Source organism: Crotalus tigris, unplaced genomic scaffold (assembly GCF_016545835.1).
Source record: "Crotalus tigris isolate CLP2741 ecotype Arizona unplaced genomic scaffold, ASM1654583v1 scf7180000018691.1937549, whole genome shotgun sequence".
NCBI classification, from domain to species: domain Eukaryota; kingdom Metazoa; phylum Chordata; class Lepidosauria; order Squamata; family Viperidae; genus Crotalus; species Crotalus tigris.
This window is the reverse complement of record NW_024097150.1, coordinates 416,207-488,295: the sequence shown is the minus strand read 5'-3', so window position 1 is coordinate 488,295 and position 72,089 is coordinate 416,207. Positions and strand designations below refer to the sequence as shown.

Here is a 72,089-nt window from a genome sequence, read left to right as displayed (position 1 = left end):
ATACCCCCAGGACCGAAGTATAAAAATCTTTTGCTTTAGAAACAGTATTAAGACTGTAACGTATCCCCAGGTAGCTCACCACCATTCCAGTCGGAACATCCCATCTATCTAAACAAAATTTGTCTCCTTTTAAGTTCATCTGCTAAAAAAGCAAACTCCTTTCTTCTTCTTAAAATTTTTGGTGGGATCTCCTTTAAAATTATAACATCTTGTGAAGCAATTTGAAACCTCTTCTTATAAAAAGCTTGTATAATTTCATTGCGCAGGGATCTTTTCCCAAAGTAAATTACCACATCTCTTGGCAAATTCTTTTGCTCTGCCACCACAGAGTTAACTCTAAATATCTGATCAATTCCACTAAGTATTTCCTCTTCTTCTCTGTTCAGAATCACAGCAAAGTCCTTTGCCACCATCTCTCTCAAATCTCCTTGCACAGACTCATGTAAACCTCTTATTCTTAAGGCATATTCCATTTGTTTATATTGAAGCATAAGAATCTCATCTTGAAAGTTTTTCATCTCTTTTTCCATACTTTCAAATTTTTCCTCCATCAATTCCACTTTTTCTACTACCTCTTCTACGCGAGAGTTCAACTTTTCAAGAACAGAGGCAACTCCTTTTAAAGTCAAAACTATCTCTTGCCTCAAAGTCTTATTATTTTCCTCTAAAATCTCTTTCATTTCTCCCCTAATTTGAAGTATCATATCTTGCAAGTCCTTCACCATTGTTGACTGTGGCAAGGAAGAAGGTGAACCTATTAATTTAGGTTGTTGCCCTGACGATAACACCGAAGAAGAAGCCACCTTGGAAGCTGTAGAGATTACTGGACGCTTTGGGGCCATCTTAAAAATTTACTCCTTCTTAAAAATTGCAAAAATTAAGCAAAAAAAAAAAAAAAGAAATTAACTCCCTATATTCAAAAAAAAAAAAATCCTTCAAGAGGGATCATTATTAAAAAAAAAGGGAGTTCAAAAAAAAAAAGAAAGAAAAAGGAGAAGAAAAAAAAATAATTAAATAGAAAAAATCCATTCCATTTTTAAAAGTACCGAAAAGTACAAAATACAAAACACGAAAATTAAACAAAAATAATAATACTAACACTCCATTCCAATCATAAAAAAAACAAAAGAGAAAAAAGGAAAGGGAAAAAAAGAACACCAAAAAGCCTGCCGGTCACCATTCTAACTTCCGAAAAAGAAAAAAAAACACCGAGAGGCTTGCCGATCGCCATTTTACTTTCCCTTTCAACAAAGAGGAAAAAAAATAAAAAGAGGGAGTATAAAAGTAAAAACAAGTCTTGAAACTTAAAATCCAAATAAATCAAAGAAAGCAAAAACTAAATCCTCTACACAGCTCTGTCCGTTTATAAAAAAAAACTCACCAGTTCTCTTGCAGCGGTTCGTTTTGTCCCTAAGGACAAAAACAGCTGGGAAGCGGAGAGAAGTCTGAACTCCGTGGGAGCACTCTTTTCCATTTCTTGATAAAGATAACACCGAAGGCCTTCCAATTTTCATTTGATTAGCCTTCTAAGTATTCTATGCATCCTAAATTATAAAATATATACACCCTATCTGTTTTATAAACTTCCGGATGGGATAGAATGGGAGAAATTTCTAGTAAACAAACAAGAAAGCATTGGGAAAAGACAGTCAACTGGGGACCCATGTGCTAATCCAGTGGTCCCTCAACCTTTTGAGCAACAGGGACCAATTCCGTGGAGACAGGCTTTTCCGCAGACTGGAGGGGTCGTGGTTTCATGTGTTGCCTGCCTGCTTGCTTCGCTTGTTTGCACAGCCCGGTTTCTTGCATGCTGCGGCCCAGATGGGGGACCCCTGTGCTAACCTACAGTTTGTAGCAGAGAACTACACAGATATCTACACTAACTTCCTGTATGTTGCCTTTGCTGACTGAAAATCAATCTCTGATCCCCTCCCTAGAGAAAGACCATTTTATTACTCTCTAATCCAGACATGTCAAACACAAGGCCCGGGGGCCAGATGTGGCCTGCGAAGTGGTTTCATCTGGCCCGCGAAGCCATCCTGGAAATAGTGAGGGAACGGCCCCCACTGCCTTGGCCCTGGCCCAGACCGGCCGGGAGCCAATGTACAATTTTGTGGTGGCCATCTATGCTGAAACGCATTCAGTCTTAGCTCCACACGGCCGTCTAGAAACAGCAAGGAACCAGCCCCTGCCATGTTGGCCCCGCCCCCTGGGTGCATGCTGGGGAGGTGTCACCCTTTGTGAGGAATGAAGAAATGGACCACGCCTTGGCGCTTGCCTCAGTCCCACCCCCTTCTGCCAGAGACACTCAGATCTGTCCCACTCCTGCCCAGGCCCCCACAGGCACCCTTGACGCGAAAGATGTAGAGTTGGCCATGCCCACCCAGTAGGCCACACCCACTCCATCCATGCCCACCCAGTAGGCCACACCCACCCTGGCCACACCTGCCCCCCCGAGGGCAACTGCAATGCTGATGCAGCCCTCAATGAAATCGAGTTGGACACCCCTGCTCTAATCAGAAGTTATTTTGCTAATTAAATTGCTGCAGGGAAATACAGTTTTGCCAGTCAGATGTGATAGCAGCAGCTAGCTCTCTGCAGATATCTCAAAACCAGAATGGTATAAAATAGGGTTGTATTCTACCTCCCCTATGCACACTTCTTTTTCAGTATCTATATTACCCAAATCTTCACCTCATTAACTAAAGCAAAATTCCATCTCTCAAATGTAATAATAAACAGCTGTTTGGCCTGTTCAATGCTAGTGATGCAGTCATCATTTTTCTATGAAAAGAATATGGATTGTAGTGGATTATTCTAGAGAAGAACTAAAACTTTTTTCTAATTGATCTGCAGTGATTTATGTCTTCATACTACTTTAAAAAAATGTAATTGCATTTGGAAAAGAATCCGTAAAACAGTTTGATGTATTAACATTGCTGCAGGAAGAAAAAAAAAACACTAAATTACAACATAACAGAAACATATGTTTGGTAATTGTATTTCTATCTAGTCAATTCCCTGCTGATTTAAAGATGGGCATGCAAATTTATTATACTAGTATTTTAATGAAGAAAATAGCTATGAAATATGGAGTTTCTGCATCTATAGTACACATTTTCGATATTCCAGCAGCCACAAACACACATGGTCAAGTGATCGCATTTTGGGCACTTGGCAACCAGCTCATATTTAGAGCCATTTACAGAATCCTGTGGTCATGTGACTGCATTTTTTTTACCAGTTTGCAGCATTTACTCCTGGCTTCAGGCAAAAAGTACACATTCGTGAAATGGGATTTGCTTAATGACCACCACAAAAACACTGGTAGAATAGAATAGAGCTGGAAGGGACCTTGGAGGTCTTCTAGCCCAGCCCCCTGCTCAGGTAGGAGAACCTATACCATCTTAGACAAGTGACTGTCTAGACTCTAGCCTCTTTTTAAAAATTTCCAGTGATGATTTCTGGGGGCAAGCTTATGATTTCTGGGGGCAAGCTATTCCACTGGTTAATTGTCCTCACTGTCAGGAAGTTTCTCCTTAATTCCAGGTTGCTTCTCTCTTTGATCAGTTTCCAACCATTGTTTCTTGTCCTCTGGTGCTTTGGTGAATAACATGACCCCCCTCTTCTTTGTGGCAGCCCCTCAAATACTGGAATACTGCTATCATGTCTCCCCTATTTCTTCCTTTTTGTAGAATAGCCAAACCCAAGTTCTGCAGCCGTTCTTCATATGTTTTAGTCTCCAGGCCTTGGATCATCTTAGTTGCTCTTCTCTGAATTTTTCCCAAACTCTCAACATCTTCTTTGTGATATGGTGACCAAAATTGGCTGCAGTATTCCAGGCGTGATCTTACTACGGTTTATAAAGCAATACTAATACTGTTTTTAAGCCAGGTCTTGCCCAATCTCTACTTGTACTTTTGATTTTTCCTACCTAAATGTAAAACTTTGCTTTTCTCCACACTGAAACTCATTTTGTTGGATAGGGCCCATTGTTCAAGTTTGTCAAGATATTTTTGGATCCTGAGTTTGTCTTCTGGGGTGTTGGCTACTCCTGCCAGTTTGGTGTAAAATTAGGCATAGTCATAGGGTGACCTGCTTAAATGCTATCCTAATTTACAACCATAATTCCAGGCTCAAATACAGTTATAAGTTGAGTACTTACCTGTAAGATAGAACATTTGTTCATATGCATTGAAAATTAACATTATTTTCTGGGGCCGGACAAATTCTAGATCACAGCTGAGCCTATCAAATATGTTTATAAATGTTATATAAAAGCAAAGAAGAGCAACTAAGATGATCAAAGACCTGGAGATTAAAACATATGAAGAACAGTTGCAGGATTTGGGAATGGCCAGTCTGGAGAAAAGGACAAGGAGGGACATGATAGCAGTGTTCCAGTATTTGAGGGGCTGCCATAAAGAAGAGGGGGTCAATTTATTTTCCAAAGCACCAGAAGGCAAGACAAAAAACAACGCATGGAAACTAATCAAAAGAGAAGCAACCTGGAATTAAGGAGAAACTTCCTAACAGTGAGAACAATCAACCAGTGGAACAGCTTGCCTTTCACTAATACAAAAAAGACTGCATTCGTAGAACGGACCGAAGTAGAGAGTAGCCAGTCACATATTTAAAAATGCCTAGTGTGCTGTACCAATCAATCCCTATAGTCGATAAGTGTGTAAAATTTGTGTTTCTTTCTTATCAAGAAAGTCCAGTTGCACTTTGAAAAGCACTATGTGATAAAGGGATGCAGCTTCTGGATTTCTTGACCCCCCCCCTTTAAATAATTTTAAAAAGTAACAGGTAAACATGCCACGTGAACACAACAAAATTAATCAGTGGAACAACCTGCCTCCAGAAGCAGTAAATGCTCCAACACTGGAAGTTTTTAAGAAGAAACTGGACAGCCATTTGTCTGAAATGGTGTAGGGTTTCCTGCCCGAGCAGGGGGCTGAACTAGAAGATCTCCAAGGTCCCTTTCAGCTCTATTCTGATTCATGGACATTTTCTGTGATAATTCATCAAATGTGTTTGCACAAGTTATCAGTGTGATAAACATTTTATGTCTGTATCTGAAGACAGTAAAATATAACTGAATAAAATCCAAATTATGCCTATGAAATCTGCAGAAATTAAATAAAGCTTCTTAACTACAAACTGAAGCACACATAGAACACAGACTTCTCCACAAAATAGACGCAAACTATTTTGGGGTTGTAGGGAGTCAATGTCACCTAGGTAGTAGTGATTTTGCTTAGCAACTTATCAACAAAACAACATCAGAACAAATCTAGACAATTTATCATAATATTTTTAAAAGTTTCACAAAAAATAAAACAGACCCAATACTACCATAGCAGGTCACTACTGATACAAAACAGCGCTTTTGAATAATAAAGTAACAACGAGCGTCCCTACTACAAAAAGTGAAATGTTAGGTATGCTATTTTATTCTTCAAATCATTTTAAAGTTGAGACCAATTTTCTAAGTGTGATATTCAAATTAGTGATTAAAAATACTACTACAGAATCAGTAAACTGATTATAAGACAGCTATATCCACACAATCTTTCTAGAAATATGAATTTTAAGAAAGCAAAATCACATGCACTTTGATTTCTGTTGAAACCAATAGTCTAGGAAAGGATGCATACAAATCTAATAAGCAGATCTTATTGAAGACAGCTTTCTTGATTTATGAAACAAGCAAAGTTGTTTTCCTTTCAAGCATGGCTCTGTTTATAGACAGTTTGGTAAATATACATTATATTATGCCCAACAACATAAACAAAGAGTGCAACTAAGTCTTATTGTAGGCATAAATCATAGAATTGAAAACTACATAAAATAAACAAATTAATTTAGTAGCATATTTTTATTCTTTGCCACCTAGTCACTGGCAAAGATGCTGAAACATATGTGCAATAATATAAAGTTTATCTTTAATTCAAAGAATATGTGATAGGTTTTAAATATGATATCATATTTTACTAACTCTGGAGTATTTTACTATATTCAATCATGGATAAAAGAATTTGAATTTGAACTTACATGCCATATTTAATAAATGTTTCAATTGAATGAGACAAACTAAATTAAGCTTAAGAACATTTACTTATGCCCACTAAAAGCTCAATGAAACCAACATCAGTTCTGAAATTGAAGTATTTCTTTTAGTCAAACATTTTATTTTTCTTCCCTTAGCTATGACACCAAACAATAAAAAAATCTACTTTCAAATCAATGTTACATCTATGTACTAAATCACTGGTCTCCTGCAGAAATCATTTCAAAAGGCAAATGAAATCAAAGAAAAAGAGGATTGTATATTTTTGTTATTGATTCAGATCCAAATCAGGTAGTTACACATACAAAGCAATCTCTAGCCCAGTAGTTCTCAACTTTCCTAATGCCGCGACCCTTTAATACAGTTCCTCATGTTGTGGTGACCCCCAACCCATAAAATTAGTCCTTGACTTACAACAGTTTGCTTAGTGACTTTTCAAAGTTACAACGGCACTGAAAAAAGTGACTTATGACCATTTTTCACACTTATGAGCGTTGCAGCATCCCCAGGGTCATGTGATTTACATTCGGATGCTTGGCAACCGATTCATATTTATGATGGTCACATTGTTCCAGGGTCATGTGAGCAACCTTTTGCAACCTTCTGACTAGCAAAGTTAGTGGGGAAACCAGATTCACTTAAGAACCATGTTACTAATTTAATCTCTCTCTCCCTTTCTTTCTCTCTCTCTCCCCCTCTCTCCCTTTCTCTCTCTTCCTCTTTATTTCTTTCTCCCTCTTTCTCTATTTCCCTCTTCTTTCTCTCCCTCTCTCCCTTTCCCTATCTCCCTTTCTTTCTCCCTCTTTCCCTTTCTCTCTTCCTCTCTATTTCTCTCCCTCTCTCCCTTCCTTTCTTTCTCCCTTTCTATTTATTTCTCCCTCTCTTTCTCTCTCCCTCTCTTACTCTCTCCCTCTTTCTCTCCCTCCCTCCCTTTCTCTCCCTTCCTTCCTCCCTCTCTCCGATCGGGGATCGATTTGGAGGTGGGGAGGGGAGTGGCCGAGGGCTACCTGTGACCTTGAAGCTGACAGCAGCCTACCGGGCGGCGGGCGAGACTCTGGGCACCCTAGGACTGCCTGCCGGTGCCTGATTACAGCAGGTGGCCGGCACTCCATTGTGGCCAGCTCTGGCGGGGATTCCCTGGCATCATGGAACACGGTGCGGCAACGTCACCAATGGGCGGGGCATCCTGAGGCCGCCGGCGCCTGGTTGAAGCAACTGGCTGGCATTCCGTTGTAGCCGGCTCTGGTGGAGGTGGCAGGGATCCCCCACAGCTTGTGGCTTCTGCTGCGGTGCCCAGATCGGTTTCCCACCGTGCGGGCGTTGGAATGTTTGATCAGTATCGGAGCTCAGTGAGCCCGGAGCAAGGGAGCAGCCAGCCCCGCCCATGGCTGTATCCCGAGTCACCATCAGATCCCTATCATGGGCAGCCAGCAATCACCTCGAGCCGCCGCCGCAGCCTGATGAGACCACGCTGCGCCCGACAGGCAGCACGTAGTGGCCAATGAGTGCCGGGCGGGGGGTGGCTACTGAGTGTGCGGCACCATTGTGGCCACTTCAATCGGTATCGGGAGTGGGGAGCGGAAAGCTGAGCTCAGCGAGCCTGGAACAAGGGAGCAGCCCCCCCACGGCCGGCCCCCGAGTCACCGTTCTGATCAGCATCAGCAAAACAAATGTGGCCCTCGATTCCCACCTGCTGCCGCGGGATGAGTCCTCCAGGAGGGCGCGCGCCGTCTGGCTGCTTTCCGTTCCCCTCCATAAAGCCGAGCACCTCGGGGAGAGGGAGAAAAGACTTGAGCCCCAGGAGGCAACGTGAGGGCCATGAGGGGTATCCCAAGCTCGCAGGAGGAGAGAGGATAAAATAATGGAAGAGAGTGAGCCCGCTTCAGAGAGAGAGGGAGAAGGGGGAAAAGGGGGCGGTTGTGAGGTTGGCTCTCAGGGCCGCAACGCAAGCGCTCTCAAACAGCTACCTGCAAGTGGATGGCTCTGCCCCCTTCAGGCTCGTGCTTGCTTCTAAAGTAAGAAGAGGGGGGAAAGGGCGACACGGATCCTGCACAATGAGTCCCTGGGGAGGGCGGGGCCTCGCTCTGAGCCTGCGCTCTTCATTAGGGTTCCTGCAGGCCGTCGCCAAGCAGCTTGTTTTCAATTTCAACAAGCGAGCTGTGAAGGAGGGGGGAGGAAGGCGACACCGCAGGGGGAACAGTGGGGGGAGAGGAAAGGCCCTGTCTTAGGCGACCCCTGTGAAATGGTTGTTTGTCCCCCAAAGGGGTCACGACCCACAGGTTGACAGCCGCTGCTCCAGCCAAAAGGAAAAGGGAGTCACTGTTATTTATAAAATTCAGTCTTTCTTCTCCCTTGGAATAACTTACCCCAAATAACTGGACTGCCCCTTATTTGCTACATTTTTGGAGATCCCCCCCCAAAAAAGTGCCTCTTTAGAATGACATCTAGGGATGACTAAAATTATACTACACAAAATGGTAAGGCTTTGGAGTGATTGGTTATAATTGCATTGATTTTTTGTTTTTAATTTGGTTATAATGCAGATGGTCACTGCAAGTCTTCAGAAATGGAATGACATAGAAATCACAGCAATAAAATACATAAAAAATTAAAAGCTGCATTATAATGATGGCTTCTATTTAAGCTATTAATGACTAAGCAACTTTCACTACATTAATACACTGTTAACATCCAGCCTCTTGTAAATTTAAACATCCTTTTGAATTACAAAGTATGTCACATTTGTTAGAGATGAATATTGATAACAGACCATACAGACATCAGTCATTACTTCAACAATTAAACAATTGTGGAATAAAAAATGAATATATTTTTACTGTACACTTTAAACAAGAGAAATAATGGATTATGTACAGTACTACTTTTACCATCAGCTATTGTTAAGTACCCTAATGGCAGAAAAGCAGAATGCAAATCCAATAAATATTACGCCTCTTCCATGCAAGATAACATGTCTAAATCATCTAAGAATTAAGCCTAAAATTAACAGTCTTCCAACACCTATATTAAAAAAAAAAACAATCATTAAAATCAGCTAAGATGCATCTAATTTTATGTGTGTGTTTTCACCAAAAGTACTTCCATATGTAAATAGGAATTTTATTAATTTTCACTTTGGATGGGGATCGTATATCATATTATATGCCACACCAGACATTTTCTGGCTCTTGGGAGCAGCTTTGCAAGCATGTGAGATGCTACTCTTGGGAGGGGAATTCAGGAATATTTGAAAACCTGTTCAAGCTTTGCAAATATTCACAAGGAATGAATATTTTCAGTAAGGAAATCTGCCCCATTTGCTATCCTTTCCTGACAAAAGTCTTCTCTACTTAGGTCTGCATTGATTAGAATTGGAAAATTGCATCATGAAAAACGACAGTCTCCAGTTTGTTTTCCCCCAGCACAGGTATTTATATAGTTTCAAAGTGTATGAGCAGCTTCTTGAAATATTAATAAAATATTTTAATTAAATCTGAACCTCATAATACTCTAAATCATTACAGGAACAGCTATTCACCAATGTTTCATCTTTTTTCTCATTAATTCAAATTTGCTAGGTTACCTAACTGAAGGGATGTTAATGAAATGAATGGAAAAAATATATATTAAGCCTTAGACCAGTGGTTCTCAACCTGTGGGTCGGGACCCCATTTGGGGTCGAACGACCATTTCACAGGGGTCGTTAGCTGTGCTACTCCCTTTTATTCTATTGGCTTTTGAAAGCCAATAGAATAGACCCTCTTGAATAGAGTCTAATTCTATTGGCTTTCAAAAGCCAATAGGAATTGTCCAGGCTGTCTCTGCCCTGCTGAGCCCACCAAAAGTCCCATTCTGCAAATGGTGCTGCACCAGTTGAGTAGTCCTTGACTTACGATCGGCTAAGTAGTCCTTGACTTACGACCGGTTGGGGGTTGCGGCATTAAAAAGGTTGAGAACCACTGCCTTAGACCAAGCTATTACAGTTTAATATAACTTCAGCCATTTAGTTGCGGGTTCTGTCAAAAGCAACCAATTCCTTCAAAACTTTTATATTAACTTAGATTAATTCAGTTTACAAGAGCAAGGAAAAACTGGATGACCAAAAATTAAATACTAATCTTCTCTTTCCTTTATAATCTTTGAATTAACACTTTATAAAAAAAAACATAAAACTGTTCAGGTTGACTTTTCCTGGAACTCTAATTTGTAATATTTCTGGAAAGTACAAGATGAGTATTTCCTTTATTGCCAAAGAAGGGGAAAATAATGAGAAGTCACATCTGGTAAATCCATGTTATCCTGCCAGTCTAGCAAGCCCCTAGGGCAGTGATGGCGAACCTTTTAGAGACCGAGTGCCCCAAAACAGGCCCCGCCCCAACTCACCCCCATCCTGCCCCTGGCCCTGCCTACCCGCAGGGCCACCCACCGCCTCCACAGTTTGCCACAGATCACCCAGGCAGCCCAGCAGCACCATGGCAGCCACATCCTCTGCCTGCGCCCAACAGAATCAACTGCGCACAACAGGGCACGAGGGCGGAGTCTTGTCCCCACTGCCCGGCTGCCATGTTCTTGGCTGCACTACTCCGCGTGGGCTGCGCTTGGGGGTGACTCTCTGGTGGGGCTGCTGGTGAAGTGGGGGCTGCAGGGGGAGGCGGGGCTGGGGGAACGGCGTGCCTGCCCAGAGAGGGCTCCGAGTGCCACCTCTGGCACGCGTGCCATAGGTTCGCCACCACTGCCCTAGGGATTATTAAGTAGCAGAGGAATTTCTACCCACTTAATATAGCATCAGGGCAACATTTCAAAAATTTATCTAAGTATAGCCAGAAACCTCTTTCCCTGCTGTTATCTGTCATACAGTTCAGTGATTTGTTTTTAATAAATGGTAATGTGCAAGGAAAATAAAACAGAGAGGGACTACTGAAATATTGATTATCAAAGGGGAAAACATGACATAAGGCTCTACTTTGAATATAAGAAGTGACACTAAATAGAAAAAATCATTTTTAAATTCAAGAGAGGGATGTAATTTTTTTCTCATGTGTTCTGCACCCAAAAATGAGCTGCAGCATTACAGGTACATCCGTCTATATATTATCTATATTCCTTTTCAGGTCCCACTAGAAGTTATTCTATAAGTATTCTATCAGCCTTTTCAAAGTTTGTAAATATATTAGTGTTTCAATCTGTAACTTGCACTTTAAGTCCTGCCTCAACTTCCCTACATGAATGTAGAAAATAAATGCACGTGTTCACATGCCACATCCAATTTACAGGTTACTTGTGTTTCCTGTTGCAAAACAAAAGACCATTTAGATAAAAATTAAATCCCCAAATATCACATATACAGTACCTAATAGACAAGATAGCAACTTCATAAATTCTTTTCAGTCTCATTGCCTAACTAAAAATCCTGGCTTGCCTTGAAAATAAATCTTCTGGTTAAGATAATTTTAACAATGAGACATTCATCGGGGCAGCAATTAAAATTTACTGCAAATTAAATACAATTCCATGAGCAAGTAAGTGAAATGAACAAAAGTTATTTTATGAGCAACATTATAAATGGCAAAATATTTGCATACAGTATTTACATTTTAAAGTTCTCTATAAACACATACGTAGTGCACCTAGAAGAGATATATTTAACTGTGTTCTATAACACAACATTTTAAACATTGAACATAAGGTTAACTGACATTACATTAAAGGCCTTTTTTATACTGTCTCCATTTATGTACAGTCAATAGAAAAAAACACTTACAAAGTTTCATGTTACATTATTTCCACTCTCAAAATACATTTTTAAATATTACATTTCAATTGCCTGCAGGAAAGTGAATGGAAAGCAGGCATTTCATGCTTTATCCTATAATTTAAAAAAGCTACATGGTTTTTAACCATTTGCATACAGAGTGTGCAGTCTAATATGTCACATATGCATACATTTATATGTGGGTATGTGGGTGTGTAGGTATGTATACACACATGTATACACACACGCATACATACACAGCAGTACAAGAATTTAGCCAAGACAACCCCATTAATATCAACATATTCTAAAAGTGCCTTGAGCTTTCAGATTTTGGAACATTTGAGTTTTTAAAAAAATAATACCGAAAAATATAGTTCTGTGAAGTATCAGGGCTTGAATTATTTTTTTGCCAGTCCTGTGTGAACCTCACAAAATACAGAATATGCTTGACTCTCCCTTTTCAGAGATGGCTCATGCAAACGTCTTCATGAGTCACTGGTGGCATTAGTGGCATTGTGACTACTGATTAGCAATCTGAGTAGTAATTATTAAACCCCTATCATCATCATCATCATAAGTAGAGAACTTCACCTACAATAGCTCTACTCATGGAATGGACCATTAGCTTCTGACAAGACTGCTGCTATAATCTTGCCTGCAGAAAGTCAGGTATGATCGGTGCTTATCAAAATTTTATTTTGGAGATGACTTGGGCAATGATTACATGACCAATTATCCCACATAAACTGATGACTAGCCATTAATTGATAACTTACAATGAGGCAGTGCTGCTTACTATGTGCCCAATAAATTATCTCATGTGAACCTATTGCTTTTGCAGAGAATTTTAGTAGCAAATTTAAATAGCCTTTCCTCATGCCATTATAAAAATCGCCCTTCCCAATTATCACTAAGAATACAATCAGATAGATTGTGAATAGAAACTGAATGATCAGTTTGTAGTTATCTACAATATGATCAGGATAAAGGTGAAAGAGGGCCCTTGGAACAGCCCAGAGCTAATTTAAGTGAGCTACGTTTTATAACTTTAGAAATATACTAGAATTACTAATCTATGGAACACTGAATTCCTTCAGACAAGCTAGTTCCTATATGACATGTGCAGTGATTATAAAATTATAGAGCAATAGGATGAACAACTATATGAATCCAACCTTACTCAGCTTGGAGAAAATGGACACTTGTACAATTTTATGGGTAGATTTAAGTAAAGTTAGTTCATTTCATATTTTGTATTTTTTTTAAGGTACCATAATATTCTGCTTGATGCTTTAGGAATATATTTAAATCCAGCATTGACAGGGAAGAATATTTGAAAGGAGAAAACTACAAATTCAGAGCTAAGTAAGATTGCTTCCAAATAAATACTTAATCGTTATTTAAAATCTTACGTGTGCATTTTAAAGCAAAATATATTTTTATTCTGAATATTCTGAATATTATGAAGTTTGGGGGGGTGTTGCTTCTCACCTTCTTGCAAGGTGTATTTTAAAAACATTAACCATTCTTACTTGTTAGCTGAAGCCTATTTTATTAGCAAATGGATACCATTTTATTTCTTTTTGGTATATGTGAGAAGAATCAAGCATTATAGCTCCTCTGCATCTCTCTATATTTGCATTCAAAGGTATAATCCAAAATGAACTCAGGAGAAGTCTTGGGGGAAAAAATAATACTTTGGTGCTATAATTCATAGGCAACTTTTTAGGAAAGTGGAACATTTTGCGCATTTAGACTTGTTCATAATGAAGCCCTGAGGTAATCAACCAGAACATATTTGTTTTACAGACAATGGTAACACAGTGTCTCTTTACCTTATGAACAGTCCTTCATTGTAACTTTCTGTGGCATTTATCATATAGAACAGCCCATGAAACCCATCTTAAAGGAGAGACTAGTCCCATTCAGGAGGGGTTAGGCTAAGCTCTCAGAAGACTGGGCTAGTTTAGATACAGTCTCTTCAGTTTCAATTGTATTCCCCAGGTCTCCATTTTCATGGCCATCAATACTTGCTTTCTTATCAAATACTGTAAGAAAAAAAAATAACACACTGTAGAATGAAAGGAGCAACTTTTTTTGACAATGATCAATGTTGCCAATAATTTGGTCCAGGCACCAAATTAAGATAGCAGAAATCCCAAGAGAAAAAGAAAGAGATGCACACATACTTTAAATGTAAGATTCTATGGAGGACATACAAGGGCTTTGTTAATGTTACAGCACCCAAGAGAAATTGCAGTGCACTATAAATTTTAAGATTTATAATTAAAAAAGACCATCACCTTTTTTTCCTCAAAAAAAAAGAAAGAAAGAAAGCTTGTTTCACTACTGCATTAAGAATATATAATTTTAAGAGTTCTGGGGAAAGAGCTATTTATATAGAAAAATTAAAAAAAAACAATAACTAGAACAAGAATGATTACTGCCATTCTGATGAACTCTTCTTTCTGCTATTTATCAATCTTGTGTTACTGAGGTTGCACAATCCTTTCTAAAGACAGAGAATCCTAAGTGTAATTGGCAAATAAATTTAGTAACATGCAGGGTTAATTTTAATTAACATTTACCAAAATAGATATATGAAAACCAGAATAATTTCATTCTGATCTAGTTGACCTTTATCTATAGTCTGTCTTTAAGAAACTTTACCTAGTAATGGTTTATCTCCACTTCCATCTTTTCTACCGGAAGCACAATTGCTACCTTCTTCCAATTCATCAAGATACAAACGATAGCGATGTCCACTCTCATCCTCGTATTCTACATTTTCATCATCTGAGTCTACTTCAGGAGCAACGTATACAACTTCAAATTCGATTTCTCCTCTCTAGAATACAAAATAAAAATAATCTTCTGCTAAAAATGGATAATCTGATATATAAAGCAATGGAAGAAATCCTGAGTAGTCAGTATAAAATACACTGCAATCAATGTATACATGATCCTAATTTTTATCAATGGCTAGAAAAACGAGTTTGAGAGAAAGGAACATGATATACTAGTAAGAAGCGATTAACTTCTGAGCGATTAACTAACATATTGATTATGACAATATAGAAATTAAGTATTACTAATTGTTTTTTAAATACATGAACCCAGACAACATGCTATTTGCTAAATATTAAGAATATTATTTTAAAAAAACCTAACCCTAACCCTAACCTTTATCCCAACCCAACCCTAATCCTAACCCTAATTCTATAAAATTAATAAAATATATAAGAACGATTTATACATGATCCTCTAAAAGAACAAAAACAACTGAATTTTAGATATCTGTGTCCACTGTGATGCTACAAGCTACAAGCAAAAAAAAAGGATTAAATGTGCACCTCATCTGTCTCTCTTCTGCTCATGCACTGATTTTCCTCTCTTAATTTAAACATCAAGCAATAGATGTTTAGAATCATAGAAAGTATGTGATATAATAACAAAGAAAAAAAAGAGTAAGAAAGATTAAGTTGCAAAATGAGAAGTCTTAAAATAAATATCTATATAGAATATTCACTGACAGACTCATCAATGGAACAAGACATTTTTAAAAAGAAGCCTTTTTGGTTATTCTGAATTAAAAGCCAGAAATACTCAGCTTTACTTCTGATCTATGGGACTATTTGGGGAGATGTGAGCAAAACGCATGAAATGTATTTATTTAATTTTTATACTGCCCAATCCCAAGTTTCTGGGCACTGTATAAACAATATAAAAAAGGTCTCAGTTAAATCTTACTGTGTCAGTTAAATCTTACAACTCCAAAGAACATATCATCAAATGCTTGTTTGGAAAGTTTTTCAGATTTTCTTGAATGCCAGAAGTGAAGGGGCAAGGTACAGTACGTCTCTGAGGGGCAGCATATTTCCATAATAGGAAGCAACATTTAAGACCTTTCTTTTACCTGTTCCTCTCACCCCGTACTAAGACTAAGTTATTCAATATAATTTGTTCACTTATGGAAAAACAAGTACAATAATATACGAACTTCAATCTGTTTACTTGACTTATCCCTTCAGAAACAGATAAATAAACTATAAAGTAAATTCCATCTGTGGCAGAGAGAGAGTATGTCCTTGAAGGCTAGGAGGAAGAGCCGTTACCAAGGCAACAGTAATATAAAAGCAGCCTGAGTCTGGGTCAAGAAAGTAACGTGAAAAAACACTTCCATCCAGTCCCTCCTTAATTCATGTGAAGATAAAGGGAAGGAGGAGGAAACACATTCAGACTTGAAAGATTGATGTCAGCTCTACAAGATAGACCAGATTTTAAAAAACAGGTAGATCAGTACTATCTTTATTGTAGCATAATTTTGCAATTGGAGAATTATACATCAACATCCTGGTTTAGGGTAACTCAGTTCTTAGAAATTCTAGTTACACTGATGTATTTAATAATAGACAATTATCATTTTCCATAATTAGAAAACATAGTAACGCATGGCTGAGATGCTGAAACTGAAAAGAAATCTTCTGGTATACTTATTCCAAAAGAATAGGGAAATATGATATGTATAGTATATGAACATTAACACATACAAAATTACCTGTTGTGAAAGAATAGTTACAGCCTCTTTATGTTTGGCATCTCTCAGATTAACTCCATTAACTGCCAGAATGGCATCTCCAACATGCAGACCTCCACACCGATCAGCAGGCTGACCCGGATGAATTTCAGAGACCAAAATGGGAACACCATGCTCCTTTCCTCCCTATCATGCCAATATTTGATAAGTTAAAAATTTCTTCATATAAATCAGTATTCTTCACATTAAGTTTCCAAAAAAGTGTAGAATTTATATTGCTATCTATTCAGCAAAACACACTAACGTAATTGCTACTGGGTATTTAATCCCTACGGCAATTCGGAAAGCTTTACATTTTTATAGTGAACTATAAATCTTGTGCTTTTAATTAGACTAGGGGTAGGCACCCTTGGCTCTTTTATGACTTGTGGATTTCAATTCCCAGAATTTCTGAGCAGCATGGCTGGCTCAGGAATTCTGGGAGTTGAAGTCCACGAGTCATAAAAGAGCCAAGGTTGCCTACCCGAATTAGACTAATAATAGGGAACATTAGATAAATAACATAGGCTAGTATAACATGAAAGACATGCAAAAAATATAACAGTAATTTTTTAAAAAAAATCATTTTTGAGAATAGAAATAAAAAATAATTGAAATATTACTGTAATTGAAATGCCTAGTCCTTCGTGATCTTCTTTAACCAAGAGAACTTTTCTGATTGGACCAACACCTTGACTCTTCTTTAAGGAATCTGGATTCTAATTTAGAAATTAAAACAATATGAAAAAGTTTATGTAGGCTTTTGGGATAATTATAAAATAGTAAATAACAATTCATTATCTTTTTGTTTAGTCTAGTTTTATTTAGATCTGTTCAGAGTCAATATTTTTTAAGAATTTAGCAAGTAGTGCTCTAATTAAGTTTCCTCTTAAGAATATGAATGTAAGATGCCTATTTAAGATGCTCACATATAGCAATTGTTCTGAGTTTTATCAAATGTATTGCATCAAATATACGGATACACTCAATATGAATCATCAAAAGCGAAACTATATGTAAACAAAACCTAAAATCAACTTACATGCCCTGGGGGTGCTTGCATGGGTCGTTTTAAATCGTTTCGACCTCGGCATGCCCTGATTACAGTTTTGTGCCGGTGAAGATGGATTTCCGCTTCTAGCTGGTTCCAAAGTTTGTCATGGGCAGGTCCTTTCATATCTCTACCTAACAACTGAATTTGTTGAACCCTACATAATGAAAATAAAATGTGATATATGTTCAGCTATCTTACACTTTCTTATTCTCATAGTCAAACATTATCTTGTAATTAATATTACTATAATTACAACTGCAAAACAAGGTAGGCAAAGCAGAGAAAGCATAGTTTAGAGCAGTGGTGGTGAACCTGTGGCACGAGTGCCAGAGGCGGCACTCGGAGCCCTCTCTGTGGGCAAGCACGTCATTGCCCCAGCCCCGCTTTCCCCCACAGCCCCCTCCTCACCAGCAGCCCCCCGGAGAAGAGTCACCCCCAGGTGCGGCCTGCGCAGAGCAGCGCATCAAAGCACATGGCAGCTGGGTAGTAGATGATGCTGCAAGGAAGTCGACGGAGGGCGTGGCCACCATGGTACTGCAGGGCCACCTGGGCGATCGGCGATCGGCGGGCCGTGAATGGCCCTGAGGGTGGGTGGGGTAAGGGCAGGGGAGGGCGGGCGGAGCAGGAGCGAGGCGGTTTGGGGCACTAGGTCTCTAAAAGATTCGCCATCACTGGTTTAGAGTAAAGGAGTTGGCAATATTCTGTGCAATTATCCAACTGCTTCTCTCAAAGAGAAGGATTGGGGATTTTTTTTAAAGAAAGTTTCCTTCCATAGATATCAACCTGATTCAGCCCATTTTCATACTTAATAATAATAATAATAATAAAGTTGGAAGGGACCTTGGAGGTCATCGAGTCCAACCCCCTGCTCAGGCAAGAAGCCCTATACCATTTCAGACAAATGGTTGTCCAATCTCTTCTTAAAGACTTCCAGTGTTGGAGCATTCATCGCTTCTGGAGGCAGATTGTTCCACTGGTTAATTGTTCTAACTGTCAGGAAGTTTCTCCTTAGTTCTAGGTTGCTTCTCTCCTTGCTTAGTTTCCACCCGTTGCTTCCTGTCCTGCCTTCAGGCGCTTTGGAGAACAGATTGACTCCCTCTTCTTTGTGGCAGCCCCTGAGATATTGGAACACTGCTATCATGTCCCTCCTCGTTCTTCTCTTCATTAAACTAGACATACCCAATTCCAGCAACCATTCCTTCTATATTTTAGTCTCCAGTCCTCTAATCATCTTTGTTGCTCTTCTCTGTACTCTTTCTAGAGTCTCAACATCTTTTTTACATTGTGGTGACCAAAATTGGATACAGTATTCCAAGTGTGGCCTTACCAAGGCATTGTAAAATGGTATTAACACTTCACGTGATCTTGATTCTATCCCTCTGTTAATGCAGTCTAACACTGTGTTGGCTTTTTTGGCAGCTGCAGCACACTACTGGCTCATATCTAAATGATTGTCCACTAGGTCTCCAAGATCCCTCTCACAGTTGCCACTACTGAGCAAGGTACTACCTATATGATACCTGTACATTTGGTTTTTCTTGCCTAAATGTAGAACCTTACTTTTTTCACCACTGAATTTCACTTTGTTAGATAGCGTCCAGTGTTCAAGTCTGTCAAGATCCTCCTGTATCTTAAGCCTGTCTTCTAGAGTGTTGGCTATTCCTGCCAGCTTGGTGTCGTCTGCAAATGTAATGGGTTCCCCATCTATCCTCTTGTCCAAATCGTTGATGAAGATGTTGAAGAGCACTAGGCCTAGAAGAGAGCCCCGGGGCACCCCACTTGTTTTTTCTTTTGCCATTTTATCCCCCCCCCCAATCACTTTTGGACCTCTGTTTGATGTATTTGTGCTAAAAGGCAGCTGACTAGCTAGACAGAGGATCCTGTCCTTCTCTTCTAATTTATTTCCATTTTGCTGGCTTGAAAAGAATGAAAAAGGCTATCAGACTATTCCACAGCTAAAATAGTATGTGCAGGTCTCACCCCTTTTAGAGATAACTACAAGTAAGGATCCTAATACTCTCCCACCACAGATACTTTAAAATAAGCCCTTAATTATAACAGCTGAAATTTTTATAGCAAATTCTTCCATATTCCTCATGCATTTTCATAAATACTACATGGTAAGTGATGTTGTCAAACATACCTTCCAGCTAGTTCTTTATCTAAATATTTAGCTGCGAGTCTGGCTCCATATACTTCAGCCTGAAGAACAGCTATGTGTCGACGAAGAGCCTCGTTTTCCTTCCGGAGCAATTTCACTTCAGCTTCAAGTTGGGCTTCTTTCACCTTTTCCTTCTTGCTGGCTTCAAGTTCTCTCTCCTGGAAAAATTAAATAAGATCCTAATAACTTTCATCCCAAATTTAAGAGCCTCATTCTATAGATATGAACAGTACTAACACATCAATGGATTATTATTTTTTTACAGAACGTAATCTATGACACAAAACTATGCACAACTGAATGCTACACTTTTGACTTTTAAAGCTCTTTCCTGTAAAATAGCCCTTCGTATAAAAACAAAAATGTGCAAGCCTCCACAAAACGTTCAATAATCTAGCTGCCAATTTCTCTGTACAACAGAAAGCAATTTGGCAGAAAATCTGAAAAGCTTTTTGTACAAAAATAAATAGCTATAAATTATATACATGTGCCCCTTAAACCCTACTATGCTATCTCACTGGGGGAAGGGTTCCTGAGAGGGATGAGTGAAGTCATTAGCAGTGTACACCAAAAGTGTATGTTCCCAGCATAGATGCCTAAAGCCTGAAGGTCATTCTAGCTGCCCAACTAAAGGAAGTGGAATGCCTACATTGGGCAGTAGAGATACAAGAAGATGCTGGAGTTTGGTGATCACATTAGTGACAATGGCACAGACGTAATTTTACACTGCACAGGAGAAAGCAATGGTAACAACTCCTTTATTTTACCAAGAAAACCACATGGTAGGCAATATAAAGTGACTGATAATATAGCACCAGATGATACCAGACATCCAGTTGCTGATGCTGCCATGCAGGAGAAGAAAATCTAAAGCTGCAAAAGACAAAATTACACAGGGAAGATGGGACATAAGAAACATAAACACGGGGAAGCACAACACAATGAAAGGTCTACACATTGACATCTTTGGTATCAGTGGATTAAAATGGATTGGAATTAGACACTTTTAGTCAGAAGATCATACAATTTACTTATGATATAAAAAAACTTGAAAAACAAAAGCCATAAAAAACAAAGAAGGAACAGTATTGCTTTGATAATCGAGATGGATATGGGAAAGAGAATACTCAGGTAAGAATGCTGTCAATGATCAAATAATATCGACTTCCGGTGGTTTCAGCAACGACGATGGCGGCTTTTTATAAAGCCGCCCGTTCCTGGTCCGTGTAAAAGCCGCGGGACTTTGACAATCAGCTGTCCCGCGGCTTGAATCTCTTCCCTGGGAGAAAGGGAAGAGGAGAGCTCTCAGGTAGAGGTAAGAGCTCCCCTGGATCCCTACAATTTTGGGGATCGGAGGGTAGAGCTCCCTCGGAGCCTGAGCAACTCCGCGTTCCAGGGCGCCTTTGTCCCGAAGTTCAGGGATGAAGCAAGCCGCCGCTTCCACATCTGCTTTTTCTTAGCTGCTTGTGAGTATTTAAATGCAGACAGAGCAGACCAGGAGAAACTGTGCTCAAGATTGATTGTGACTTTAACTCCAGCAAGTACCTTCTTCCTTCTTTTTATTGTTTACTTTCCCTTTTGAAGAAAGTGAAAGTGAAAGGCAAAATGGCGATTGTCTTTCTTGCCTGATTTGGTTACAAAGTTAAAAGTTGGTTATAGATTAATGCTTTAAATACAGAAGCAAGAACTTGGCTTTTATTTTTTTTCCTTTGTTTTTTCCTTTTTTCTTTTTTTTCTGCTATTATTTAAAGAACATTTAAAGAACTGTGATTTTATAGACAAGAATCTTTCTTCTTGGAATTTAAGAAATGGCTTCAAAACGTCTGCCTCCTGCTCCTAAAGCCACTATCTCTTCCCCAATGACTCAACCTGTTTCTCAGAAACCTAAATCACCCCCACCCTCCCCTCCTCCTGCAATTTCTCTCAAAGACTTACAAGAAGCTTTAAAAAAGAATGCTTTGGACATTAAAGAGGAAGTAAAAGATCTTATAATTGCAGAGAGGGCTATTACAGAAGAATTATTGGAGAAAAAAAAACAAGCAAGTTAGGGAGGACATCCTTTTTGCTTTTCAAGATCTTGCTCTGCATATAGAAAGGATTGATGACAAAATGGAGGAGATTACTGAAAATGCAACAAGACTGAAATCTAGGATGGAGGAGGTGGAGAACAAGATAGAAATTACACAGGATGAACAAACCATTTCACAATACAGAGAGATGGAGTATGCATTGCGTATCAGGGGGTTGAGAGAAAACTTTCAGGAGGACTTAAAGATGCTTATTGTGAAAGATATTGCTCTTAATCTTGGCCAGAGGCCTGAAATAATTGGGAATGAGATAGAAAATTTTTTTAGAGTTAATTCACAGGTTGCTAGACATAGAAACTTACCAAGAGATGTGGTCATCTATTTTTCTAGAAGATTCATTCGTAATGAAATTATACAGGCTTTTTATAAACAAAAGTTTCAAATTGCAGATCAAGATGTGATAATTTTAAAAGAAATACCTCCCAAAATCTTAAGAGGCAGAAAAGATTTTACTTTTCTGTCTGATGAGCTAAAACATCGCCAAATTCAGTTTAGATGGGAGATCCCAAGAGGAATAGTAGTGAATTATGATGGGATACGTTATAGATTAACCACAGTCTCGAAGGCAAGAGATTTTTATCATTCTATTTTAAAGGCAAGATCGTCCTCACCCCCACAAACAAGGATAATGGAAGAGCCCTCATGGCTGGAGCCTCTTCAATGATGGTTATGGAACAAGTTGTACAGAACCTTGAGATAAAAGATCAAAGGATGACACGAGCTGCCCATAAACGTAAAGAAAAAGAGCAGCAGCAGAAGAGTGGTGATCAAGTGGAAGGTATGGTTACTACAGAGCCTGTGGGAGGGGCAAGACCTAAAAGATCTTCGACAGTTGATCTACAGGCCATGCTCCAGAGGCTCCAGGCCGGTGGAGATGGCCAGGTTCCTGACCTGGAATGTTAATGGCTTAAACGTACCACAGAAACGGAGAAAGGTTTTTCATTATTTGAAACAACATAACAATGACTTGATATGTTTGCAAGAGACTCATATAACTTTAAAGGATTCAAAATTTCTGATAAACTCTTGTTTGGGATCACATTTTATTGCTCCAGCTCCAGGGAAAAAAAGGGGGTGTTGTAATCTACGTGAAGAAAAATTTTTCATCTAAATTAATTGATCTGATCCTGAAGGAAGATATCTTTTTGTGGAATTATTAATACAAGGCAAGGAAGTCCTTATTGTTGGATTATATGCTCCTAATCAACAACAGAAGCAATTTTATAAGTTTTTGCATGGGAAAATATCTCAGCTGGATTACAAATCAGTAATTCTGATGGGTGATTGGAATGGAGTTTTAGATTCAACTATAGATAAAAGGAGCTCTTCTAAAACTTTTACCCAAACTAAATTACCTAAAACTTTTTTTGATTTGAAAGAAGAATTGGAGCTTATTGATATTTGGCGAGAAAGGAATATAAGTGACAGAGATTTTACTTTTTATTCGGATAGACATCAGTCATTTTCAAGGATTGACTTTTTTTTATTTCTAGTGATTTCCTTTCTAGAGTGAGGAAGGTGAAAATTTTTCCCAGGACTTTGTCAGATCATAGTCCGGTGTGAATGGAATTACATTTGGAAGATGGGAATAGAAGACCCTGGAGACTGAACGAGAACTTGTTTACTCGGGAAGAGTTTGTACAAAAATGTAAAGAGCATTTAAAGGAGTTTTTTGCTATAAATATGAATAAGGGTACATCGATGTCCATGGTTTGGGACGCCAGTAAGGCGTATATGAGGGGAATCCTGATTCAATTGAATAAAGTTTTTAGGGAAAAAAGGTTACAAAGACGTAGAGAAATAGAAGAAGAGATTAAATTAAAAGAACAAGAGTTTGTTCTCAATCTAACTGATAATAACTTAAAGGTTTCAATAAAGATGCTTAGGGAACAATTTAATATGTTGATGGCAGATCAGGTGGCTACCAATCTGTCATATATGAGACATAATACTTTTTGCAATGCGAATAAGCCTGGGAGGTGGTTGGCTTATCAGTTACGAAAGAAACAGAAAGCTAGGATTATAGAGAAAGTAAAATATAAAGGTACTGTGGTTTTTCAGCAAGATTTGATTAAAAAGAGTTTTTTGGATTTTTATGCAAAATTATATTCAAGTGACAATATAAAGGGTTTGGATATAGATAAATATTTACAATCAGTGCATTTTCCTAAACTTTCAGAGGAACAACAAAATGGGATGAATTGTTTAATTACTGTGGAGGAAATTGGTCTAGCTATTAAGCAGTTAAAGGTTGGAAAGTCTCCGGGAACAGATGGATTGACCTCGAGGTATTATAAGATTTTATCTGAAGAAATGATGGAGCCATTAAAGGAACTTTTTAACAGTATTTTGCTAGGTACACAAGTTCCTCCTACCTGGAAAAGAGCTTTTATATCACTGATCCCGAAGGAGGATCAAGATCTCACAGAGCCTAAGAATTATAGGCCAATTTCATTGTTAAATGTTGATTATAAGATTTTTACAAAAATTTTGGCAAATAGATTAATGCAGGTTATGAAGGACTTGATTCATAGTGATCAATCAGGATTTATAACAGGGCGATATATGAAATATAATGTTAGACAAATTATAAACTTAATTGAGTATCTGGATAAGAATAATCAGATTCCTGTGGCTTTTATATTTTTGGACGCTGAAAAAGCCTTTGATCAACTAGATTGCAATTTTTATTTTCCTTGGTAGAGAAAATGAATTTTGGGGATAATTTTTTACATGCACTTAAAGCTATATATCAGCAACAATCTGCACAAATTGTTATAAACGGGGGATTGACTGAGAATTTTAATATTGAAAAAGGGACAAGACAAGGATGTCTATTATCCCCATTGTTATTTGTTTTAACTTTGGAAATTTTGTTGATCCAGATTCGAGAATCAAAGGTAGTTAAGGGCATAAAGATAAGGAAGAATGAGTATAAACTGCGGGCTTTTGCGGATGATTTGGTTTTAATTTTGGAACAACCGACTCAAGCGATTGATTGCTTATTAGAACTTATAACACAGTATGGGAATGTTTCTGGTTTTAAAGTTAATAACTATAAGACTAAGATATTATCTAAGAATATGTCAGTTAAGGATAGGGAAAGTTTGGTTAAAGCTACAGGTTTTCAGATGGTAAAAAAGGTTAAATATTTGGGAGTATATTTAACTGCTTCGAATGGTCCGGTTTGGATTGGCATTTGAAATCCTTGGATGTATTAAGGCAGGAAAATATTTTACAATCATGGTTTCAATATTTACAAATGGTGGATAGGTGGACTGTAGATAAGAAAGAGGGAATAACACTAGAAGATAAACAATTGGTCATTCAGATTAAAAATCAGAGTCAGGCTCATATAAAAAGAATTTATAATGTTTTATTAGAGTTAGATTCGGAAACAGAATTGGTTAAAGATTGTATGATTAAATGGGCTCAGAATATACAGGAACCGATTTCATTGGATTTATGGGAGACAATTTGGATTAGAAACGTTAAATTTACACAAGCTCAAAATTTGAGGGAAAATTTTTATAAAATGTTTTATAGATGGCATTTAGATCCTAAAAAATTATCCTGTATGTATCCTAATATACAGCCCAAATGTTGGAGATGTGGTAAGAAAGATGCGACATACTTTCACATTTGGTGGAATTGTAAAAAGGTAAAGGCCTTTTGGATTATGATTTGGTGGAACATTCAAAAGATTTTTAGAAGGAAGATAAAGTTTACTCCTCAACTATTCTTACTGGGTATTTTTGTGGATTTAAATGACAAAGAAACTATTTTAATGTTGAATTTATTAACTGCAGCAAGATTATTAGTAGGTTTATATTGGAAGAAAGATTCTTTGCCTACTTTAGAAGAATGGATATTTAAAGTTTCTAGTTTTGCAGAAATGGCAAAAATTTCTGCTTATTTAAAGGATCATACACAAGAAAGATATATTACTGTATGGAGAAGATGGATAGATTATATTCAGAAAAAGTATGGAACTAAAAAGTTTCATTTATTTTATGAATGAATTTTATACTAAATATTATAGAGAATTGTTTAGAGGTTATTGGAGTTAAAGGTTAAGTATGATATTTTCTTTTTCCTTTTCCTTTTTTTCTTTTTTCTGTGGGTTTTTTTTTTCTTTTTTCTTTTCTTTCACTGCAAATTTTGTTATTATTAACCCTGTATTCTGCTCTGGGAAGTGAAGGGAGGGGGGGTTGGGCTGGGAGGGTGGAAGAGTGGGGGGGTAAGGGTAATATAGATAATGGTTGCTTATAGAAGGGTGCGGCCTGGGCAGTTCCCCTATGCAGCGTTCATGGGTTTGATAGGTATGAGAGGAGAAGAAGGTGTAGAGAGGAAGTAGGATAGTAAGAGGAGAGGGGGAGGGGAAGAGAGTAGGAGGGGAGGAGAGAAAGAGGAGGGAAGTAGGGAAGGTTTTAAAAGAGGGTGGACGCTGCCTGGGGGGAATGGGCAGGTCGTACCAATGGTTATGAATTTATTTTAAAATTGTATCTTTTACAATGTATAACTGGAAAAAATAAAAAAAATTTAATAAACAATGATCAAATAATATCTATTAGATTTCACAAACAACCTTTTGATATGACAATTATCCAAGTTACTGCTACAGCCACTATTGCAAAACAAGAGATTAATGAATGTTATAGACAAGTCCAATCTAAAATTGATAGAACGTGCCATAAGATAAGTTACCTATGATGGAGACTGGGATACCATAGTTGGAAATAGGGAGAAAATATAATTGTATTCTGTGGCCTAAGAAATAGAAATGAAGCATGATAATGACTTAACAGTTTCTGGCAGCCCAATTATTTTTTCATTGCTAATAGTCTTCAAACAACCGATATCTGTACACCTAGATGTCACCAGATGGAGCACATAAAAATCAAACTGACTAGAAACAAAGAGATGGAAGTTCTCAGTTATAATAGTAAAAACATGGAGAGGCAGATCATGTGCAATTTCCAAGTAAGGTTAAAACGAAGCACAAAGCCAACCAGTTTCTATAATATGATTATCATTTTCATCAGGAATCATTTTGAATTCTTGAATTTCACTGACAAGGAACCAGTGGAACAATGGAAGAAAATTAAAGAAGCTGTTAAAGATGAATGTGAAATAAGACTGCCAAAGATCAAGAAACAAAAAAAAGCAAACTGGGTATCAGAACAGATGTGGAAATCGCCAAAAAGAGAAGAAAAGACAAAGACAAGAAAGACCAAAATCTCAAAAAAGCAAGTATATATAAATACCTCCTAGATCTAGAATATTCGAATATGTCTCAACTTGAATTTTTCCATGAACTACATTACTTTGGAGATTCTGATAATCAATAACACACACACACACACTTATATATACACACACACACACATACATATATACATACATATATACATACATACATACATACAACTGTAATCAGGTTTAGTCATGAAGCTAATGTTTTTATGAAGACAAATTACCTAGAATAGGGGCGCCCAACCTATGGGCCGCAGCCCACTAGTGGACCATGAGAGGTTTGCAATTGGGCTGTGGAAATGGTTGGTGAGCGCGCATGCACACGCATCCTCACTTGTGTGAGCAGCAGGCAAGCACGTGCACTCCATTTGCATGAGTGGCAGGTATGCATGCAAGCCACTTGCAGAAATGGAGCTGCTTGTGCAAACCATTCCCTCCCCTCCACCAGTCCACAAAGCTGGAAACGTTGGGGAACTCTGACCTAGAATACCATCATCCAATAACAAAATAGAAAAAAAAATCACTTCATCTATGTATTATTGAGAAGCATACAACACTGCAAATATTAAATACACCAGACAATTATTCTTTTAAGATACACTGGATTTTGCACATGTTTTTGAATGACTGCCTACCACACTAAGTCACAGAAAGTTTTGTTCAGAGCCTAAGTGTAACATGTTGCTATTAAAGGTATGCTAAATTCCTAACCAATGGCCTATCTGTGAATCTTTAATAAATTTCAATTCAACTTCAATAATCCCTTCAAAATTTTCTAGTTAGTCATAACAATTAATATCAGCAATACAATCATGCAAGTTGGATAGAAGAAGGCATCCAATCTAACAACTGAACTCACAAGTAATTGCCTAGGAAGTTGCAGAAAAGGCAAAAAATATATTTGAGATTAACTGTCATTAAATGTCAGGGCCAAAATATGTATAAAACTCCTGTGCAGTTTTGAATTTAAATATGGCTGAAGGCATCAAATGAACTTACCATATCCTCCAAAGAACAGGCAGACTTAAGATGAGAGAAAAAAAGTATAATTAGAAATATTGGCTGATGTTATCAAACTAAGTTAGATCAAACTACAATAGCCCAAAGCTTGCAATCTCACTCTATATAAAGTCTGGTGAAAAACTGACACAGTGGAACTCAACACAGTTTATTTCATTTAATGTGGTGGTATCAATACAGTTATCCAAACAATTACTATCTATATCTCTCATTTCTAGAATAAAGTCTCAATCCATCAAAATAAAAGTTATAAGAATCATCCTCAACATAGTATTTTCAACAATGGGGCAACCCTATATAATCTTCATGTAGAATGTATTCTTTTTCTAGGTTTATATTAATTATGTTATTAACTAGGATTGCAGCATAAAAAATATCCATTATAATTACAAATGGCACATCCATCTCTCTTTCTCCATACAAAAACTGTAGCAGAAACAAGAGAAGCAGAACTATTTCCTCTCTGTTTTAGGATTCTCTCAAGAACTGCACTACCTACTTATTCAAGAACCTTTAAGAAAATGAACCAAGTATATATTATGCTTTGAAGATAAGGGGTTAGAAGCAAACTGGGGGAAGGTTTTCATTGCTGATAGTATTACTGAGTTAAGGAATAGAAAGGTTATATAATGGAAGATAGGTTGCAGATAGGTTGCAGTGGAAAAATGCCAGAAATTCCTCTCCAGATCTCACATTGTTGCCTTTTGCCTCACCATTATAACATCCTAAGACTTTCACATTATTTTAAAGCTTCCCCCTACAGTGCTTAATTTGCACTGTAGTAAACTACGTTGTTAAAGAAAATAGATGAACATATAAAAATGGCCTCTTAATAATCTAAAGCAGACAAAACCACATAACCTTGAACTTCTTAGAATGGCAATGCAAAAACTAAACGCTGTAACAGGCATACAAAATATTTTGAATTTTAACTATAAGAATACTTTTTTTTCCTTAATAAGAACACTTACCAATTTTGCCTTTATTGCCCCTGAATCAACATTCAGACCAGTCTTTGCATGAAGCTGAAGTTGAATGGCATGGAGTTGCAATAGCTGGTCATGTACTTCTTTTTCTAATACTGCCTTTTCAGCCCGAGTTTCTGTCAGTTCTGATTTCAGATCTACTAGCTGAGCCTGGAACACACAATATCATTGAATAATTAACATCACTGAATATTGACAATACTGAAAAGAAATCTAATCCTTAAAGCAATGACCTCTCCTACAGGTTTTTCTAAATTGTCACTACCCAAAATATTTTTTTCAAATATACAAAAGTCAAATATCAGATGTGATGCAACTTAAGTAAAAGGGATTCCTCAAGATGGCAGATTTGCAATAACGCAGTATTACTTTAAGTTGTGTAAGTTCACTCTATTCCAGTATTTCTCAACCTTGACAATTTTAAGGCATGTGGAATTCTGGGAGTTGAACTCCACATGCCTTAAAATTGTCAAGGTTGAGAAACACTGCTCTATTCTAAAACTATCTCTACGATCAGCTACCAGGTGAATCTGCAGGTACCATTAATATAAATTACTGTGCATGAGCATTTAATATATATTAGCGTATTTTCTTAGATTGCTTGTTTTATATTGTATTAATCACACCCCATTCATCATAAACAATGCATGCTAACATTCTTGATTTAGAAATACTGATTATGATTTCTAAAACGCTGAATGGAAAATATGATGATTTTATTCTTATATTTGTTTTGTTCATTACTTTACAAAAGTTTACAACTAAATCTTGATGACAAGGATTATCAATTGTCACAAGACAACTGTTTCAGGTTAGTTTTCTGAGTATACACTGAATATACCCTAAAGATTTTTGGATAAAAATTTGACATATTAAGAGATAAAACAGGAGTGTTTGGACTGACTGATCAGAACTATGTGCAGAACAATGTCTGTTTAAATTCCAAGTAAGTTTAGAAGCATTCCAACAGTTAGAACATAGAATTCTAAGGCTGTGAAGGGTTGGTTTTACTGAAACCTCTCAAGCCAATAGGGTGCTTCAGCAACACATTCGGAATTTAAATTAATTATTTTCTATTTAAAATGTACATGGTCCAAGTCATTGACTACGACCTTTGTATTATCTTTGTGTGCATCGAGTAAACTTCAGGGTTTAAAACTAATGATATTAGGTTCAAAAGAAGTACATGATCAAGTTCACAGCTTAAGCATCTTTCAAAATATTTATTTATACACTGCCCATCTTACAGTTTGGAGCAACTCTAGGTGGCTATATTTCAATTAGAAGCAATCGATAATATTGATTTATTGTTTTCCAAACATGCCTGATATTATTCTATAATTACAATTAATGCAAGCTTATGTTTTCACACAACTTATTTTTACTGGCATTTTAGATTCCAGTGTTCTACTCGTTTACTGTTTTGTTTTGTTTTTTCAGATTGCAGGTATGCGGACTAACTTTAATACACTTTGACTTTCCAGTAACTACTGAAATGGATAAACAGGAAAACTAATTTCAGTTGACAGAAAATGTTGAACAAAATATTTAGGGTTATCATCCCCAAAGAAATTAAATCATATCATAATCTAAACAACAGCATCATGCTACAATTTATTATCTACTAAACTTTAGGGTTTGAGCTAATAATATACATTATTTAAATGTTGATTGCTCTCGTAGTTGTAAGAATGTAAAACAGACCTGCCTCATAATGATAGGGTAACAACTGTATTATAGTTGCAAATTTGGATAAATATATTGCATAAATCTGTATTTGGCTATAATGATATCAAAATATTGAGGCTTTTTTTTCCTTTCAATTCTTTTAACAGGATTGATTTCCTGTGAACAAAATGTCACCAATCACTATAAAGACATGTGTATCTTCATTGTAAAAATACAAGGAAAAGGTAATTATTCATTTTAAAGCTGTGTTTCATTTCATCCTGCTCTTTATTACAACGATTCATATAGAGTGTCAAAGAGCTGCTGGGTAGTATTTCTGGAAGTGCTTAAGCAATGAAAGAAAATCAGGAAAACTTAACTCATGTTTCATTGTTTTTATAAAATTTAAGAGGCTGGCATTCATTATAAACATTTAGTCTCAACAATACTAAAAGACACTATTTAAAATCAATATAAAAATCCTTGGACTAATAAGCCCTGGATCAAAAGACAAACCTCTATGCTCTGTTTTTATCCATATACAAATTAGGTATAATCAATTGTTCTACTCTGTCTTTCTTCTGATTAAAGCAGTAGGGAGATTTTGAAACTATCGATTTATCACATTTCTAGATGTAAATAATATTAACATTTAAATAGTTCAAAAGCTTCTTACACTGAAAGATCTCAGTATAATCTTTTTGCCCTTCTAAACTGCAAACAATAACAAAAATGCCCAAATGAAACATACTGTAGAACCAAAGAGGTTATATTTGAAATAGCAGCTTCCTTTTCTATCTTTTGCTTTAACACTATAACTCTTCAGGGATTTCAAAGCCAGGATGCTGCAGATCTGAAATGATGAAAATGCTATAGACAGTAGAGTAAAATGCTTGCACATTTTTCAACTTGAGTATTTTTTGACTGTATAAAAGTCACAGTTTAAATGGCTAGAAATTCTAGGAACTGTAGCTCCATTACATCAGGGACAGCAATTTGAGGATGGCATTTTAACATACTGACACTACAAGAAGTAGTGTGAATAAAAATAGATAGTGAAGCAGAAATCTTTCAGAGAAAGGAAGCATATTTTGTAATATTATTTAGTCAAAATATATGAATATATTTTATTTACCCATTATGTCATAGCATATATACTTTCTTAGTGTAAGGGGAACAAACAAAGGTACAGTCAACCATGGCCCTATTTTACTACAGGAAAATCCTGGAAATAGTAATATTTCAAGCTGTTTAATAATAATAATAATAATAACTTATTATTTAATAATTTAAAAACTACCATGTAATTTCCAGATGATCCAAATATGCATTCAGTTTTCTAGTAAATGCAATCAAAATGGTTTTAAAAGCCAAGCTAGCAAATTGGCTTCTGTAGCTTCTGAATGAAAATGAATGAGGAAAATGATATGGAAAAGTAATTGTGCACGGATCATTTGGTCTGTTGGTCAGGAAATTCATCTTCTGTGAACAATTAAACTGTCAGAATTTTTCATGTCTATCGGGTGTGCATTTTTCTAATTTTCCTGGAATTGGAAACATTATATTTGTGAATATTTTTTTTAAAAAATAAGACTTTATTAAGTTTCAACGACAGATAAAATACAAGGAAACAGAGTAAGACAAACGTTCAGAAATTATTTTCTAAAATGATGGCTGGATTCATTGCAATAAGTGAGGTCTGCTTAACTACAAATTGTTGTGGAACCACATAGCTGAGTTCACATAATACATTAAACCTTAAACTGCTGTTTCTTAAGCTTTTTTTCTCTCTCAGAACCTCTTCCTCTTTTAAAAATTACAAAGGACCCCAAAGTATTTTGTTTGGATTGGTTACATGGATCAATATTTATATTTAAAAATTAAAACTGATGCATTCACTGCTCCATCTCGCAATTGTTCGATGGGATTTTAATATTTAATTATATTTCAGCATCGGCTGACAAATAATTTTGTTTTTGCAGACCCCTGAGAGAATCATGGGGACTTTTAGGTCAACATTAAGGCCACACTTTAAGAAAACTGCAAGGAACTATAATTCATAAACTGCATTAACTTGATTGAGAATGTTGAAATAAATGCAAGAAATGGGAAGGACTGACATCTTCTGAGCCAATATTAAACCTTTCAGTTTAGTTTGTATTATCTAAATCTTTCTAGTCCTAAAGGAGCTTGTCTCTCCTCTAGAGGTACCTAGGTAAAGTGATCTGGTGAAACCACCAAGGTGCTGTTTCAGAGGAAATAATTCTAAAAATCTCCCACATTTTCTTTTAGGCACAGTTTTTCCAGATGAAATTTTTCTGACCTACTGAGAAATTCTGCAACCGTATGTTAGAACTTTTCAACTATCACTCAACGATCATACTGAAGCTGATACTTCTTCTCCAACATGTTGATACCAATGCCTGTTACTACTTATTATCACTGCATTCTTATATTTTTTTGCCTTTTGACAGTAACTACTCTCTTGTCAATAATTATACTTATAATATGGATTTAATAACAAAATATTAGCTGAGATTATAGCATTCTAGTGAATTAACTGTAATTTACCATCTCATACTTTGCCTTCAGCCCAGATAAAATATAATATCCCACAATATGTTGCAATTACTGTAAATACTTAGCTTCCTTATAGTCTCTATAAAACTACTTAAATAATTTTTATCATATTTAGCACATGTTGGAAATAAAAGTACAAATTATAACAAGTGCATGCCTATTTATAACTTAGAAAAACAACTTATTTAAAACTGATACTTTTCAATTTGGTAGAAAGTCAATAAAGAACTAGGAAATATGTAACCTACCCACTCATACCTAAAATAGTTCAAGATTATATTTATCAGTACAGTATTTCTATGAAGTAGTTGGGAACAGAGAAAGATAATTTTTAGACCTACATTCATCCTCAATTCGTACAATGTTTCATATATCTATAGCAGAGTCTCCAATAAAGAACTTTAGGACAGGTATACAGTAGTCCTTGACTTACAACTGAGCCCAAAATTCCTGTTGTTAAACAAGATATTTAAGTGAGTTTTGCCCCATTTTACGACCTTCCTTGCCTCAGTTGTTAAATGAATCACAGCAGTTATTAAGTGAATCTGGCTTCACCATTGACTTTGCTTCTCAGAAGGTTGAAAAATCTGACCTGATGAGCTTGGGACACTGTAATTGTCATAAATATGAGTCAGTTTCCCAGTATCTCAATTTTGATCATCATGCAGTACCCTGGGGATGCTGCAACGGTCCTAAGTGTGAATAATGATCATAAATCACATTTTCAGTGCTGTTATAACTTCAAACAATCACTAAACAAACTGTTGTAAGTCGAAGGCTACCTGTATTCAGAAAATTAATTGCTGCATTAAAAATCTTGCTACATTATAGCTTTCAAAACCAGTTAACTTATTTATATATTGTTTCTGTCTATTCAGTATTTATGTCTACAAAATTACTGGTTTTCAGATCATTTTCTTCACTGCTTTTCATAATTGATGCAGCATATTAAATGGTGCTGAAGTTCTACCCACCAATTTGTCTACATAAATACTGTTGTTGCTTAGCAAGCTTGATGGATTACTTACTGACCTTAGGAGAGTTTGGCTAGACACTTAAGTTACTTTCCTACTACCAAGCATCCCTGGATGCTTAATTTGCAAGTTTATTTAACTAGCATTTACGTTGATATTTACCACAACAATGAAGACATTTTTTAAGATTGTGCTCTCTTAGGCATTGTGCTCTCAAACGGCTATTTTATTTCTATTTTCCTTTCCCCAACTTCCGCCACAGCCAATTAAACTTAGCATGATTGAGTTTTAAAAATACAGAGTTGTATTTGTAGCATGTTTGTTTAGCATAGCTCTTTAAATTAGCAATACTTTCGCCAGTACCCTGCAGTAGACAATAGTTGAGCTGTGCTTTGTAACAGATCCAAGATCTTTACTTCGTAAGTGCTTACTGCATCACTTAGTTGCAGGCCTCCCTAGGTGTCAGTTTCACAATACAAATACATTCACAACTCTATCCATTCATACAGATCATACACAGATGCAAAAATCCAGTATTATCTTTTCTTCACTAAAAAATATCTTACTGAGCTTAAGGTTAATAAGTCCCTCAAAAGCATGAGTATTTATATATGACACATTCCACAGACTGGGCCAGAAGATTTTTTAAAAAACAGGACATTTTCTTATGCATAAAATTACCCCCAGGCTTCAATAGGCTAAAAAGAGAACTATTGGCCCTAAATCATTAAGAGATACACAAAACCAACAATTTGAACCTGATCATCCTAAACCACAGCCTGGCTTTGCTGACAAAAGGACAGATTATTCACACAGCACGAGGGGCCTTGGTAACATCATCAGTGCTAGTTTTGGCAATGAAACGTCTGCAAGAAAACAACCAAGCTCAGAGAGCACAGAGGATCCCTCATTTCAACTCTGAGCTACAAATATTCTCCTTTCTTGGTACACAACCCATGATATCACAGGTAGTCCTTGACTTACGAGCACAATTAAGCCCACAATTTCTGTTGTTAAGTGAGACATTTGTTAAGTGCATTTTGCCCCATTTTATGACCTTTCTTGCCTCAGTTGTTAAGTGAATCACTGCAGTTGATAAGTTAGTAACCCAGTTAAGTGAATCTGGCGCCCCCATTGACTTTGCTTGTCAGAAGGTCACAAAAGGTGGATCACATGATCCTGGGACCCAGCAACGGTCATAAATCTGAGTCAGCTGTCTGAATTTTGATCCCACGACCATGGGGATGCTGCAAAGGTTGTAACTGTGAAAAACAGCTATCGGTCACTTTTTCTCAGTTCCACTGTAACTCTGAACGGTCACTAAATGAACTGCTGTTTAAGTCCAGCACTACCTGTAATGTGAATTACAGTGCTGGGCGAATCAGAGCAGAGTTTAGATGAGCTTCACCTGAGTAATGTTGCATTCCTGCCCCGCCTATTTAACAAACATTAAGATGCGATGTATTCCTACTTCAAAGAGGAGAAAGTGAGGGGTGCGGTTAACTCTCACCTCCTCCCACAAGGGAGGACAGATTCTTTCTCTACGTCCGATCCTTTCCGCGGGCCCCGCTATCTCGGGGAACCAGCCAGTACCCGCTTTGCCCCCCACTCATCCACCCACCCCTCGGGCCAATGCTCATAAAGTCACCTCCAGCTTGTGGTTGATCTGGGACACCGTTTGCGCCTTGTGGCAAAGCTGCGCGAAGCAGGAACTCAGGCTGGTCATCTTCTGCCGACCTTCGTAAGTGATGTCCGCCTGGTCTGGGTCGATCTCGCCCAGCAGCAAGTCCACATCCACGAACGCCTTGTCGAATTCCTTCTCCAGGACTTCCAGCCACCGGAACATCGACAGTCCGCCGCCGCCGCCGCCGCTTCCACCGGGAGAACAGGATGAAGAGGCGGCCGCGCCGCCGCAGGCCCCGGAGCCCGATCCCCCGCAGGAATCCATCCCCACGCCGGACATGGCTCGTGGGGTAGCGTTGCGCTCCTGTCCCTACACGCTACGGCCCAACCTCGGCAGGACTGCGGGACGCGCTCGCTCCCTCCCTCCCACCCTCTAGCGCTGACGAGACACGGCGGCGCCGGCGGCGGCGGCAGCAGCGTCCTACCCAGAGACGCAGGCGGAGAAGGAACGGCGGCGATAGAGAAAGCGGACTCCTTCTCCCGGGCGCATGCGCTAAGAAAACGACTGCGCTTCTGTCATTCGGCCGGCTTCTGCCGGAGAAACCCGTTGCAGAAGATCGGCAATCGGCTTCTTCGGCCTGCCACAAGTCAGTCTAGTTAGTAGTAGTTTGTCAAGGCAAGTGGGACGATGCCCCAACTCCTCGAGCGGGGGCGACGTTGTCCTCGGCCTGGACTTCAGGAGAGGACGCGGGAAGCGTCTGAGACGTTAGGTGGCTACGATGCGAGTCTGCGGGTGGATTTGGGGGAAGCTCGCCAGTAGTTGAAGTTCAGCTGGCATCTAATCTCTGACTAGATACAACGTGTTCTGAACGGGGGAAAATACACTCAAAGTGTACTGGGCGAATGGAGTGGGTTTTTTTTTTTCTTTTAAGGTCCTTTCAGCGTTCTCATATTGCAGAATCCAATCTGGGTCGTTCATCGGGACCAGAGGTTTGTCTTCCGACCGATTCAGATTGGATCCGGCAACATTATCCTGGGACACGTATATTCGCCTTCATTCGATTCTCATATTGTCCCACACTGCGTAAAGTACAATTTTGTTGTGTTCATGTGGCATGTTTACCTGTTACTTTTTTAAATTATTTAAAGGGGGGGTCAAGAAATCTAGAAGCTGCATCCCTTTATCACATAGTGCTTTTCAAAGTGCAACTGGACTTTCTTGATTAGAAAGAAACACAAACTTTACACACTTACCGACTATAGGGATTGATTGGTACAGCACACTAGGCATTTTTAAATATGTGACTGGCTACTCTCTACTTCGGTCCATTCTACGAATGCAGACTTTTTTGTATTAGTGAAAGAAAGAGAAAGCAAACACTAAACAATGAAAATAAACTCCCCCCCCCCAAAAAAGCTTCAAGAGTTAGTTTGTTTTTAAAATGTAGCTTTCTGAGGAACCTTGCCAATCTTATGCTAATATTTAAAATAGTAAAAAGAGAAGAATTACAGTTCCTGGTTTTAAGGCAAGGCGACTGAACAACAAAAAAGGTGCTTTATTTTATTAAATGTATATGCTGCCCGTCTTGATTGTCCTGAGTTCATCCCCTTATTGAAGCACAAACTTACTTAGGCAACTGGTTTTTGTACTATATCTTCATGACATCACCTTCATCTTTTCCCCAGCCCACAGCTGATGCAGCTGACAATCATTTTTTGCTACTTCCAAAGAAGTTGTTTCCCCTATTTTCCCAATATAATTTTTGCTGTGGACCTGATCTTGGTTGCTTCTTTGACTATGTGGCTGCTGAGGCAGTTCTAGAACTGGAAACTGCCAACTCCTACTGACCACTTTTGGGTACTGCAGGAACACAGATACTCTCCTTGGTGACCCCCAAATCTCTGGTTGCTGGAAATATTCCTCTGGCCATTTTGGCTTAGGTTGCAGGAGAAACTAAATACAAGTTAGTCCTCAACTTACCATCACAATTGAGCCCCACATTTCCTTTGCTAAGCAAGGCAATTATTAAGTGAATCATTTTACTATCTTTACCACAGTTGTTAAGCAAATCTGGCTTCCCCATTGACTTACAAATGTTGATCACATGAACCCGGGACAGTACAACTGTCATAAATGCATCCCAGTTGCCAAGCGCCCCAATTTTTATCACTTGACTGGGGAATACTAAAATAATTGTAATATGAAAAATGGTCATAAGTCATTTTTTTCAGTGTTGTTGTAACTTTGAATGGTCACTAAACAAATGATTGTAAGTCGAGGATTTACCTGCACAAGTCTTCTTCTGCAGAAGCACCTGTTCACATCATGCCATCCAGAGCAATCGTCTGATCTTACCTAGACTCCCTATCTTTACAGTCTTGGAAAAAATTGGGCTCATTCCTGTGACAGAGAAGGGCTAACAATCAAGTCAGCAAATTTTATGCTGGTTCAAGAACCAGCAAATGTTATTTTTTAATGTGGATTTCTGATTATGCTCTAAAAACTGCTGCTCAAATCAGTCTGTACAATCACATGGCAAAGGACCATCATATCTCCTTTCTGCCAGTGTACCTGTGGTACATCAGTTTTAGTTGCAGTGGAAAAAGTTTACCATCTTTTGCAAACCATCTACTAGAAGATTGTTTTTTGGGGAGGGAATATATGGTAGCAAAATAAGGACCCAACTTTTTGAATTATAAAAGGAGTAGAAAGGAATTGAAAGTATTATTGAAAGGCTGAGCTAAAACAAATAGAAGCTAGATAAAATAATCTTAGTAGTGTCTACTATTGATTTCCCAAACAAGATAGTTTTACAAAGGTAACCATCAAAATCTCCTCTAGCTGACTTTACTAGTGATAACATGGTCATATTCTTACAATGTTTGTGGTAGAAACATGGGAGCAGTTTATCATTGCCTTCTTCCAGGATTCTTTTTTTTATCATTTTCTCATTCAAACCTATTGTCTTGAGATTTACTGATGTTCTTGCACCCAAATACTAAGCCCAGCCCTGCTTCACTTTTTCAAGGTCAATAAGGGTTTCCCCTCTTCTAATGTTTTCTAAAAACAAATAGTAAATCTTTCAGGGAGGATCTTGACGTGTGTAAGGAGACAGACAGCCAAATATGCTGCTTCAATTAATTGATGTTCCCTTATTGGGTAATGAAACATCCACCAGCAAACAATCAAGCTCAGAGAGCACCAAGGACTCCATAATGGTAAACTGTTGAGGCAGGCCAACCTCTACATTTTTTTATATATTCAGAGAATGTAAAATGCTTACATTAATAAAATGTGTAAGTTATATTTTCTTTATGCCCAAAACATTGTTTATAATATGTGGAAAAATACAGCTCATTTTCTCCATTTTCCACGCAACAATTATGATTGCAGAATATAAATACCCATAACCATCAGTTCCTGCTTTTCACACTTTTAAAAGCCTTCCCTAGAAAGAGTAACAGCAATAGCGCATACTGCTCCATAGTGCTTTACAGCACTCTCTGAACAGTTTATAATGTTAGCATATTTCCCCCAACAATCCGGGTCCTCATTTTACTGACCTCAGGAGAATAGAAGGCTGAGTCAACTTTGAGCTGGGCTGGATCGAACTCCTGGTAGTCGGCAGAGTTAGCCTGCAATACTGTATTCTAACCACTGCACCATGACAGCGAATGTGGAGAGAGAGAGTGTGTAAAAATCTTTAGCAACTTCAATTGTGTGATGGAATGTAGGAAGGAGAAGGATTTCAAAGAGGGAGGAGTAAGACGCAACTCAGCCTAGACATGTGCAAGATAAAAAGAGGGTGACGATGACCCTAACATTAACAAAGTATACTGTAAATCCGTGTTTCTCAATCTTGGCCACTTGAAGACATATAGACTTCAGCTCCCAGAATTCCCCAGCCAGCCCTGCTGTAGATAGTAGAGACCTCAGACTAGCAAGATTTTGTCTATAGGTGGAAACAAAAATTACCTGACAAATTGGGATCAGCAACACAGTCACTAAATGGAAAATCACATAACTGTGCTTCAATTCCATAATAATTCTGACTTCTTTGCTGGCTTGGAAGGAAAATCCTATCCTCCTTAGATAGACAGGGGAAAAAAAGTAGTTTTCTTTACATTGTTTGGAATGTTTTTATGTGTAGAGCGGATCAGCACTTGCTCATGCCAAGACAACCAATTCCTTGTCATGTAGAGTATGTGTTAAAACAGCACAACAAACATTCTCATGTAATAAAGATTTTTATCACTAACAGGTGCAATTCTTTCAATGCCAAAAGCCAAGGACAAACCTCTGCTCAGTGTTTACACACACACACACACAGTATGCCGCCCGTAACTTAAACATTCAAACTTGCCTTGTATGAAATACCTTTATATATTACCTTTCCAACACAGTTCTCCCTGAATTTTATCCATGGGTAGACTTCATTAAAACCATGTTGTAACTGAGAGTGTGAACTTTTAAATCCTTCAGGAAATATGGGACCTTGAAAGCCAGTCCAATAGCTAGAAACACCTGGGCTAAGGATTACAAAGTGAACTTCTTCCTAGTTTGTGAATAAGATGAAAGGTAGGAAGAAGAACTGCTAATAAAGAACAAGGGAAGGTTACATTGATAACTGTTGTAATATCTAGTCCCTGGATCTAGATGCAAAATGGATGTTTCTGAGTGGGTTGAGTTGCCTAAATAATCAATCCGTAGCTTTCTCGCGTAATAAAGAACGCAGTGTATTTTCCCCACCTCTGAGTTGTGTGTGTGTTTATAATATGTCTAAATATAGACATATTATGAGGAAATATTTACACATTGGATTTTTATTTGAGGCAGCTGTAATGTGGACCAAAGTTTGGTCAGGAATCAAATGATGAGGCGAGGCAAAAGAGTAAATTAGCCTTTTAATATGTTTAACTTATTCACACAATATACTAAGCTATTATGTGGTATGTCTGCTTTTGCCTTAGTATGATGTGGGAATCTAGCAAATGGTGGCTGATTGGTACAGTGTATGAAACAAGTTGTTGGTTTCCTAATGGGACAATGCTACATTTGTTTACTCAAAGCAAATCATTTCTATCAAGATCATTGCCAAAAAAAGTTGGTACCAATGTAAGGTCTTGAAAACCACAAAGGAAGCACATTTTGCACAAGATTTGTAAATTGTTAATCTTAAAGGTAATTTTTTATCAATAACAAGTATGAGAGATCAATTTAAATATTCTAAATCCAGTCACTAGAAAGATTTTTTTTAATCATGTTTAACACAAAGTCACAAACTTGCAAATATTTTATAGACCTCTATAAAATACCTCCTTATCTTTCTTCCCAGCTCATTTTGTAGTCACTGTCACATTTAACCAAAACAGAAAATTGTGATAGTAGCATTGCTTGCTGATTAAATGCCAGACGATAAATCAGATTAATGTCCCAGCCAAGCAAAATAAAATTGTGAAGCCTGTTGATTTTCCAACCTAGTCAAATTAAAAAAATATCTTTTTGGTCTCTCCATCATCTCTTTAGCTGTTGTCTCCCAGTCACTAAGAACTGCCCTATGCAACATTTTCCTTAGGCTGCAAAAAAGCTTGCATACCTTCTTTCTACAAATCCATCTGCCTGCATAAGTGATGCTTGAACAGCACATTCTGTAATATGTATTAGAGCTTATGTGAGTTCCTTATGAATGCTAGTTTAATGATCTTTGGAATGGTTTAATGGTTTGGAATAGTCTCTAATAGTTCTATGCCAGGGGTCCCCAACCCTCGGTCCATGGACCAGTACCGGTCTGCGGCATGCCAGCAACTGGTCCGCACAAAAAAGCAAAGCCCCATCCGCAAGATGCAGGCAGCACACAAAATCACTCACTCTCCGGTCCATTGAAAAACCTCTCTCTGTGGAATCAGTCACTGGTGCCCAAAAGGTTGGGGACCTCCGTTCTATGCTATACCTGATTTAAACCAGGAAAGAGAACTAGCCATGTATTGTTAGTTCTATCAATGTTTGATACAACTAAAAAGTGCTTTATTGGCATGTGATTTTTATTGTTTTTATCATGATATTTTTACTATGTCTGAAGACTTGTGCAAGAAATCTGTAACTATTGCCCTAACTAGGCAACATTCTCAGGATGGGTAACAGACAACTGTAGTTCTGGCTGTTTTTGCAAGATAATACCAGTTTTTATGTCCCCCTTGGAGAGTGGTGCATCCTTTTGTCCATTTCATTCTGGCTATGCTATTATATGCTATGGTGGTAATTGATCCAGCCATAACAGTCATAATAGAAGAATTCTCCAAATTTCATGAATGTCTATGCTTATGAGATGAGTTAATATATACTGAAATTGAAGCTTACATGGCTATTGTGTATTCTTTATTCTTTATTGGCCAAGTGTGATTGGACACACAAGGACTTTGTCTCCAATTCATAAGCTCTCAGTGTACATGAAAGCAACAAGTGATAAATCATGATCATAATCATAAAATACAATCATCATAAATCATGATACAATACTCAGTGATAGTCATAGGATTAAATAAGCAATCAACTATAAATCATAATAGGATACTAAATAAAAGCAATCAACATAAATCATAAGATACAAAGCTATAGTCATAAGAAGTTAAGGAAATGGGTAATAGGAAAGATGAGGATAATAGTAATACAGCCCTACTAGGTGGTTTGACATCCCAGGGGCATAAGGTAGTGTTGTGGGAATTAGTTGATTAGCAGAGTGATGGCATGGGGGGAAAAACTGTCCTTGTGTCTAGCTGTTTTGGCATGCTATGCCCTATAGCATCATCTTGAGGGAAGAAGTTGAAACAATCTGTGTCCAGGATGTGAGGGGGTCTGTAGATATTTTCACAGCCCTCTTTCTGGCTTGTGCAGTATATAGGTCCTCAATTGAAGGCAGGCTGCTTGCAATTGTTTTCTCTGCAGTTCTAACTATCCGTTGAAGTCTGTGTCTGTCTTGTTTGGTTGCAGTGCCAAACAGACAGTTATAGAGGTGCAAATGACATTATCATCATTATCATTATCATTTGATTCAAGCTTATCCTCCCTCAGAAAATCATTGTGTAATGTTGGGTCAATCTCTGATTTTCAATCCAATCTCCCCTACAGAGTTATTTTAGAGCTAAATTAAAATAAACCTTGAGCTCTTCTGGTGAAAGATGTGGTGGTGGTGATGGTGGCAGTGATGATGATGATAGGATGGAGAAAGGAGAAACTATTGCCTTATTTTACTTCTCCTCTCATCTCCTGATTTTTTCAGTATCTCACTTGATGATGAGTTCTGGAGATTCAGGCATTTTGATTTGTTCTAATAAATTAATATCCCATCATGGATTTGGGCTGTTTGAATACAGTAAATTCCACTGAATGTGGAGGGATGTACTTCTGCTCAGGGAACTGTATCCTCTATTCCCATTGTTTTGATCAACAGGATTCTACGCCAGTATACTGAAAAGTATATTTCACAAAATTCAATTGTACATATTTTCAGTTATGCTTAGAATTGTTATAAAGCTGTCACATATTCTAGAATATGCCTCTAGAGGGCCCCAGTTTGCTCTGGAACTACAGTAGCAGGATATCCCAGTTTGACAAGATTATGCTCTGTATTTTGATACTCTTGCATAACCCTTTAAATGGCATTTGAATAAATTTCCTGACAATATATGCCTATTCTGTGGAGGCAGATGATTGCTGATTGAATTAGTTCTGGCTTTTGTCTTCAGATTGATGACATTTATTGAGAGAAATTGACTGGTCCAAGGCCCCCCTGCAGGCATTCATGCCTAAAGCGACATTAAAACTCATGGTCTTCAGTTTGCTTTAGTGGTTAAGGGACCAGGCTAGAAACCAGGAGACCATAATTTCTAATCCTGCTTTAGTCATGAAAGCCAGCTGGATGATTTAGGCCAGTCACACTTTCTCAGACCAATTCACCTCACGGGGTTGTTGTCTGGGGAAAATAGGAGGAGGAAGGGGTGCTGGAAAATATTCGCTGCCTTGAGCTATTTGTAAAAATAATGAAGATACCAACAAATAAATATAAGAAAAATGAACTCACAAATCTACTTTCCTTCCAGAAAACCTTGAAATATTGGAACTTGGTGACAATTTAATAAGGGTTCTTCTACCTGAATTTGATTTTGAAAGTTTTTTTTAAAGAAATAAGAGAACTTGGTATACAAACCAATTTGATTTTATTTTTTTTCCCCTCCCTTACTAGTTTACAGAGGTTGACTTTGGATGGAAATAACACAGAATCTGTCTCTTGGTCATTGCATTTTCCACACGGTGTGGACCACACCTAAACTATCTTAGCATGGAGAATAGAGCACTGCAATGTTTTCCAAGAAGCTTGTTCACATTTTTTTATAATTTGTTGTTTCTTCATTTAAATGGTAATCTATTCACAGATCTCCTTCTGATCTGCTAATATAGGGGTGTCAAACTGCTGGCTTGTGGGTTGGTTGCATCATGCGGAAGCCGCGCCAACCCCACTTCCAGAAATGCGAAAAAAGTCATGATACGTCACGACACGGCACATGACTCAGCAAGTTTGACACCTGTGTGCTAATATTATATTGTCATTGAAGCTGGAAAGGAACCAGCTGAAAGTGGTAAAATTTGGAGATGTGGAAAAATTTGACAGAGATCTGCCTGTCTGAAAACCAGCTTTCACCAGTTGGTATGCAGCTTTCTTTCAGGTTTAATGAGGATGGACCTGTCAAAAAAACAAACTCCAAACAATCTCACTCAGATTGCCAGAAAATTGATTTCACAAACTATCCGAGAGTATTAGAGCACAAGAATTTTAGAGTCTATGAAACTTCAACCATGTGTTCCTTGACAATTATATTGTATGTTACTACGTTTGAAGATGGAGGGCTTCAAAAATGTACACTATTATCTAATTTAGCACGTGAACAAAATCAGCTTCATTCTATTCCATTAAAGTAAGTGACTAAGACACATAATTTGTCAGGGACTTAGAAGTAAAAAAACATAAGTTGAATTTCATTGTGGAATCAGGAAATATATTATCTGTGCAATAAAGAGTATACATTTAGTATATTTTCTGTAATATAAATACATTCAATTTCAGGATTGAAGAAATTAGTTTGGTTTCTAAAAGAAAAAATGTGCTGCCAAAGTCTGAGTTCCTGTAATCTCATTCATACTACACCATGAACTTTTAGAAATGTCTCAAATTACAACGTAGTTTAATTTGCAGTCCAAAAGCCCATTTGGCTAGGAAGCTAAGTGGGTGGCATGTTACTTATTTCTCATTGTAATGATAGGTTATTGTGTGGATAAATAGTTAGTTTGCTGAAAACAGTTATAGAACAATAAGCTATCCACTCTTAGTTACAATTTCCTAACATTCCCTGTCTCAGATACTTGATGACAATCCATAATGTCTTCAAATCAGAAGTGTGCTCACCACCAAAGGCACAGAGGTCAAGGGAGGGCCATCACTAGTAGAGAGCCATGATGAAAGCTGTATGTCTTCAACAATGATCTTGCATTTGTATATACATAAGAGGGTAAAGCAATGAGCAAGCATGCAAATGGCGATATCTCTGTAAATATACGTGATGATTATGATTATGAAATAAAGGTCAGCCTAAGATATCTTCTGTAGTTCTCCTTCCTCTAATGTGAATTTAATTCAGCCCTATTTCAGGAGATCGGAGACTTTTGTGTTTTGTTGTATAGCATCTAACTCAACTGTCTCCAAGCATGCTTGTGAGGACCACACAGGCTATCACTTAAAAGTAAATAATGTAGTTGTATTTAGAATATGTTTAATTATCCTATATGCTGCACTGATGGGTTACCAATATTTATCAATATATATATATATGTATAGTACTATATATGAATGTGTGAAAGGACCAATTTGGCAGAACCGGTAGCTAATTTTTTGTTGCCAGGGCCAGAATAGACTTCCAGAACCGGCATCCATGCAAGAGAACCGGTTGTTCACATATTTGAATCCCACCACTAGAAAGGACCAAAGGTGGACCCTCTTTGAAGAAGATATTTCTAAGAAGTAGCTTTCTATGCATTTGTGGGATATGTGAGAAATAAGGATGCAAATAAACAGACGTCTGCAGTCCACAATAATGTTTTAGTTCAGTCAGTATTTCTTAAAAGTTTTAGTTCAGTGCATTTTCACACCTACAATTCACCTTCACTCCTGGTTAAGAAATAAGCCATTATAGGAGCTTTTCATCTAATTCATCTCACAATTGCCTATCCAGTTTGAGCAAATAAAGGAACCAGCCACAAAAAATTGATTTATTGTTTCACTATCACGCACGTGGTGACCAAGACAGCGGAACTTTTACAACTCACACACGTCCGCCACTAGATGTCGCAACATAACATTAAATCCTTCTGTAGCTGCAAAAAGACATCCTTAGGGCTTCCCTCTTCTTCAGTTTCCTTCGGGCCACGTCATTTGGTCTGTCAACCCGGAAATGACTTAGTCCCGTTGCTTCGACCAATGAGCAGCAGCTGCGTAGGCTAGAGGGTAAAGGTCAGGACAGGTCTAGAGATGGTTGCACTAGCGAAAGTTGCCGGGCAGATAAAACCGTCTCCGTGAAGCAAAGGGAGGCGAGATGGTGCATTCTTCGCGGTGCGGCTGATCCAACTTTAACCGCCTCAGCCGACGATCCCTGCTCTACTCCTCTCGAGTCTCCCTCCGTCCAGTCCAATGAGCGTCGCGTACGAGCTGCTGTGGCGTTTGCTGCACGCCTTGTTCAGCGTCCAGCGCGCGCTGGTCGCCTGGGGCCGCGGTTGGTTCGGAGGTCACGGCTCGTGGCTCAGCCGTTGGCGGCGGCGCGCGGCTACGGCCGCCACCGCCGCCTCGCGGGCCCTCTTAGCTCCGGCGGCGGCCGCGAATCCTTTCGCCTTCCACAAGCCGGCGGCTGTGGGGCGGAAAGTGGTGGGCGCCGGTGGCCGGTGGCGGAGGGATGCGAAATCTCTGCAGAAACTGCCGGGCCACGTGGGGCTGGTGGTGACCGAGGAGGAGCAGAGCTACGCGGATGTGGCCAGCTTAGTGGTGTGGTGCATGGCGGTGGGCATCTCCTATGTCAGCGTCTACGACCACGAAGGTAAGTCGCCTGTCATAGCCAAGTTGCTCTCACCCTTTCTCGATAGCGAGGTCGACCTTGAAAGTCCTACCGGTGGATGTTGTTTTTTTTTTTTCTGCCTGTCGTCGATCCCAGTTACAGGTTAGTCCTGGACTTAACAAGAGTTTAGTTACAACAGCACTGAATGACCATTTTTCACACTTACGACCATTGCAGGCATCCCCGTGGTCACGTAATCAAAATTCAGATATTTGGCAACTGATTCATATTTATGACTGGTTGCGGTGTCCCAGGGTTATGTTATGTTGCCTTTGGCAATATTTTGACCAGCAAAGTCAATGGGGAAGGCAGATTCACTTAACAACAGTGTTACTAACTTAACAAGTGCAATGATTCACTTGACATCTGTGGCGAGAAAGGTCATAAAATGGGGCAAAATTCACTTCATGGATGTCTCAGTTAGCAACAGAAATTTTGGGCTCAATTGTAATTGTAAGTCGAGAACTACCTATATTAAATGCCAGCTAAAGCAACTAAGGTTTGTTGAGACAGGGAGCAGCTTTATTACAGGGTATGTTTTCCTTACCTAGCATGAGCTCAGTTTGGCTGATAGAGAAAAATATAAACAGTAGAAAGTTAAGAGGTGAAGGTCAATAAAAGAACTTTTTTCAAGAAGTTCATTGGTTTTGTTATTTAGTTATTATTCGATTATGGGACTACCTGATTCCAGACGGACTCTGAGCAGTTTTTTCTGAATCTTTTTATTAGTGCCTACTGAATACAATTAGTTTAATCCCTATACTTTATTTTACTTCTCTTACTGCCCTTTAGAACATTTTATTAATTTTTTTAAACAAAAGAAACCATAATAACTAACACAAACTAATCAAGAGTAACCATTTTGACTAACTGTTTGAAAAAATAATTTTTGCAAATATTAGTCCTATACAACCTATTTTTAGATTCCAGTAAATATGTACTGATGTTAATTTTAACAGAAATATTATTGTATATATTCCCAGAACCACCCACTCTTTTGCCACCATACCAAGATCTATTTGTTCAGGAATAATGGGATGGCCTCATATTCTCCATCTCTTTGATACAGATTTTTTTTCTTTTGCCCACTGCCTGGCAATGCATATTTAATTGATTAGTCCAGAAATGGTATTGACACAAGGATCCAGAATGTTTCAGCAACTGGATCATGGTGATCTGAGTGTTATGCTTGATCCCAGGATTTTTCAAATTGTTTTCTTGAACCTTAGGGATCTGTGAAGCAGGAGCAGAATGGTATTTACAGTCCCTTAAGCTCTCAGAGCAGAGAGGTATAGGTTCCTGACAATAATATAGAGCCTATACCTCTCTGCTCTCAAACTATCATGTTCTGATTTTTGCAGTTTAAGGAATGTTTACTTATCCTTCCCCTTTATTGTCCAGTAAGTATCAAAACAGCAATACTATTTGATTCTACATAATGCCAAAAACTGAAATAAAATGTATATTGAAATTTTTAGTAAATGCTTATCTTAATGTTTTGCTTCTTTTCAAAGAAAATTAGAATTTTTCAGCCATTGTAATACCTCCTATGATTCCCATTGTTCACTACTATGTATCATCTCCACTCCACAAATGTTATGAAATAAAAATTAGAATTACTGTGTGTGGTTGTTAAATTGGCTATAGAGAAAGGAAGCACTGCTTCAGCTAGCCAAAGTAATTTCAAAGTGATTTGTCTGAAATTCTGTTATTTAAAATATTATATTTCTTCTTTTTAATTCATGAAAACTGATAAGAAAATGCCATGTATTTTGTTTTACATTGTAAGAAATCAGTCTCATTTGCCAAAAGCAGCAATATCTGATGCAGTCCTGTATGGGCTTAATTTCACTTTATTTGTTATTAAGATTCATGTGACTATGTGACTCAGACTAACATGCTGATATGTCATATAATGAACTGAAATAAAATCTTATTATTATTATTGCAAGTAGTCTTTATTTAGCAAGCACAATTGAAACTGGCAACTTGATCATTAAGTGATTGCTAAGTAAAAGCATCACTATGCTTACAATCTTCCTTCAGCTTTCTTTTGCAAATACTAGGATTGTTGTAAAGTTACTTTTTCATCACTGTCATAAGTGCAGCTTATTTTTTAAAATACTAAAATAAGATATAACTAAAGTAACTTAAAATTGCCTGGCTGATTTTGTCTAGGTTTAGAAGCTAAGAAGACATGAGCCTATTTAATACACAGATGCATGGAAAAAAATGCAAAAGGTTACACTAGGACAGGGGTGTCAAACTGCCAGCCTGCGGATCAGTTGCATCATACGGAGGCCACATCCACCCCAGCTCCGGCAATGCAAAAAAAGTCGTGATACGTCATGACACGTCATGAGATGTGGCGGGTTTGACACCCGTGGACTAGGAAGTTGAGAGTCTAATATAAATTTGGTTTATTTTTTTGTCAAAGTTACTCAAAGATTGAAGAATCTTGGGATCAAGTAAACAATTGGAAGTAATGTTTTCATCTTGAATATATGACAGCTTTTTAAAATAAAGTTGACAGGTTGCTCACTTGGATTTAGTAACCAATTTTTAAAAACTGCATAGAGTTTTTAGCTAGCTAGAACAAGAATTCTGAAGTAGTAACATTCAACTCATAGTTTGGTCAGAACTGAAATTGTGTATATACTTACCCTGTATCTTTGTGTGTGTGCGTGCATACATGTGTGTGCACATGTTTCCAATCAGTTTCTTACTAATTTTTCGACATTTAGGGCTAAATATGAATCAGTTGCCAAACATCTGAATTTTGATCACATGACCATGGAGTGGCTGCAATGGTCGTAAGTGTGAAAAACGGTCTTAAGTCATTTTTTTTCACTGCTACTGTAACTTTGAATAGTCACTAAATGAACTGTTGTAAGTCGAGGACTACATGTATAGTGGCAACAGTTGACATTCAATGGAATGCTGCATCATTCCTATGCTATATAGATATAATTGTCATTATTTGCAGATACTTTTTTGGTTTTGAAAAACCTGAAAGGTACATGCCCAAATTAGAAGCTCTGTGTGATTTATAACATTTTATAATGCAAAGTCATTCTGTAGCTACTGTTAATGGTTCAGACCAGTACCACTGGTATAATAGTGGTTCTTATCTGTGTCCAAGAATGTGTGCTTGTTTTTTTGTTTCTCTTTAAAACAAAAGCCTAGTTTAGTTATCTTTAATACCTATTGCTGGGACATTGTGTGTGTGTGTGTGTGTGTGTGTGTGTGTGTGTAGAGATAGATAACAGCTCAGGATAATCAAAACCTGTATCACATTATGAAATTAACCTTAGAATTTGCTAGCAGAAGAAATATAATATTAACTTTTATTTAAAAGCTCGGATTTTCCTGTTGCTAATAAGGCAGAAGCTTTAAAATTCAGCAGAGAAGTAGGTTATGCTTTGTTTAAGAATAAGTCAGGTATCAGGTTTGACCTAATTATAAGGATTTTTTCCCCCATGCTGTTGATTACTGATTCATTTTCCTTTGGTGTGAGAAGTTATGTTATAATGACAGAGTGTAACACAGTAGAATATTTGTTCTAGAACAATTGCCAGGACTGTCCCAAATTCTGGTCTTTTTGTGAATACTCTGTAACTAAAGGCATCTTGAGCTTATGTGTACCAAATAGCAACTCTTCCATGCTGAGTGCCTCAGCATCTGGCTGACTTTGGCTGTGGAAGCTATGCAGATTTCAGCCTATTTAGTACTCAGATGAAAGATAAGCAATGCAAGGGAGGTAAACTAAACTGGATAGTTGAGAAAACATCTTGAAAGAAAGCAGTGACAAACTATTGACATATCCCAGAAATCATGAGAAGCTGAACTCAAATGAGATTTTAACTTTACTACATTGTGCAACTGATTAATTTCTGATATGGAATGAAGGAGTTTGTTTATAGGTAGAAGGGATGTCCCTAATTTTGTGGTTTTTGAAGTATATGTTTTAAAAATTCAATTAAAATTTATAGCAATGTATACTTGTTCCTACTCTCTGTCCAATGGTTGAACATACAATTGTGTGCAGAAGATATATTTCAGGTCTGTCTGGTATTTAAACTCTCTTTTGATTGCAGAGTCAAATCTCATGGAAAATAATGGTTCCAAATCAGTGTCAGACATTTTATACAACTAGAAATCTGTATGTACTCGAATTCAATTTTTGAATACTTTTCCTGGAGTACATCCCATACTGTTTTTAAGGACAGCAATTGGGAAAAAAGGGAATCTGTCTTGCAAATGGCCAACCAGTTATGTAATTTGGGATGGCTATTTAGAATATAGAATTTAGTCCCTGTTGTGCTATATCACTCCTTGTTGTTGTTGTTGTTAATTGCGAAGTTGTGTCCGACCCATCACGACCCCATGGACAACGTTCCTCCAGGTCTTCCTGTCCTCTACCATCTTCTGGAGTCCATTTAAATTCACACCTACTGCTTCAGTGACTCCATCCAGCCATCTCATTCTCTGTCGTCCTCTTCTTCTATTGCCCTCAATCTTCCCCAGCTTAGATACTATTATCTATTAATTGCTAATATTTTTTCTACAAAAAATGGTGAAATAATTTATTTATCTTATTTTTCTCTGTATCTTACACAAATTGTAAAATAAATGTTTACTGCTTTTCATCACTTTCATGTCCATTTTTCTACATGCAACCTATGACAACTACTTGTTGGAATCTAGGATATAACATTTCAAGTTTTCCTTATTACCATACAAACAAAATATTTAACAATTTTACTGCGCCTCAGAATCAACCCACCAATAAATAAATCTGGGAGTTATCATTTTTATTCCTATCATTTTCTTAGCCATTCCTCATCACAGAAACACTGCCCAGACATGAAAGTGTGGGATTGTCAGGATTAGCCCTTGTTTGGTGATGATGTAATGGATAAGGTCCATCATGATTGGCGGCAGCCACTCACGTTCTATCCAAGCATGGTTTAGCAGACAGTTTACAATCCTTCATGCTGGAGTTTGAATCTGTCCTTTCAAAAGACAGAAAGGAAAGTTATTCACTAGCACACAAAACACCAATGAAGCTATACTACTCCTTAGTATAGTCCAAAAGAGGTTTTAGTTTGTTCTTGTAGTTAAATAAGCATTTATTTATGCTACCTTTGCAAGATACAAGATCTCTGTATGACCCCAATCATAAGATTTTGAGTGGCTTATATAATTATAAAATCGCAAACTAATCTTAAAAGAATAAAAAAAGGAACTTGGCCTGTAATACATGGCACAAATATCCCTGAAAATTATATGTATTTAAAAAACACCTAATAAAAGAGGATTGCCTTCACCTTCCTTCTGAATAATGACAGTGGGGAGGGGATCTTTATATTAAGGCATATGTTCAAAATGGACAGTCACAATGAAAGCAAGTTATCTAGTCCCCCTCTCCTTATCTTTACAGAGAGTGGGTATGCAGCATGCCATCATAATTCAAATATGTAGAACAAATAGATTCTACCTACAATAACCAGGACTAAGCCATGAAGAACTTTAAAAGTGATAAGCATTTTGAGTGAAATGTATAGAATGGAGAAGTATTGCTGTGCTGAATCAACTTACTACACCAAGTAAAGTTTCTGAACATTCTTCCTGGGCAACTCCAAGTAATCTCTAAATATCATTTTTGCAGCAAGATAAAAAAAATTACCAGCACATGTTCTTTCTCTTCTTTTCCCAAGGTATTTTCAAAAGAAATAATTCAAGGCTGATGGATGAAATTTTAAAACAGCAGCAGGAATTGTTGAATCTTGGCTGTTCCAAATATACAGTGAAATTTGCAAATCAGGAGAAAACAGATCAAGGTAAGATAATTTTTTTAAAAACCCTGTATTGTTATTGAAGACTAAAATACATTGATTACACAAAACTACTCCACAAATACTGGTGACTTAGTTTCTTGAATGGGAAATTTCCATGATCACAAGTTCTTATAGATTTGGGTGTATACAAGTCAGTAGAATAAGACAGATCTATATAAAAATGAATTAAGAAAATTTTGATTCTAAACTTCTACTGGAATATTATTATTATAGCAAAGAATTAGGGATTTTCTACAAAGCATATTTTAGTAGGATTATTTAAGTAGCAGTTGCACTTAGACTTATATACCACTCCACAGTGCTTTAGAGCCGTCTCTAAGCTGTTTACAGAATCAGCCTATTGCCCTGAACAATCTGGGTCCTCATTTTACCGACTTCAAAAAATGGAAGACTAAGTCAACCTTGAGCTAGCCAATACTGCATTCTAACCACTGTGCCACCACTGCTTACCAGTAGTAGGAACTTTGAGAAATTGCAGAGTTATGGGGGAAATGTTATTTTTAACTGGAGAATTGTAAGCCTCTAACTTTGGAAAAAAACTGATTTTAAGCAACCGTTTCTGTTCTTCCACTTTCATTGTTTTATTTTAATTTCAACTGCAGTTTTAAATTGCCAATCTGTATTGAACGTGCTGTCCTCAGAGGATGGAAAAACAGATATCGTAAGAGCAGCTCAGAAATTTTGCCACTTAGTAGCACAAAAGCAAAAGAAATGCACAGATCTGGATATAAACATCTTGGAGAATTTATTAAGCAGTAAGTGTTAAAGCAGAATTTATTTACTTTTTTTGAGTAGTTGTTGGTGTAAAATGGCTAAACTAACAGTAATAATTTTTTTAAACATAATCAAACTCTTGGTGTAAATATTTGGATTACATATTCACTACAGGTAGTCCTCAACTTATTACCAGTTGTTTAGCGTCCTTTTGAAATTATGACAGACCCACCAAAAGGTATTTACAAACCAGTTTCAAAGTTACAATGACTGCATGTTCCCTCCACAGTGACACGATCACATTTTGGGTGCTTGGCAATCGATTCAGCTTTATAGCTGTTTGCAGTGTCCCACCACTACATGCCCACGATTTTCAACGTTTTTTGCTGTTTTCCAGCAGAAAACATCAATCACTATTATGGATTCCCTTAATGACTGTGGTCTTCGCTTAAAGACTACCACGCTTGGTTAATGACCACCTCAAAAAGTCTCATAAAGTCATGTCCGATTACATAATGACCTGCTTCACATCTTCAACAACTCATGACTGTAATTCCAGACGGTTGTAAGTCAAAGACTACCTGTATTCAGTCTCTACATTCTATGGGGTTACTTTGTAGAAGAACTCCTTTTGAAATATGTCTTTGTAATTCTTGCTGTATAAGTGTTCCTTGCCAAATAAGTGCAGTCATTATTTGTAATGGTACATGGCCTCATGGAAGAAAATCCATTTAATTTGGAAAAAATTCACATTTGTTTCCAGATTTATATGCAGGGGGTACCAAAAGCCAGATCCGATAGATAATTTATTTTATAAATTATATTCAGTTGGTTGCTGTTTCTTTTAAACACTTCCTTATTCATTTGATGTTTGATTTTCAAATATTCCTAAATATGGTAACATTTTATTTGGGAAACAACAACAACATATGATTGGCCTTCGCGGCCTGACATTTAGGAATACTCTATGTATTAAATCTGTGGATCTGAGCATTTATCTTCCATTAATACTCAAAATTGCCCATTTCATTGCAGATACAGATACTTAAAAGCAGTGTTCTGAATGTGGAATTTATTTGTTTTGACTGAATTACTTACAAGCTGTTTAATGTTTCAAAAATCCATGTGGGATAATTGGCCCCCAGAATTTGCTTTTCTGTGAATATATTATTTGGCTACAGTGTATTCTGCTGACTAGGCTATTTCAACTCTATTCATGAAGCAGAATGTTATGGTGAACCTGTGTTATACCTCTGATAAACTGGGTAGTCTTGATTCTGCAATGTTATTGTGCCCTTTTTCTAGGTACTAATGGCTTTCCTGATCCTGACCTAATAGTAAAGTTTGGTCCTGTGGACAGTGTCCTGGGATTTCTTCCCTGGCAAATCAGATTGACAGAGATTGTGTAAGAACATATAATTCTTATGTATTTTCAGTAGTTTTGAATCTGATGTTCAATATGATAGGAAAGTGTGGATATTGTAGTAAGTCAAGCAAAGAAAACAGTTCTCTCCAATTATGTTGAGGGCTAAATAAGAGATGCATCACAATGGGTATTAGAAATATATTGACAATTTTTCTCTTGTACCCTTTTGCAAAGCAAGAATGATCAAAATGCAGCTTCAGTGTTTCGTGTCATTCTCTCCAGATTGCAGTAGCTCACTAATTTTCTTCACTAGACTAACAAAAATAGATGTGTTAAGCTCACAGTAGGCTAAATTGTAATTTTAAACACTTCCCTCTAAAATGGAAAAAAGGATTCAACTTCGTTGATATCACCCCCCATTCCTGCCTGCCCTCGAACACTGAAAGCATTAGGAAAAAATGCTTCTTCCAGCCTCAAAAATTGCCAACTGCAGAAAGAAAAGTACATATTCATGAACAGCTCAGATTAATAGTTTGCTTGCTAATACATACTTTATATTATTATTGACCCAGTATATAATCATAAAAGATGTAAAAAATTTTGATAATCAGTATAATGTAGGTCCTGTCACCTTGTTAACATTCTATTTGTCCTGTGGAATGACTTGCTCTCTATGACATGTCTGACACCCACACAGAGGCAATTTAGGAATCTCTAAAAATCCATCTTTTTATGTTTGCCTTTTCTAGCCATTTACTCCTTGTAATATTTGCTTTTCTATTTTTATGACTATTATAAATCACTTTGGATGTTTTTGAATTATGAGAAATGGTTTGAAAATTAGGGCTGTGTAATACTCTAGATTAAAAGGAAAAATTATTTCAAGACTATTTGAATGTACACTTTCTTAAATCCAATGCATCTTTGTATGATATATTACAGCAACAGCTGTACAAGCCCAGAAAAGATGCAATTTCTATAAGACATAGCTATATGAGTATCCCTAAATATTCCAAATATTTTATCCCTTTGAATATGGATTGGGCTATCCACTAAGAAAAAAATACAAATAATAAAGTCCTTTCAGATTGGCATCTCTAACTTTTAAATATTTAAAAGTTATAGATGTATTTAAACAGGTTGCAAACCTATTTAATAATTAATTAAAGCCAACAATGTCCAGAAGAATCTTGTGGTTTTTCAGTTGTTGCAGAATAGCAAGCTTTGGATTAATAGTGAGTCTGATGAGAACTATGATTCATCAGTATCTGATGGGCTACAGGTATCCCATCCCTGCAGTAAATTTCTTTTTTTCTTATTAGTGAATATCTTTCCATCATTTGAGCAAATTCATGTTGAATCTGAACTCTTATGTTCCATGGAGAAGAATATTCTTACCATAAGAGAGCACCTCTAACTATCTACTGTGTACTTTTGCACATAGGTACTACAAGTTGGGGAAATCTTGTGGAATCTTATGTATTAAGAATAGATTCTTGTATAGCCAAATAATATGCATCTGTTAGCATATTCCTCGGCTATAGAGTTGATAGAAAATTTGAAATATCCTTAAGTTCATATGTTGTTATAAAATTTCTATGTTCTCCAGCATGTAGAGGAATGTAGAATCCACGAATTGGTTTTAGAAGTCCTCTAGCCCATTTAGACCAATCAATCAAAGTTACCACGCCCCTGCAGGATCTGACTATGCCCCAGTTTCTTTTGGTCTCAGCCCTGAAGAGATGTGGAAATTTGGCTCCCGATTATAACTTAGAACAGTGGTGGCAAACCTATGGCACAGGTGCCAGAGGCGGCACTCAGAGCCCTCTCTGTGGGCACGCACGCTGTCACCCCAGTCCTAGGCCTTCAGCTGGGTTTTATAAAACCTTTTCTCTTTAGGCCTCCACCGCCGTGTACAAAAAAAAAGGTTCAATCAATTTCAACTTCTCGCGGGAAAAAAGAGATCTTGCCAAGTTGGAATTAATTGATTACCCCACCCAGTCTGCTGTTACCACTGCAGCAATGCCCATCCAATGGGCCACGCCCACCCTACACTCGACGATGCATAAGTGGGTTTTAGGTTGCAATTTGGGCACTTAGTCTCTAAAAGGTTCGCCATCACTGGCTTAGAAGGACAGGTAGTAATTATCCATTCGTGGATTCTTTGTTCCTTTTGGGGGGAATGTTTCCATTTTCAACATCAATTTCCTTCCCAGGCAAGCCTTCTAGCTTTCCTGATTTCAGCATGCCTTTCTAGCCTCAGGCTGATTCAGCATGCTTTTCTAGCCTCCTGCTGATAGCCAGCCGATCATCGCTGTGATCACCCCTCCTCTCCCCTAGGTCACAGCTTCCCAGCCTCTTTTCTCTTGAGTTCAGTAAACTCGCCTTCAGGGTTCCCCTTGCACAGGGAAGCTCCATAATTACAGAACTTTCCCTGGGTTCCTTTACTTGTTTGTTTGAGCCTCTACGTGCGATCGTGGTCTTTTAAGAATATCTTTCTTTGCCTTTGCCGGTTACTTCTTTGCAGGCTTTTCTTCTCCCTCTCCTGGCAACCGCCATCTTAGGCAACCACGTGGCTAGCAAGGGAAAATTCTCTGAATCAATCCTCTGGTATTTCTTTCTAATTAACATCTACAGCGTGCAGCTTCATTATTTTATATTATGTTATATTATAATATTTTATATTATATTATATTCATTATCACTTTGTCTTCATTATTTTATATTATAGCATATTGTATTATAATATCTTATATTATACTATATTCATTATTACTTTCTCTTCTAAAAATATACAGTGTTAAGCACCTCACATTCCTGCCTGCTGGATTGCAACGTCCAGTGACAATAGATTGGGTAATTTCTTGCATTACCTATTCTGCTGTCTGCATCTAGTGGACTGGCTGTTGCTGTCCTAGCTGCCACTAAGTGAGACATGAGGGTCCCCCATTTAAAAAAAAATAAAAAATTAATTATTAATTTTAATGATAATAGTCAATAAAAATTGGCATAAATTACAATATTAATTCAATTGTTCTCAGTACCCACAACTAGGGGTCTGAACGATTGAAAGGGGAGAGGATAACTCCCTGGGTGACATGCGGCTTATATCGCGCAGTGTGATTCCGTGCTTAACGGCGGACCGGATTTCACAGATCCTCGTGTAGCCTCGTCTCCTGCAGACCAGAACAGTTCCAGGGATTTGCTGGAAAACTCCTGTTTCTTGTTCAACATGGCGGATAACACCGTTCCACAGGCTCCCACTTCTAGTGGAAATATGAAACGCAAGTCACCCAACCAAGATGCGACCTCAAAGGTCAAAGCAAAGACCAAACGGGTCTCTAAGGCAGCCAAGAAACAGGCAGATAGCAGACATAGGTCATTGGAACGACAATTCTCCAAGGCCCAACAACGGGCAGCAGAGGTCCAACCTATCTCCACTTCCCCTTCCCTAGCAACTACATCAGAGGGCCCACGTCCCTCTCCCTTTGCACAGGCTTGGACCCCCGAGCAGACCCTTGAACAGGGTCCCTTACTTGGATACAGTTGGGACCATCTGTCTCTCTTTGATCAGGATCTGAGAATGCAGGTCCAAGACCCGATTCCAGCCACAGAACTCACTCCAGCCTCAGTAGCATGTGGAACCTCAGGCGGGTTTTCTGTGGCGGGTCCTCAGATCCCGTCAGCGTCTTTCACTCCAACGGCGGCGGGACTCCGACCCCCTGAACAGCCTTCATTCACCGTCCAGTTCCAGGCCATGATTTCGCAGGTGGTGGTTCAGGCCATGGCCTCTTCTGTGAGGGCCCTTCCGATTCCAGGACAGTCAAACCCCACTACATCTACGGGGACTACATATCCCACAGATTATGAGCTCCCAGATCTGGCCTCACCACCACAATCTGGGGGAGTGAGGTATCAGAATATTCTGAACAGGCCCTAGAAGAGGGCCTGTGGTCAGATGATGAGGATACTCACACGGAAGCCACTCCCCTGGTTGGTGTTTTTAACCCTAATTCCTTTTCTTCCCTCTTGCGCAAGGCCTGCGTCACTGGAAAGATTGAACCGGTGAAACCCCAAACAGCTGATCAGGGCTCTGGTCAGAGTTCTGTCCCACTGTTGTCGGAACCGGTTACAAAAAACCAACAGATCCCTTGCCCTCCCATGTTTTTGAAATCCATTCAGGATCAATGGGGATCCCCTGGTACCTTCTCAGCCCTTGGAGGAATAGACCGTAAACTCTTGGACACGGTCTCTTCCCTCAATGATGTACTGGAGATCCCGGGAGTAGATGAGTTTCTTTCTCCCATATTGTCAGACTCCAAGATTCCAGGGGATATGTCGGAGGCTCTGAAGGCTGAGGACAAGAAATCTGAGGTTTCTTTCCGCAGAACACACCAGGCCTCAGCATGGGCAATAAGAGCCTCAACATCAAACTCCTTCTTCGCCAAAATTTTGCTAATGTGGCTTCGTGAACTCCAATCTAGAATCTCCCCAGACGAGGTAAGGGTGCACCAGGACGTCACAAAGTTGAGAGCTGAACTAGAATACATGGAGGAGTGTCCCTGCAATCGGCCAGGTTTTCAGCCCGAGCCATAGCATCCAGCATCGCTGCATGTCGGTTGTTCTGGCTTAAGAATTGGCGGGCCAACACCAGACACAAATGGAGGGTGGCTGCTGCACCGTACCAGAGTGGTAGCCTCTTTGGTGAAAAAATAGAGAGAAAATAGATTGAAAATAGAGAGAAGAAGAGAGTTCTCTCTCATCTTTCCAAAAGGGCGGGCAGACATTTTACTCCATATGCTCACCGCCTGTCGTTTCGGACAGGCTCAGACCTGGCCGCAGGGAATGGTTCTCGGCCCTTTCAAGTGGGGCCGGACTGTTCCTCAGACAGGTCCGGCTACAGAGACAGGCCAAAACCACAATTTCAGGCCAAGTGGCCTTTTCGTGGTAGGGAAGGTCATCCCTTCCGTAAGTCAAAATTACTCGGAGCAGACCCCTCCTATCAGCGGCAGACTGACATATTACTTCCACAAGTGGGAAGACACCACCACAGACACCTGGGTTCTCACCACCATCAGAGATGGTCTGTCTCTGGAGTTCTTGACCTCCCCTCCTCGGCGTTTCATCGCTTGCCCCCTATCGCAAAATCCCGTAAAGCAAGGTCTCATGAAGGAGGCCATTCAACATTTGCTAAACATAGAGGCCATAGAGCAAGTACCACCGAATCAATGGAGATGGGTTCTACTCCATCCTCTTTGTGGTTCCGAAAGCCTCGGGGGGGTTGGAGGACAATACTCGATCTCAAGACCCTAAATTCATACCTTGTGTATCACAAGTTCAAAATGCAGACCCTTCATTCCATTTTGGGCAGTATTCATCAGGGGGATTTTGTGACGTCAATAGACCTTACAGAAGCATACCTTCACATCCCCATACATCCGGGTCACAGACGGTTTCTCAGATTCAGGTATTCCAACCATCATTACCAGTACAAGGCCTTACCATTCGGCCTGTCATCAGCCCCCAGGGTCTTCACCAAAATCCTGGTGGTTCTTGCCGCATAGCTCAGATTGGTGCCGGTCCACGTTCAGTGCTACTTGGACGATATTCTAATCCAGTCGTCATCGGTACTGAACACTCATTCGGACTTGGCACTGACAATTAGGATGCTTCAAGATCACGGCTTTCTGATGAACTTTCAAAAAAGTCACTTGACTCCAACCAATCGGCTGTTACACATGGGCACAATAATAGATACTAACCTGTGCCAAGTTTTCTTATTGCAAGAGCGTCAGGTCAGCATTCGTACACTAATCCTCAGAATGCGCAGAAAAAAACGGTTGACCCTACTTCTGCTCTCACAACTGTTGGGGAAGCTGATTTCCTGCATTGCCATAGTACCGTGGGCCAGGCTCCACACGAGACAGCTCCAGTGGTTTCTGCTTCCCTACCAGTGGGTACGGGTCCCTGCACTAACGCTTACATCTCTTCTCTGGTGGCTATTCCCAGCTTTGTCCAAGGGCTCTCTTTTCAGAGAACCAGTTCGGGTGACCTTGACCATGGATGCCAGCCTATTCGGATGGGGGGCACACCTCCAACTTCAGTTTACCCAGGGGTGGTGGTCCCAACGGGATCTCAAACAGAGTATCAATTGGTTAGGACTCAGAGCCATATACCTGGCACTTTGTCATTTCCACGAAAAGGTTGTGGGTTGCCACGTGCTGGTCCTGATGGACAACATGGCGGCAAAGTCCCATGTAAACAGGCAGGGCGGAACCCGATCTTGGGCTCTGATGTCCGAGGCCCGACTACTGGGGTCATGGGCGGAGAAAAATCTTCTGTCCCTAAGGGCAGAGCATATATCGGGGGAGGAGAACCAACAGGCGGATTTTCTGTGTCGATCCACAGTAGATCATTCAGAGTGGCGCCTGCATCCACGCCTCTTTCGGGAGATCACTCATCGATTCGGTCGGCCCAGGATAGACCTGTTTGCTTCCCTAGTGAACGCCCAACTTTCCCGGTTTCTCTCTTGGTATCCCTCTCAGGGTTCGGAGGGAGCAGATGCCCTCTGCAGTCCTTGGCCGGAGGGCCTACTATATGCCTTCCCACCTCTCCCTCTGATTCCGGCCGTCATCAGGAAACTGTTGCAGGAACAGGCGGAACTGATTTTTGTGGCCCCACACTGGCCGAGACGTCCATGGTTCGCGGATCTCGTGAACCTTGCCATAACTCATCCATGGAGAATTCCTCCAGAGCGGATAACTTTTAACACAAGGGGCCATACGGCACCCAGATCCGCAGTGGCTCCAATTAGCCATATGGCATCTGAACACCAGTTCCTGACACGGGGATCTTATTCCCCCAGAGTGATATCTATGATTCAGGCTTCAAGGCAGCCGGCAACGAACCGAATTTACGATGCCACTTGGAGGAACTTCTGTGACTGGTGTAACCACAAGGGTTTGTCTACCTCTTCTGCCACTATTCCAAGAATTCTTGAATACCTCATGGATGGAGTGGATATGGGCTTGGCGCCCAACACTATCCGTAGGCAGGTGGCTGCACTTTCCACGGTATTCACCTGTGCCAACTCCACGCCGTTGTCTCACCACCTGAGGGTTCGATCCTTTATCAAAGGAGTCACCAATAGCAGACCCTCTGTAGTACATCGGTACCCCTCTTGGGAGCTGCCCCAAGTTCTACAGGTTCTTACGGGAACCCTCTTTGAACCTCTCAGATCTTGCTCTGTTCGTTATTTGTCCCATAAGGTGGTCTTCCTGATGGCCATCACACTGGCAAGATGGGTTTCTGAACTGGCTGCTCTTTCTGTTAGGGAAGACCTGTGTGCCTTCCACCAGGACAGAGTGGTATTGCGATTGGATCCCCTGTTCATCCCCAAGGTGAATACACTATTTCACCGGGCCCAGGAAATCATTCTACCAAACTTCTGTCCCAATCCTTCCCACACACGGGAACGGCAGTGGCGTTTCCTGGACGTGCTCAGGGCACTGCTTTATTACCTTAAGAGGACTGCCCCTTTTCGTAAATCGGAGGCACTCTTTGTCTCCTTCCACGCAGGTTCCAAAGGGCAGAAGGTCTGCTCTTCTACTATTGCCCGGTGGATTAAGGCCTGTATCGCTGAATCTTACCGGGCCTATTCTTTACCAGTTCCAAGCCACTTAACGGTGCACTCTACATGTAGCACTTCCACATCAGCAGTATGGCAAACTCAGGCTTCCATAGCTGATATCTGTAGGGCGGCGACGTGGTCGTCCCCTTCACCTTTCATATATCATTACAAGCTCGACAAGTTTGCTTCTGCAGAGGCCGCATTCGTACGCCGGGTCTTACAGCAGGTGGTCCATTTCAACATCGACACTTGACCGGCCTGCGTCCCACCCGCGGGCTCATAGGGGCTTTGGTATGTCCCATTTGTGGATTCTACATTCCTCTACATGCTGGAGAAGGGGGCGTTGTCTTACCTGAATGCCTTTTCTCAGCATGAGAAATGTAGACTCCACCCCCTCCCTGTTCACTTTAGCAGTCAGGTCAATGTCAGCAATTCGGGAGCCACACGTCACACAATCATTGGCTTTGCCCTTTTTTGAAACTGGGGAATGGTCAGACCCTGCAGAAGCGTGGCAACTTTGATTGATTGGTCTAAATGGGCTAGAGGACTTCTAAAACCCATTCGTGGATTCTACATTCCTCATGCTGAGAAAAGGCATTCAGGTAAGACAACGCCCCATTTGTCATTTATCAATCTGATTAATAGTTCAAAGCAATTTTTTAGGAAAGTAATTACAAACTTAAGTATTGTATGCATTCCCAATTATACTTAGTTTTCTTTCCAATTATTTTTTCTCAGTTCTTTGCCTTCGCATGTGAATGTCAGCTATGATGAATTCTTCTCTGCCCTTTGTTACTATGCATCCTGTGATCAGCGTGTTGGAAAATGATTTATTGCAGAATTCTATCAAGATTTCTTTGGAAAGGACCAAGGTCTCTGTTTACAAATAGCTGTGATACATGCAAGTCCAGTACATAGTCTTTTAATTTATCAAACTCAATAAAGTGTCTTATCCTTTTTAGAATTTGTATGTGTGTGTACTCATAATCTGTGAAGGTATGAGAAAGCAATGGTTTACTGCTGTCTAATAATGGTATATCATGAACGTTGTAAAAATAGTTGTTTAAAGATTTCAGACTTATTTTTTCCAGTGATCAAATTCTTATTACTAGAAATATTTACATGCAATTATATATATAAAAAAGTCAAAGTAGCACTGCAGTCAATAAAGTGCACATTCTCAGCTGAAGTCACCTCATAAATTTCTGAAATCTTACTTTACATCTTTTTCACCAGACTTACACTTGACTTCCTTAGCCCTAGATTCTAGGAACACATTGTGAATTGATTATCTGCAAACATTTATAAAAATGTCTGACAGGGTGAGACTGGACAGAGGGAACAACTAATGTTAAAACTGATTAAGATTAAATCAGCAATTATGGGAATTATGGGCTTTATAATTATGGACCATTCTTTCTGTCTGGGAGAGCTGAAGTTTAAATAGCATGGTGGATTGTGTGGAAGAATGGATGTGGGAATAATGGAGCATCCTTATGTAAACTGAACTTTTCCAAATGCAACATGAACAATTGGACCTCTCTATTCTATTTTAGAATAGCATATTAACATCTCAGAGTGAAGGTAAGTTTTTTTAAAAGGCTTGTGTTTTCCTTTATGAAAAAGATTGGCTCTATTTTCAACATGAATATTCACCATGTTATCTTTATTTCAACCATACGTTAACCCATCTGGATGATGATGAGTGTGGCAGAATACACTCAGTTTATGTCTGGCTAAGAAACAGTAGCACCAAACAGTGAATGTTAATTCAATACGTGCTGATAATTTTTTTGAATTTTGACATCAATACACTGTAACATGATTACTTGCATAAATGATTGTGGCAGTTATTGTGTGACAGTGTATTAATAAAACAATGCAACAAATGTATTGAGGCTAAAATTCATTTATTTGTCAGCTAATTTCCTGCAGCAACTTTGTAGTGCTGCTTAATATATATAATGTGAGATTTTTCTCCAAACCTCTAACTTAATATTATATCCCTAAGTCCTTGCAAGTTTTTAAACAGACTGTCCAGTGAATACTGTTTCAATTGCATATTTTTAAGAATAGCAAAACCATTTTTATGATAATATTTTGGTTTAAAAGGGAACAGAAACTTGAATCTATTTTGTGAATGTCTTTTTTGTAAATATCTCCAATTAATGGAGTAAAATATTGCAGAATATTGAGAATAGTATTTTTCTCCTTTTTTAAATAAAAGTGGTACTTGATACATCTGTGACAAAATTATGGATTAACTGACCATGGGGTGTTTTTGTTTTAAAAAAAGAATGCTTACTACTGTGAGCTTATGATGTAAATGGGCATCAAGACAATATACATAGATCCTGGAATTTCAAAATCTATCTTCCAATTTCTGCTATAGTGATCATAAATGTGCAATATATTTCAGGAATGTTCATGCATCCATTTCTATGAAGTCGTTCAGGAAACTGCATTTTAATGAAGATAGGTTTTGGAACATATTCTACAGAAAATACTGAAAATTATGACTTGGTGTATGTAAATTAATTGAAAGACCTAATGAGAACTGACATCTAAATATCAGAGCTATGAGCTTAGCAAAACAATTATAGTGTAAGTTATGAGAAACAAAATAGCAAATTCTCCAGCATGAGGATGGATAATCCATGGATTGGGTTTCCTGACGTCCCTTCTACCCAATTAGACTAAGACTGAGAGATAGCCACGCCTCTTGCTGGGTCACGTTTACCCACTTCCATCTTAGTCTTTACCCAGACAAGATGCATTGGTGCTTCTCTCCAGACTCAAGTTTATTTTAAAAAAAATGTTTTCCCTTATTCCTATCCGTGGATTATCCTTCCTTTCCCCTTTAATTTCTCTTCAAAACACTGTATTTTTCCTGTGCTTTCCTCCCTCAGGTCGCCCCTTCCCCACCGAGTCCTTTTTGTTTACATTCCTCAGCTGTTGCAGCCTCAGCACGAGGCTTGTGTTTCTTCGGGTTGAGTGCTCAGGGCTTTGGGAAGCCTGTAGCCTCAGCACGAGGTTTCTTTGTTTACCTTTTGCTTTTCGGGGCTTTGGGGAGTTGCGGAGCTTTCCATTCGATCCAGCTGGTCAGCGGATCTCCGCAGAGGCCCAGGGCAACAGCAGTTCATCCCAGACTGCTGAGGTCTCAGCGGGGGGCCTGTTTCACTTTATTTGCAAGGTTTGCAGTACCACGGAGCCTTCCGATCGGCTTGGTCGATTGAGGGACTGCTGCGGAAGCCCAGAATGACAGCTGATCGTCCGAGCTTTGTCCAGACAATCGCGGCTACCGACGAGTCACCACGTGGCTGGCAGCCACCATTTTATTTTTTTGGGCAAGGCCTGTTCTGCAGGGCCGGCGTTAGGGCCATAGGTTGATCGCCATGTGGCTGGCGGTTGCCATTTTGGAATTAAAAAATAAAAATAAAAAAATACTTATTGCACAGTTTAATTTCTCAACTTCTTTTGTCAGCAACAAAAGAGAGATTTAAGGCTAAATTAACCTTTCTGGTCTTGCTGAGTGGCTGGAACAGTTTCCCCCTCCCCCATTTCTGGGGAGGGCTGACCTAGTGGAGACAATCTCCAAGCATTTTTCCCCAGCCACATCCACTTGTCATTGCCTCTGGCAATTTATTGCAACAGTATAATTGAATTGTCTTTCATTGGGAGTTGGTTTCTCTCACCTCTACTGCCTACTAAGAACCTATTTGTCATATGCTGTGTTTCACATTTGTTTTTGGCAAGGAGCTCACATACTGGTCTCTCCAGTCTCTGCAGTCCCACACTGGGCCTCCAGCTCCTAGCCTGTTCTAGAACCATTCTCAGACTTGTTCTGAAGGGTCTCAGGCCTAGCTCTCTTGCAAGGAGTCCATACTGGTTTTCCAGCCTTTATTGCCTGGTGCAACCCATTCTCAGACTTGTGCTGAAGGGTCTCAGGCCTAGCTCTTTTGCAAGGAGTCCATACTGGTTTTCCAGTCCTTACTACCTGGTACAACCCATTCTCAGACTTGTGCTGAAGGGTTTTTCAGGTCTTACCTGCTGTGCCAAGAGCCATACTAGTTTTACCAGTTTTCTACTGTTTTTCACCTTAAGATCTTACTTCTTGCTTTTCTTAGACCCATTCTCAGACTTGTGCTGAAGGGTACACAAGCGATGGCTGAATACAAGCAGCCTCAACTAGTTCTGGCACCCACCAGTCCTCCAAGTAAAAGGAGATGCAAATCTCCAAAAGCGGAGGCAGCCGGCAAAGCAAAAGCAAAGGCCTTATCTGGCAAAGCGTCATCAAAGACGGCGGAAAAGGAGGCCGCTAGGAGACATCAGGACCTAGAGAGGCAGATATCCAGGGCTCAAAAGACAGCTCCATCACAACATGTGCAAGTGCATCTGAGACTTCTGAGACTTCTCCTTTCAGTCCTCAGGTAATCATAATTGCACAGGTTCGTAAGCCATTGTCTCCGGAGGGTGGGTCTCAATCTTGACCCATTAGTCCCATGACATCTAATCCTAGTCCAAGCTGGGGGGGCTCCCTCGCTTAATCCTCAACCTACTCCATCGGCCACGTTCACACCCACGGCCGCTGGTCTCCGTCCTGAGTCACAGACAATTGCACCAGAGCAACTCCAATCCATGCTCATGCAGGTATTAGACAGTCTCTCATCCCTACAGAAATCCCAAACCTTGACACTCTCCCAGCGTTGGTCTACCACTCCTGATTATGCTTATTCCATTACTTCCTATCAATCCTCACAGAGTGGGATTCTTATTTGGAAATTGATGAATCATGAGCCCTCCCCTTTTGTAGGCCTCTTTGATCCCACTCTATTCAAGACCATTCTAGCCAAGACCATGGCCACATCCCAGATCGCCCCAGAGCCAGACCCACAACCCACCCCTTCCACCAGTCAGTCTTCAAATCCTCTGTTTGCTGAGCCCATGGTGACTCAAAGACATATTCCTTGTCCTCCATTGCCAACACAGTAAGAAAACAGTGGACCAATCCTGGGGTTTCTCCTGTCCCAGGGTCCTCTGACACAAAGCTGTTTAGCATGGCGCCATCCTTAACCAACCTCCTGGAGGTCCCGACTATGGACACATCCCTTACTCCCATTTTTTCAAAATCCACTATTGCTGGAGATATGGCGGAGGCATTAAGACTGGAGGAGAGGAAATCTGAGTACGCACTAAGAAGGGCGCATCAAGCATCAGGGTGGGCGGTAAAGGCTTCCACGTCATCCTCTTCTCACAATCTTCTATCACCTGGCTCCGGGAGCTTCAGAGCATGATCCCGCAGGATCAGGTATGCGCCCATCAGATGTTGGGTAAGTTTTTAGCGGCGGTGGAATACATGGCCGATGCCACATTGCATGCCACCCAATTTTCAGCCAGAGCGATAGCAGCCAATGTTTCTACCAGGCGACTGCTTTGGCTGAAGCAATGGCGGGTGGATCTAAAATCCAAAGGGCGTTTGGCCACTGCTCCTTACTCGGGCAGAAAATTATTTGGGGAAGCCCTGGAGCCATACTTGATAGAAAACAAGGATAAGAAAAAGGTACTTGCTTACCAGGCCAGGTGATCGGACAGGAAGTCTGCTCCCTTTTATTGCTGTCAGGGATTCCGGGGCAATACCCAGGGTTCTAATTGGTCACAACCCACACGTTCATTTCCTCCAAGATCGGACAGTCAAATGGAACGTTTTGGACCGAAGCCCAGGCAACAACAGCAGTCTAAGCGGCCCTTTTGAGGCGCGGGGGGCCGTCCCTATCGGAAGAATAAGTGACTCCAGGGACCCCCCCATAGACGGTCGGCTCTCCCTGTTCTCTCAGAACTAGGGGAACATTACCACCGACACCTGGGTTTTGTCCACCGTCACCAACGGCCTGACCTTGGAGTTTTTCTCAAAACCGGCAAACTGATTCATTTCTTGTCCAACACCTTCAAACCCGTCAAAACGGGCTTTCATGAAGGAGACCATTTCCCATCTTATCGAAATAAAAGCAGTAGAACCGGTCCCTCCCGATCAGAGGGGGCAAGGTTTTTATTCAATTCTCTTTATAGTTCCAAAGGCCTCGGGAGGATGGAGGGCCATTCTGGACCTAAAAAGGTTAAATTTTTACTTGGTATACAAAAAATTCAAAATGCAGACCCTGCAATCCATCTTGGCCAGCATAAGAAGGAACAACCTCCTGACGTCCATTGACCTCATGGAGGCGTACCTACACATCCCAATATTTCCATCACATCAAAGCTTTCTCAGATTCTGCTACAGATCTTATCACTATCAATACAGAGCGCTTCTGTTTGGCCTTTCATCCGCCCCGAGGGTATTCACGAAGATCTTGTTGGTTCTGGCAGCTCACCTCAGATTGGAGTCCATTCGGATCCAGTGTTACCTCAGACTGGAGTCCATTCGGATCCAGTGTTACCAGTGTCGGTTCAGGCTGCGCGGTCAGAGGTAACCCGTACAATAGAGCTGCTCCAGAACCACGGATTCTTGGTGAATTTTCTCAAAAGCCAGCTGATTCCATCCACACAGCTACTTCATCTGGGAGCAGTGATAGACACAATACGTTGCATGGTCTACCTGTCACCAGACCACATAGCCAGTCTCAGGGCCCTTGTCCGCCAGGTGCAACGCACCAGGACAGTTCCGCTTCTCACTCTCTCCCAGCTCTTAGGCAAGATGATCTCATGCATCGCCATCGTACCTTGGACCAGACTACATTCAAAAGCCCTTCAGTGGTTCCTTCTCCCCTTTCAGAGGCAAAAATTAACATCCTCCAACAAGCAGGTGAGGTTGACCCCTCTGGTATTGAGTTCACTCCGATGGTGGAGTTCTCGGGCCATCAACAAGGGCTCAAAGTTCAGGGAGCCATCACGGATCATGTTCACCATGGATGCCGGTCTCTTTGGCTGGGGGGCTCACCTCCAGTCTCAGCCCAGGGGAGATGGTCCAAGGAGGATTTGAAACACAATATAAATTGGCTGGAACTCAGGGCAATTCACCTGGCGTTGTGTCACTTCAGTCACAAGGTGAAAGGCCAGCACGTTCTCGTCCTCACGGACAACATAGCAGCCAAAGCCCATGTGAACCGTCAAGGGGGCACCAGGTCGAGTTCTCTGATGACAGAAGCCAGACTGCTCTGCTCTTGGGCAGAGGCCAATCTGTCCTTGATAAAGGCAGATCACATCTCGGGGGCAATCAACCAGCAGGCGGATGCTCTCAGCAGGGCAATGGTGGATCATTCAGAGTGGTGACTGGATCCAGCACTGTTCCTAGCAATATCTCACAGGGTAGGCCACCCGGTTCTAGACTTATTTGCCTCGGCAGCGAACTCCCAACTTCAAGGTTTTTCTCCCGTTTTCCATCCCCGGGATCAGAGGAGGTAGATGTCCTGCGCATTTCGTGGCCCTGGGGACTTCTTTACGCCTTTCCTCCGCTCCCTCTACTTCAGCCGTCATCCGCAAGATTCTGCGAGAGAAGGCGAAGATTGTCCTCATAGCCCTTCATTGGCCGAGGCGCCCGTGATTCACTGATCTCATGAGCCTGTCAGTATCGGTTCCGTGGAAGATACCCCCAGACCGAATAGCACTCAGTCAAGGGGCGCTTCGACATCCCGACCCTCAATGGCTACAGTTAACCGTATGGCGATTGAGCAGAGACATCTGATTGAGGAAGCTTATCCTCCAAGGGTCATTGATATGATCCAAGTGTCTAGACACTCGTCAATTAATAGAGTTTATGACTCTACTTGGAAGAATTTTATATCTTGGATGTCCAAGCATTATGTCCAGTTGTCATCTCTCACGGTGCCTCAGGTGCTACAGTTTTTACTGGACGGGATGGATAAGGGTCTGTTTCCTAGTACTATCAGGAGACAGGTTGCGGCTTTGGCGACAGTTCTTTCTTGTGATGACTCTTCCTCATTTGCACACGATCCGGTAATCTGTTCCTTCATAAAGGGGGCAATTAATATTAGACCTCCAACTGTTCATCTGTACCCCTCTTGGGATCTTTCGAGAGTTTTGCAGGCCCTTACCGGGTCGCCTTTTGAACCACTTCATTCCTGTGATCTCAATCTCTTATTTATGAAGGTGGCCTTTTTAGTGGCAGTGACCTCGGCCAGGCGCATATCTGAATTGGCCGCTCTCTCGGTCAGGGAGGATCTCTGCCTGTTTCGCCCCGATTGCGTGATCCTATGTTTGGATCCCACCTTCATTCCTAAGGTGAACTCTTTGTTTCACCAGTCACAGGAGGTGGTGTTGCCGAGTTTCTGCCCTAGTCCATCTTGTGACTTGGAACGCAGATGGCACACCTTGGATGTTCGCAGGGCACTACGCATTTACATTAAAAGGACTGCTTCTTTCCTTAGGTCAGATGCACTTTTCCTCTCTTTCAATCCTGCCTCTATGGGGCTCAAGGTTTCTTCTTCCACTATTACCAGGTGGATTAAGGCTTGTATTGCCAGGGCATACCAATCACAATCTTTAGCCATTCCTTCACGTATCATGGCTCACTCGTAGTGCTACCACCTCTGTGGCCTGGGCCACGCAGGCGCCCATTGACAACATCTGTAGGGCAGCAACCTGGTCGTCGCCTTCCCTATTTATCCGTCACTATAAAATTGGTAGCTTTACCTCTGCTGGCGCTGCCTTTGGCCGTAGAGTATTACAGAGGGTGGTGTCACCTCTTGCATCACATGCCCCGTCTGTTACCCCCCCCCCAGGGACAGGCAAGCTTTGGTATGTCCCAGTCCGTGGATTATCCATCCTCGTGCTGGAGAAGGGGCGTTGTCTTACCTGAACACCTTTTCTCAGCATGATGATGGATAATCCACTCCCACTCTTTACTGATTATTGGGCACTGTGGCAGGAGTCTGGAAACCAACGCGTCTGGCTTTGTCTGTTGCTTCGCCTTCATCAGAACTGGGTAAACGTGACCCAGCAAGAGGCATGGCTATCTCTCAGTCTTAGTCTAATTGGGTAGAAGGGACTTCAGGAAACCCAATCCATGGATTATCCATCATCATGCTGAGAAAAGGCGTTCAGGTAAGACAATGCCCCTTTAAGATTCTTTCCCACTTTTCTACTTGATAGTTTTTTTGAATCTTCAGATGCCAAAGAATAGTTTGAAGAACCACCTGCATTTTGTCCACCCTTGTGACATTCTTTGACAACAGACTACTGTATGTACCAAGCTCAGTAGAAAATATGAAGTTAGATGTGCCAAAACACTGTGCATATCCACAATTTATTCTTTGAATGTATATAATTGCAGTAAACTCTCCCATCTAAAGTTATGTGAGAAGGTATAGTCAACAGCAGTAACAGACTAAGTATGTTTGGATACTTGTAAATAATATGTAAAGCAACTTTTTATTATGAACAATTGACTTACTGGACTTCATGACTGAGAGTAAAATAAGAACCTGTAAATAAATATATCTTTTTACAGCCAGTGCTGTTGTACGAATACATGCATCTGTTTTACATGTAAAGTTCTCCCTAGTGCCTATGCATTCTTAAAATGTGTGACAGAAAGT

At 39.4% G+C, this 72,089-nt stretch overlaps 2 protein-coding genes and 1 pseudogene across 3 annotated transcripts; 2 read left to right on the top strand and 1 right to left on the bottom strand.

Moving 5' to 3' along the window:
* Nucleotides 1-11,541: 11,541 nt before the first annotated feature.
* GOPC (golgi associated PDZ and coiled-coil motif containing) lies at nt 11,542-36,249 on the bottom strand. 2 transcript variants are annotated; one of them, XM_039355481.1, is made up of 9 exons: nt 35,839-36,249; nt 28,954-29,118; nt 27,962-27,985; nt 19,602-19,777; nt 17,447-17,612; nt 17,028-17,123; nt 16,387-16,551; nt 14,499-14,676; nt 11,542-13,876 (listed from the first exon to the last, which is right to left on the bottom strand). In XM_039355481.1, the coding sequence occupies exons 1-9, from the start codon at nt 36,151-36,153 to the stop codon at nt 13,764-13,766; spliced, it is 1,398 nt and encodes a 465-aa protein (XP_039211415.1). In that variant the 5' UTR covers nt 36,154-36,249; the 3' UTR covers nt 11,542-13,763. The 2 variants fall into 2 exon arrangements, with proteins under 2 accessions (XP_039211415.1, XP_039211416.1); XM_039355482.1 differs by lacking the exon at nt 27,962-27,985.
* Nucleotides 36,250-42,447: 6,198 nt separating this feature from the next.
* LOC120313498 lies at nt 42,448-44,787 on the top strand (annotated as a pseudogene).
* A 1,566-nt stretch (nt 44,788-46,353) lies between these two features.
* Nucleotides 46,354-65,968, top strand: NUS1 (NUS1 dehydrodolichyl diphosphate synthase subunit). Its single transcript, XM_039355480.1, has 5 exons — nt 46,354-46,949; nt 52,688-52,810; nt 53,431-53,583; nt 54,848-54,947; nt 63,277-65,968. The coding sequence occupies exons 1-5, from the start codon at nt 46,550-46,552 to the stop codon at nt 63,365-63,367; spliced, it is 867 nt and encodes a 288-aa protein (XP_039211414.1). The 5' UTR covers nt 46,354-46,549; the 3' UTR covers nt 63,368-65,968.
* Nucleotides 65,969-72,089: the final 6,121 nt, after the last annotated feature.

What these genes read in the sequence shown, in the direction of transcription:
- NUS1 (XM_039355480.1), top strand. Translation starts at nt 46,550, where the DNA reads ATGAGCGTCGCGTACGAGCTGCTGTGGCGTTTGCTGCACGCCTTGTTC. An exon ending in TCAGGAGAAAACAGATCAAG is followed by an intron (nt 52,811 to 53,430) that starts GTAAGATAATTT and finishes TTTCAACTGCAG; the next exon opens with TTTTAAATTGCCAATCTGTA. An exon ending in ATCAGATTGACAGAGATTGT is followed by an intron (nt 54,948 to 63,276) that starts GTAAGAACATAT and finishes ATTTTTTCTCAG; the next exon opens with TTCTTTGCCTTCGCATGTGA.
- GOPC (XM_039355481.1), bottom strand. Translation starts at nt 36,153, where the DNA reads ATGTCCGGCGTGGGGATGGATTCCTGCGGGGGATCGGGCTCCGGGGCC. An exon ending in TAACTATTCTTTCACAACAG is followed by an intron (nt 14,677 to 16,386) that starts GTAATTTTGTAT and finishes TTTGTATTCTAG; the next exon opens with AGAGGAGAAATCGAATTTGA. An exon ending in TGGAGATAAACCATTACTAG is followed by an intron (nt 13,877 to 14,498) that starts GTAAAGTTTCTT and finishes TTTTTCTTACAG; the next exon opens with TATTTGATAAGAAAGCAAGT.